Source organism: Castanea sativa, chromosome 9 (genome assembly GCF_040712315.1).
Source record: "Castanea sativa cultivar Marrone di Chiusa Pesio chromosome 9, ASM4071231v1".
In the NCBI taxonomy this organism is placed as follows: Eukaryota; Viridiplantae; Streptophyta; class Magnoliopsida; order Fagales; family Fagaceae; genus Castanea; species Castanea sativa.
In genome coordinates, this window is record NC_134021.1 from 6,583,980 (window position 1) to 6,648,627 (window position 64,648).

Genomic DNA, 64,648 nt, shown 5'->3' on the forward strand with positions numbered 1-64,648 from the left:
CTCTCTCTCTCTCGTATTTTAAGCATAGACGGAGCCAAGATTTCTATCTGGGGAGCAAACGTATGAATTAATTTATTTTTTATTTTTTATAATAATACAAATTGATATCCATTTATTAACAAAACTAGCTTGTAACCTCATGCATATGTATAAATATATTTAAAAGATACACATTAAGCTACATAGTACAATAATCTTATATATATATATATAATTTAAATATTATTAATAGTCATTCTTATATTTTTTTTTTAACTCTTTAAAAAGTCTTGTGAGAATGTTATTAGGTAGAAAATGTAAATTGTCCATTTTTTGAATATTATTATGTTCATTAATTCTAGATTTTTTGGTTATTGTACACAATAACTCACTTAAATGGATATTTAAGATATGGTCTCACATTTGATTCCAAAATTAAAAAATAAAACTCTTTCTAAATAAATAATTTAGGATACATGGCATAAAATTGAATTTCAATTCTAGAAGGACAAAGTTTAGCTATAAAATTGGTTATAACTTAAGGCTACAAACTCACTCAATAAAATAAATATTACAACATATTTTGAAAATCTAACCGTTGAATTGCATGTTCTTTACACTCTTAATACATATGTTAAATTTTGTGTCAATCAGATCTTATTTACTATATGATCTATAAACTTATATTTTGTGCATAATTTTAAATTACAAAAACTTGCAATTTAAAAAATTTATTAATAACATAGCTATTGATCTATAATTTTCTTGAAATTTTGCAAGCATGGAAGATATAGGAAGAAGATGTAATCTAATGGTGCATTTGTCAAAATTCACCTTTAGTAAAAAGATATTAAATAAGTTAGTAACCTAAAACTACAACTAATTTTGTAACTAAATTTTGTCTATTGTAAAATCTAATTAGATTTTCTCTAAACTTTACCCCCCTCTCTCTCTCTCTCTCTCTCTCTCTCTCTCTCTCTCTCTCTATATATATATATATATATATATATATAATTTTTGTGGCAAATGAATTGTTTTTAGTTATAAAAAAAGTCTCATAAATATAAAATCATTCAAATTCTCTCTTCCTCTAATTTTATATATAGTATTAGATATATGATTATGTTTTTAATGATTTATTTATATTGGACTCCTCGTTTTCTACTCTAAATTAACTTATTTGGCACAAAAATTAAAAAATTTCGATTAGATGGAACATGTGCCGTAAAATTAAACTCTAATTAAAATACAATTTTTACACTGAACTAAATAACTTGGTTCAAAATTTTAAATTTTTTATTAGATGAGATACGTGGCGCAAAATTAGACTCTAATTGAATTCCAATTTAAAATTTAATTGGATTTTCTCTCGGCTTTACTTATATATATATATATATATATATATATATATATATATATATATATATATATATATATAACTTATAAACTTGAATTGTATAAAATCATTCAAAAATTATGTTTTTTATGGTTTACTTATATTGGACTCCTCGTTTTTTACACTAAATTAATTCATTTGGTACAAAAATTTAAAAACTTAGATTAAATGAGACACATGTCAAAAAATTAAACTTTAATTAAAATTCAATTTTTATATTGAATTAACTCACTTGGCACAAAAATTTAAAAACTTAGATTAGATGGGACACATGGCGCAAAATTAGACTTTAATTGGATTTTCTCTGAGCTTTACCTATTATTACATATATAGATATAGATATCGACAAATTAATGGAAAAACACTAAATAAAAATTTTTAATACATTGCAATTCAATTATCTATCAAAATAAAATTTGACATTATTTTAAATCTTGGAGATCATAGATAATTAATTTCGTACTAAATGTCACAGTAATTTCTATTTTAATGTATAAAATCAAAGAGTGTGTTAAAAATCATCTTCAATTAATATACAAAATCTAAGAGTTCATTAAAATACCATCTTCCATTTTGTTGTGAAACCTAGTTTTGATAATATTCATGATTGAAAATACTCATTCCATGTAGTGGAAACTGAAAGATTAATTTTAAGTACAACTGTACTCTATAAAAAAATGGCAAGCTACTAATTTTCTAGCATTTAGCAATTTTAGGAACTCCAAATGTCAAATTATGTTACGCTCATAATGGTGAAATTCTAATGTCAATAGTAGTTTTTCATGATTTATGAATCTTGTTGCTAAAACTTGTTGAAACATAAAAAATATTCTAATAGATAATTGTCTTCAATTGTAAAGTCAATTTACTAAAGAGAAATAAAAATTCAATGCTCGTAAACATGACAAAGACTGAAAATCAAACAATTTGTAGCCTCTAATCCCAAAAGGGTAATCAGTGAAGATGCAGGGTCTAGATCTTGCATCAAATTTAGTCCCATTCCTAGATAAGGTCTAGGCATAGCAAAGATAACAAAATACTCGTAAATGTAATTAATAAGGGGTTTGTGTAATAGTCTCTTAGAAGGAGTAGGATTCCCTAAAATAGGACTTGGGATTTTGTTAATCAAATAAACAGTCACCCCAAAATTTTAAAGGCTAGTTGGCTTTAAACCTAAGGGCTGGAGCCATATTTCAATGTATTGATACTTTCTCTCTATCACTGCATTTTGTTGTGAGGTGTCAATACAAGTCATGAGTTGGTACACAACACATTTGGAAGCAAAGAATGAAGGCCGGGCAAACTCAAGACCATTGTCTATTCCAATGGTCTAAATTTTGGTATGAAACTGAGTTTATTTTTTTCTTTTTTTTTTTGGAGCGAAAAGCGATAGAAACTGAATTTCAATAAAGGTAAAAAAGGACTGATAAATCAATGCTAGCGTATCTGACTTCATTTTCATTATATATGTGCACTTACTCTATATGGTCATCTTCAACGGTGAGAAAAATAATTATGCCCCTTTAATGTAGTAAATAGTAATTGACTAGGGACCCCGGATATCACAATGCACAAGATCAAAATTTGAATCAGAAACAAAATTATTATTATTGAATGAAAGCCTTTTTTGTTTATTACAAGGAAATGATTGAAAAGAACTGTATCTTGAATTCACACCAATTGGTGTTTCAAGAATTGGAATCATAAAGAAGGCAATTGAACTATTGAAGTGACAGAGAAGCCTAATTTGAGAGTTGAGACAATGCACTGCTATAAGATTTAAAGATTTCCATGCTCCTTATCCATCCCAACTGTCTTCCACCACTGCACGTCCAAGTAAAAAAAAAACAAAAAAACAAAAAAAAAGATGACAAAAAAATCCAACAAGGTATGTGCTTACATGTAAATGATGAGTGTTACGTTAATTTGGAAATCTACAGGTTATATTAGACCTTTTCTTTTCTGGTTGTGTCTAGTAAATTTCTGTACGCTATGCCCTGCTTCTGAAGAGGTAATGACTTTGGTGTGCATGTGAGAAAGCCACAGCTATTGCTGCATATGGGCTTGTCTGGTTTTAGTCTAAATTGATCGTCTGTGAAACAAAAACAGTGTAAGATTTATTTTTTCCTTATGATCATATAGGTATATATACCATTCACAGGAACTGTTTTTGAAAGTTGTTGCATCATGACGAGTGGCTTAAAAGTGATCTGTTTCTGACTATCTGTGCTGTAATCAAAATTTTGGTACATGTGAATGGCAACTGAAAGAGTACAATGGCTTTGTGGGCAAGTGAAAGAGTACGGTACTACTAGTAAACAACAAGGAAGCATAATCACTTCAAAGTCGTTATACAGGTGTGGCGGTCGATGCCATGTTCACTATTGCCCATCGAACGCAGGAAACAAAAAAGGCAAAAAAAAAAAAATGGAAAAAGAAAAAAATAAGAAGAGAAATGTAACTGTGCGTCTTTGGAAGTTCTCTCTCACAAACACTTCTTTCTTTTTTAAACTACCCGTAAGTTAAAAACAACTGCAGATGAACATGGCGAGGGCGGAAATGGCATAGATGACCCAACTAGCGATTTTGAGGCAGAAAGGAAATGGAATGGTAATGGCAATGAAAAACGCGGTTACGGTGAAGAAAACCTCACATTTCTCAAGCACTTGGGCTGTCACCAAGAACTTGGGATTTATGACTTTGCTAACGACAATGGAAGCAAAGGCGAGCAAGATTGCTAGAGACAACAGGTGAAAGGGTGCAGGAAGTGAGTGGCCTTGAACTGATAGTAAAGCTATATCAATGGCCGAAGCCAAACAAAAAGCAATCACAATCTCCGCCCATTCCATGTGGTGCACGACTACAAAGCCAGCTGCTTGAGCTTGTTTTTCAGCACCATCCCCAGCTGCTTGAGTTGGTGCTCCAGCTTGATTGACAGCGTCGTCGTCCCCTGCTGCCAGAGGAGCTACCACTTCTGAGTCGTCGACAGCCTCAGCAGAAGGTGAAGGCCGTGGAAGTAGAAGTTGCTGGTAAAATTTGGAGAAGAGTAGGAGAATTGGAAAAAAGAATAACTTGAAAGGATTTGTCATATTCTTTTGCCTACTCGCTCTTCTTGTTTTGTTCTGTCTATACTTTGATGTATCAACCAATATATAATTTTTCCTTCTCCAAAAAAAAAAAAAAAAACTAATATATAATTTTTTTTGCTGAAGTCAATAATATATATGGGTCACTTCAATCATAAAAAATAATACTCTGTAATATATGCTCGCCATCCACACCTTCCTATGATTTTCTCCAACCACCGTCTTTCAGCTTGTTGACCCAAGTTTATTCCCTAAAATACGGTCTAGATTGAATTTTGGAAGGAAAACGGTATGTTCATCAAAAAAAGGAAGCAAATAAGTACATTCACCAAGCTATATTATAATTTTTTATAAAAATATTATATAAATTATAAGCCAGAGTGAAACAAAATTTGGCACATGAATAGTTTATAAAATTATTGTAAAATAGCTTATGCACGTTACTCTGCCAAAATGACCATTTGTGAATAGCATCTTGAAGACTTCTTTTTTTTTTTTTTTTGATAATAGTATCTTGAAGACTTCATGCACAAGTATCCGGAAGACTTCAATACCTGATTATGCAGGAAACGAATTTTCTAGGAAGCAACGTTACGTGAATAGCCGACTTGTGTGCGACCAATAAAAAATGAGTACTTTTCCGGTTTCGTAATTATGGTCCCCAGCAAGGTTGTTTTCTGTGTGGACTTCACCTTAATTAGAGGTACACTAAACGGATGGGATATCGAAATATCGTTTCCGGTCATATGGGTACTAGCGCTCGTAAAAAATTTAGTATTTATAATTTCAAAACACTGATTTTACAATTTTAATACGTTATTTTAAAATATCAAACATTCTATTTTTTTTACCATTTCATTTAAATATTCTTTCTTTAATATTTTTATTTATTTTTTTTACAACTTTATTCAATTTTTATTCTTTCTTTAAAACAAAGCGGACCTCACCTGAATAAAAAAATAGTATAAGTTTTACAATTTGTGAACAGCGCGATCTCAAATTTGAGATTACACTGTATATCAATGCCAAATATTATGGCATTTAAAACACTTGATGAAAGTGATTTTTTAGAGTTTGGTATGTCAAATGCCAAATATTTGGTATTTGACACTTTTTATTTTATTTTTATACAAGATAAAATTTCTACTCTAACATAATCTAAATGTATATGTGTGTGAAACTCCCTCCTGGATACTTGAACTCCGGCTCTTGCCCCCCACACCTCACAAGCATTTATACTTGTGGAGTGACCACTGCACTAAAGGTGTGTGGTGGTGGCATTTGACACACTTGATGGGAATGCTCTTATTAGTTACTAGACACTTATTTTTTATTTTATATATATAATTTTTATTTTGAGAATTTAATTTATAAGTGGATAAATTAATTTGAAAATCAACAAGAGAATAGTTTTATTTTTTAGGCAATGTTTCAATAGAAGTTGAGTTGTATTTTTACTTAATTATCCTTTAGTTTTATCTCTACTTAAACATAGGGGTGTAAGAAAATTTTTGAATAAAAAAAGAAAAACCCAAATAAGAGAAACCCCTTAATAGTAGTATAGATTACACACTTATGTTTTTAAAATTGAAAAGGTGAACCTTTTTATTTTTCTATTTTTTAATTTATAGAAGAATTGAAAATGTGAATTAAAGTCACAATTTCAATTTATAAAAAGATGGTGTAATAAAGTGAATCATATTGCATTTTTGTTATATATATATATATATATATATATATATATATATATATATATATATATATATATCTAAAGATAAAACCGTGATTTTTCATAAAATGGTACAAATTTGATTTACCTTTTAAGTGATGTGATAGATGAATACGAGTGAATTACTTGATAAGTGCTGGATACAACAACTGGGCCATCAGATCAATATATTAGATATGCTTTATAATTATTTAATTTTGAATGATCCTTCATGTCACGTCCTAAACCCAATATCCAGATTTATGACCATGACCGACATGTTAATATCAAGCCTAAATTTGGTATTAATCAGAACCAATTAAACTTTTTTACAAAAATTTTTACAAAAACTTCCCTCTTTCTTATCAGAATAATATTACCAAAACCTTTCGGATTAAATTTTTTTCATTTCTTACAAAGTCACCAAATATAATATTGATTGTTTAAAATCATACACACACACACATATATATTCTCTTTACAAAATAATCATTTTAACTAAAATCAAATAATTGGTAATTTTGTCTTAAACTAGAAACATCTTGACGAATAAGAAAACTTTTCTTTATAAACTTCTTCTCGTAAAATATTATAACTTTCATAGTCATAAAACTTAAAGTTTCATAAAGAACAGAATTCTGATAACTTTTTAACATAAGCTTGTACTTTCATCAGAAAATTTATCTTTATAAAACACTAAAAAATTTTCATCAGATTCTTTATCTTTAAAACACAACAGAACTTCAGAAACTTTTATCTTTAAAGAACAATTTTTCTTTTCATCAAAGATTTCTTCTTTTCACGGGAGCTTTCAACTTTTTATAATGCATTTAAACAAAATCATTTTCTCATGATCAATAACATAATATAGCTGTTCATAACATATTGGTTAATTCATATCTGATAAGTCTGTACTTGGTGCATGTGCACGACAAAGAAAGCCTCATCACATTTGGGTGCCCTCGTGTGCATGATATTGTCCTCTTTGGGAGGCCTGATGGCACATCCTCTTAAGATTTTGTTCCTCCCCGTTGTCCGTATACATTGGGGAAGAGGTCTTGTTCAGATTAGAATTACGGGCACCCCTATTTCCTCCAATTTTTAATAGCCAAACAGATAACATTTTCCATGAAAAACCAGTAATTTAACTCCTACTGGCCAAGTTCAGATCACTAGAGGACATAACTCGAAAAAATTTCATACTTATACATCATACTGAAATTCATAGTTTGCATAACATTTCACAATAATAGCATTTCTATTATTTTCTTTAAACATCATGTTCGTGGAAATTAGTAATCATATCAAAATGCTTAAATCATATACATAAGATTTCGAAATTAGTAATCATATCTTTGTTTAAAACATGATTATATGTCATATCCCTAGTGAAAACCTTTTAATGCATAATACACTTTAAAATAACCCCATGACTTACCAAGTGCTCATATAACTTATTCCTTACCTGAAAGCAGAGGAACCGAGAGCCTAAAGTCAAAGGAATTCAGACTTGGGTACTGGTAACACCTAAACCAAATATCAAAACTTATTACTATCAATTATACCTTAGAATAAACTTACACATTTATCTCAAGGCCCATCTCTTATAATCAAGGAAATCCTAACTCTACCTCAATGAGGTTCTCACAAACATATTATGCACACATCAATAAATGATGTATTAAACTAAAGAAAACCAACATTCTCATATTTATATCATATCTCCAGAGGAGCCAACTTATTTCAAACTGTGTTTGAGATTAAGGCAATAATGCATGCATAAACATAAACTATTTTAAACATAAACTCTTTTAAGCATGGTCAAATAACCATATACACTCATATGGCAACATGAAAAAGTAGTAGAATGGTTTAGAACCCCTCCTTTGAGTATTAAACCTTGAACCAAGTTACACAAAATTAATTAATGATCTGGACATACCAAAATATAAGCATATTAAATTATAGCTCAAAACTTTCACCCTAACTTTAGAATTAAATCCTCAAAATCAGAGTTATCATTTACTCTTTGCTGCTTATTTCAGCAGCATATGCCTCATTTGTAAAATACAAATGGGCTATCTAAACACATCCCATCTTCATGCAATTTTACAGAGAAACTCCTCTAGATGTCTAGTAAATCCATATCAATTTTCAGAGCCAAAACATAAAACCATGATTTACTAAAAATCATACAAGACAACATATTCAAATCTGTCCTAACAGAATTTCATGCAACTTAGAAATTAAACCATTATTTTTATATTGATTCAAATGCTATGAGACCACTTCCATTAGAACCATGTGTGTCTTAGCATTCATAAGAACTACTCCTAGCATCCTAATTCACTAAATATAATTTAATACATAATTTATTATACATAAACACAGAATCTGTCATAGTGACAGTTTTGCAACATTTTCTTGTAAATTCACAAACAATTATCAAATGATGGCATTTTCATATGAAATTTAGTACATACATACTAGACATATTATATAATAATCTCCAATAAAATTTTTACCCATAGCTATCCTAGGAAAATATAGGATTTATAATGACCAAACAGGTTAACCAATGAGTGCAACTCTTAGCAAGTTCATTAACTAACTCTTAACAAGCTTCAATTACTGACTCAACTACACATTCAGCACCTCAATTAACAATTCCATAAAGTTAATCTAGCTATTTTACTTATTTTAACACTTACCCATAACAGATGTTACCTTGGTCTATCATCTAGGAGTATAAGCAAGCATAACAATGATTCAATTCATATTCGGTCAATGAACAATCTCTAGAATTCAACACACACATATACAAAATCATATAACCATCACTTTAGTTTAAATAGACAATAGATAAAAGAATTAGATTTTCTCCTTACCGTAGGCACAGTTCTTGGAGTGATAGAGCTAGAATCATTCTAGCTTTAAATTGGGAACAAAAACTTGAGAAGAATTGAAAGAAACTTTTTTCCTTGCTTGTGGACCCGTAGGTGTGAGAGGGAGAGAAGAGTTGAGAGCTTTTCTTTCTTTTGGTGTTGGACCCATGGGTATGAAAGAGGGAGAGAGCTCATTGAGTCTTCTAGTTTCTTTAAGAAAGTCAAAGAAGAGACAAGGTGCTGCCAATAAGACAAAGAAAGAAGAAAATAAAGGAGCAAAGAAAGAAGGAGGAAGTTCCTGGTGCAGCCAAGAAGTCAAGCAAAATAACTTGGGTGGGGCACATGTATGCTAAGGGGAAAATGGGCTGATGACTCACTCTTAACACTTTTCAAAATATACTTACTACCCCTCCATAACCTTATATTCTAGATAGGCCCAAATAATAAAATAACTTTGTATATAAACCATTACCTTTATACACTTAATTAAACTCCAACAACTATATATCTAATAACTTAACCACTTAATAAAGTTTTGTACATACTTAGTATATATTTATAATACAAATAGCTATTAATTATTTATAATCTTTACAATTCTTATTCAATGGCATTATAAAATAATATGTTTATTAAATATTCTTCTATTAATTTTAGAAAGTAAATGACTCAAATAATAATTAACTACTTGAACACATAGGTTAACTATAAAGTTGGGTCGGGATGTTACACTTTAAATGATTGATCAAAATCAATACATGTTAGAATTCCATTGGTTTCAATTTTAAGACTCATTAAAAAAAAAATACAATAGTGTAATTATCCTCCCTATAATAGCCTAGTGCATGTAGGACAGACGATACACCTAAAAGAATAATTAAATACTTGAAGATGACTCAACACCTTCATTTGTCAAAAAAAGGAAGTATTGGATATATCTTAGAAATAATTATGATTTTTGAATTTTAGTCCCTTATCTTGTAAGATTGGTAGCTGATTTAAATTTATAAATCCTAAATATCGTATGGTGTAATTTGGTTATTAAGAGTTAAGATAATAAAAAAAAGAATTAAAACTCATAATTATTCTCGAATAATTTTTTTATAAAAAAAAAACTATAAATGCACAAATTTTGAAATTGGAGCCAAAATGGTCAAATAATCAAAGTGCCAATCAACATTTTGTCACAAAGGACTTGGTGTCACCCGACACTTACTCTCAAGAACCTCGAATTTCAAAATCTGGTGCTTTTGAACTTCATTTTAAACATCCAATAGAGTATGAGTTCAAAAACTCCTAGATAGAAATATGAAAGGGAAATTTAAACTTATTAATCTGTTCCCCTCTATGAACACAAGCATACTTCATTCAAAAAGAGATCTTGAAATCATATTGAGATGAGAAATTCTGCAAAAATATTGAGAGAGTTTCTTGAAAAAAAAATTTGGTTTCTTCTATGCAACATTACTCTTCACAAGTAGCCTGACCTAGACAGACTTAGCATCCGTTTTTCACTCAAACATTATTTTCACATCATCCAAATCATCTGTTAACACTCCATTTTACAACTTGAATTTAATCTCATCTAGAGGGCATAAGGGTAATTTTGGATAACATCTTAAATCCAGCTATTGGATCCTCAATCAACTATACTTAAAATGATCTTGATGTCACGATGATCAAAATGATAGGTCATGGGTCTCAATCGAAACACTAGGTCAAAAGATATTGTCAAATCAATTTTAAACGGCTTAAGATGCATCAACACTGATGAGTCGAACCCCACAAGATTATGAAAAATTAATTTCAATTGCTTTATCCTAAGTCCAATTTAAAATTGTTGATGTGTTATAATCTTATTTGATAAGGACTTACATTTTTTGTGAGTATGCATACACGTGATCAATTTTAATACAACTAATTAATTTAAATCTTAATTTGTGTTCCTATAAAAAAATAAAAATAAAATAAAAAAATCTTGATTTGTGCTTAATTCATTTTAGTTGGACCTAATTAAGATTAATTTTATAACCTTGGGGAACAAGCACATTTTTTTTAGAGAGTTTTAACCTATGACATCTGCTCTTGATAATAGCTCTTTATCATCAGACCAAGACACCAATTAGTTTTTGGTGTAGGCGGGGATTGAACCACAGATCTCTTATACAACCATTAGAGACTTCACTAGTTGAGTTAACTGGAACCCACAGGGAACAAGCACATCTTGATAATAATTATCATCAAACCAAGACACCAATCAGTTTTTGGTGTAGGTGGAGATTGAACCACAGATCTCTTATACAACCATCAGAGACTTTACTAGTTGAGTTAACTGAAACCCATAAGAAACAAGCACATCTAAATAGCTAAAATCACTACCAAAAAAAAAAAAATCGGGTGAATTAAGTGCATTAGGGCTAAAAAAAAGGGTAAGAAAATAAGCTAACAAAGCACTTGGACTAGGCTTTAATATGTCGGTTGGCAAATAAGTCCTATCAGGTCAACTCACTTCATTAATAGGTCGTGTTAAGGTTGAAAGATCATGACACGATTATTAAATGGGCTAGGTTCAAGTTAAACCATTTAGCTAAATACTCCTATCTTGACATGACAGGAACAAGACATGCTAATCCGAATTGACACCCTTATACATGACCAACTAGTAGCCTGAAAGTAGATATTCTGATGTTTTAGCACCAACAATAACAATTTTCACGAAAGGAAAAAAGTGAAAGTCCGACCGTACACACATTTGGGTTGAGTACAGATAGATTGAGACAAAAAGAGGAAGATGTTACAATAATTATATTAAAAATATGCATTATACAGATTACAAGAAAGAACGAAATTAAAAGCCCAATTTGACAGCATCACCATAGCATTACAAGTTCCATTATAGCACTTGAATTAGGCACTCCACTAGGGTTGAGCTGGCACAATCTAAAGAATAAAATGGCATGCCCAAATTTGAGCCTGTCAACCATTTTGCCTAATTTGGGCTATGCTCAGCTAAAGCTAAACTTCCAGGCTAGAGGGGGCTACCCAGCCTAAAAGGCAATAGCTACTATTTTTAAATTACATTTCAACAGAGTAGTATTAGGTGTTCATATTCAAGCAATGAGAAAAGCTCCATGTCAAGGTTTTATCCTCTAAAAACATAAGGACTAAGATCCAAGCCTTCGTTAAGCCCATTTAAGGAACATAGAATGAATGATGGTTTCAGTTTTGCAAAGGAGATACAGTGAAGCAGCAGTTTTTTCAGTTTTATAAACTTGCTAGAATGATTGCACCTGTCAGTTCATTTTGAGTGGCATCATGTATTTGCTAACTTCTGGCCTCAAAGCAGGCTTGATCCAACTCAACCATATTTGTCTGACCAGACCCACCTTTAAATCCCAATACCTAGTCTCTATAGTTCATAGGGACTATGGCATGCACTTTCACAAGTCCAAACATACCAAGATACCAGATTTAAAATGAGGCATGTCCAGTATATTCAGTTTAATATATTAGTTAGATATTTGGCGGATTAAAAGATATAAAAAGTTGGAAAGAATCAAAGAACCCAATGACTAGGTGAGTACCAGTTGAAGAACTACAGAATTTGGGGGTGAAAGGGGGATGTTGAAAAAGTATTTCATGATTAAATAGAGCATGATCATGTCAGACACAATAGAGATCATCACGTCAAATATCCTCCCCATCATCGACAACGAAAAAAAATTCACAGAGGAACTTATTACCATGCAATATTTATCAATGTCCACATAGAATATAATGTGCACTGAATCTGTAACTGTTACTCTAAAACTATCAACAACATGCGCAGAACCAAGAATATCACATAAATATGTGGCTATCCACTCAACTAATGAACTCTATCATTAATGTTTGGGAAGTTTCCACATAGTAAAGATTTAACAAGGGTCTTTATCCTCTTGAAAGATTTAATTTGCTCGCCCTTACAAAGTTCTCTATGGTTCAAATTTTGGGTTTGTGCATCCATACACATGGACACGTCACATAAAAACAAGTTATTTCAGTAAAAAATTGCAAGGCAACAATGAGTTACAGAGAAATTTTAATGGAACAAGTTTGCAAAATATTACTCGAGGAAACAGTTGCTTAATTAGAAGCATAGAAGATGATGTTACGATAATTGAGTTAACAAAAAAAGAAGGGGGGCGGGGCTGTAAATCACACTATCTCACAGAATATGTTTACAAAAATCATTTACCACCTTGAACAACAAATAAAACAAAAAAAGCCCATAAGCTTCATGTTTCAGCATCAATTTCCAGTCCATCAAGTTATTGATTTCAGCAAGGGAAACATATTACATGCTTGTTGCCTGATAACAGGCAGAAGCACAATTACATTGTACCTCACAATTCCATACCTTGCAGTCTACTTGTGAAATATTTCCCATGCTTGAATCCAGTTCTTGCATATATTTGAATTTGGTTGTAATTGGATATTGATTCATGTTCTTGGGCTGGATATATTGTGCTTTACTGATTCTAAGTTGCTCAAACAGAATCATTTGGTAAGGATTAAGGAAATACGAAACAAGTTCTTACGTGACAACTGACAAGCACATGATATATTTCCTAATTTCAATTAATGGCAACTTTTCATATAGATTATTAACGCCACAAGCACATGATATATTTCCTAATTTCAATTAATGGCAACTTTTCATATAGATTATTAACGCTGAAAGAAATTGAAGGGATTTGTTTGCTGACTTTCATAGACCATTGAAAATACTTAATATCACAACCAAAAATATAAAAGCTTGAACATAGCTAACTAGCCATGTAATCATAGGATTTGCTCCATGTGATCATCAAAAGAGAAGAAAAATAAATAATAAACATTGAAGATGAAATAAAACATTTGTCCCATATACATTGGGATACAATGGTTATGCTTCAAAAGTAAGTTTTAGTCCTTACGGCACGAGAGAGAGAGAGAGAGAGAGAGGTCCAAAGAAACATTCCAACACAAATAAAAACACAGAAAAAAAAAAGAAAAGAAGATGTTATCTAAAGATTAAGAAAAATAAAACTCTGAAAACATTATAAAAGTTTACAACCTGGTCAAATGTAGAACTCCATGTATGTTGAATAAAATACATTTGTAATTTCATAATAGTTATAATTTATAGTTTAATAACTCCAGTGCATGTTGAAAGAGGATAGGGAACATGGCATAACAGAAAGCAAAAAATGGCACACCTGTAACATTAAACTGTAAGGAGATCCTAGTCCACAAAAAGTTGAGCCAAAGCTGTATCCTACAAGATATATTGCATGTGCATATGTGTTTACACAATTCTGTGGATAGAAAGAGATAAAAATGCTTTTAATACTTGATAGAACGGGAAAGCGGTAAGGGTATCTGAAACATAGCTCCAAAAAATCACAATGATAGACGTTAATGACCTAACCATAAAATTACATTGGAGGGTATATGTGTGTGTGTATATATATATATTAAACATATAACACCACATGAATTTCACAAGCCAAATGTCTTCCATTCAAAAAGATGATTACCAAATACAGGTCTTCCTTGACAGAGCCCACCAGCATCTGCTAATCCAGATGCTCTGATCTGCACATCTCCTAATATATGCTCCAAATAAGTTGTCCTCTACAAAGCAAAAAGTTTGAAACCACAAGTGATAAAGAACACACACGCACACAAAAGATAAACTCCCTTTTACCTAAACATTCTAGTAAGCTATTTGCAACTTAGCTGATGAAAAAACTATTAGAATATATGAAATTCATATATATATATATATATATATATAGAGAGAGAGAGAGAGAGAGAGAGAGAGAGAGAGAGAGAGAAGAAAAGAGGCAGAATGCAAGAATTACTTGGTTCGGCCTAGAGGCCTACATTCACAATGAAATGCCATTGACAACACATCTTGAATCTAGTGACACAATGAACCCAAATGGGGTATATATAGGAGGGTAAACCCTTAACCAACCATACAATTAACCATGGTTAATTGACTTGTGGTACAAGTAGTATTCTTTGCTTGCACACCAAGAACTGGGCTAGATACCTTTAATATCCTCCTCAAATTCAAGGTGGAAGCTTGAACACAACTTGAGTTTGGAAAGTGAACTCATAAAGATGTCTATAGAAGAAGATGACCATGAATGACCTACATGAATAAAGAATGGATGATGTAGAATGAATGTGCAACTTGTTGATAATGACAGCGACCAATGATGACAGATAAAAACCAGAAGATAATAAGGGCCTACGAAGACTGCATCTGTGACCAAGGATGGACCGCTCGAAAAAGAATGAAATTGTGATGAAGCACGTAAATCAGTCAACAGATGCATAATTCGAACCCAATGAGAGAAGGGTCAATTTGTGTGATTGGGTGCCTCAATGGGAAACCGGACACCAAAATCAAAATTTATGGGAAAAACAAGCAGGAGACACCCAACTTGAAAAGTCAACTCTAGTCATACGGCCTAGTTTGATCTGGTCAACTGTTTTGGTCAAGGGCTTAATAGAGCTATGGTTGACAGTAAGCTACATGAAGGCTAGATCATTGAAGCTTGAATGATGAGCACAATGCATTTATACTTGTAGAGACTATTGATGATACACATTGTTTGAGTAACTTGACTTGAAGATGATGAAGACACATCTTCAAAAAGAAAGCAGCTAGAGGAGGCTATCGATTAGTGTGGTCCATGATAGTCAGCCAAGATGATTGAGAAAACTCAATCAAAAGTAATTCCGAAAACCAAGAATACAAGAAAGATGCATGTGCCCGTTGAAACTGCCAAGATTGACTTGTGAGAAAACTAGCGGATCTTAAATAAGGTTGTCCATATGTTGTCAAAGTCAGGGGAAAAAAATTAAGATGATCCTGCAGGGTGGTTAGCAGTGGTGGTGAGAGGATGAACCTTCATCATTTACATCTATTTTCCTCAAAGCAGTAGAAGCAGGCAAGCAATACTAGAACTTTTGAATGTCAAAATATTCTCCCAAAAGTTAATGTAAGACCTTTTGACCCAAGCTGTTCACTTTGTCCAAATATGGAGATTTTTTTTTTTTTTTTTAGAGTTTTTGGGTGACAAAGCCATATGATTTCAAGAACAGCTTCTTGAAGAATCCATCATTATATAAATCGCACTGCCTAATTTTCACGAAGGACTACCACGCCTCAAAAGGCTTACTTTCAATAGTCTTTCCAAGTCTTCCTAGGAAAACAAATGGCTGAATCAGGTAGTAAACCAAGGCACTAGAAACTAGAAAGATCAAAGATTTGAAATCATGCTTACCTAGGGTGAATGTTGTGCCACCCCCTATTGCAGCTATCCATAGGATCTTTGAATAGTGACGGAGAGACATGAATAGAGAAGAGAGGAGTTTTTGGATAGCTTTGTAAATTGTTGGCAGCAGCTGGATTTTTTTTAAAGGAGAGAGACAGTTGTCTTGAGGAAGGCAATGTTCATGTGATGATGAGAGGCTTCTTACGACAATGAAAAAAGTACAAGTAGGGGTGAATGTTGTGCCACCCCTACACCAGAAACTTTTGACGGCGGGCAGGAGAAGGAGGAGGGACCAGAGAAAACCGAGGATCAGAGTTGTGATTCTAATACCAAGCTAGAGTATTTGAAAATGTGAGAGAGTATAGAGAGAACGCAAGAATTACGTAGTTTGACTAAACAGCTTACTTGTACCGTAAAAAGCCCTTAATAACTACAACTTCACTGTACCGAATCTAGTGATACAATAAACCCAATATGAGGTATTTATAGGAGGCTAAATCCTAAACTAGTCACACAATAAACCATAGTCCATGGGTTATTGACTTGCAATATAAGTAGTATTCTTTGCTTGCAAACCAAGGATTGGGCTTGGACCATAACTATGATTGGGCCTGATATCTTTAACGCTAACAAAGAATGGATGAAGTTTTCAACCACAATTCTTAATTCCTAATATTAAGAAAACAATGCACTCAAATGCAAATTGATATATAAAAGAGGTCAAAATGAAACCAAGGGTTTGAGTTTGACATATATTTGCCCGTTTGGATACAGCTTTTATGGCTGCGTTTGCGTTTTGCTTCCTTTTTTTTTTTTTTTTTTTTTTTTTTTTTTCAAACCCAGCCGCAAGGTTTGACTATTCAGCCATGAACAGTACACAAATGCACTGTTCATGGGTCCCACAAATTTCACTTTTTAACAATTTTTTCATTAAAAATGGGTCCTATGGTACTATTTACACATTTAAAAATTATTTTGCTACAGTGTTTTCAATTTCAGCAAAATAAATTCTATCCAAACGGACCCTATAACTGCTGCTTTTGGATAAGTAAATAATGATTTTATTAGAAAGAGAAAAATGCTATGGTACACTAGAGTAGCTCCTAAAGTTTAAAAATTGTATAAAAAGAAGTGAAATGAACACTGCCTAAGGCAAACATCCAATCATAAAAAGTTCTCATAAATAACTACTCCCTAAGAGATAAAGAACTTGGGCAGTAGTGTCAAAATTGTAATCAGAATGTGACATAAGCGCAGAAAACATGACTGCCGATATTTGCTACACAAGAAGCTCCAAAAGCATATATATAATGAACTATTCCGATACACAATTTCGTTGTACAGTGAATATTTGCAACAAAATTGTGAGTTAACTGAAAGGTTGGAGTAAAACCCTAGAATTGAAGGTTATGAAAATTCATCAAATATAGGTCTCAAAAGAAGAGTAAAAGTTGGCAGGCGATCGAGTACTGACTAGATATAACGGTCACCATCGTTGGTCCAAGCTTCCATGCAAATAGGAAAAAAAATAGATCGTCGATTTCACTCCGATTCGCTTGCAATGCTCTTCTTCTTCTTCGGTTTCGGAACCGGATTGGCCGCTTAACGGGGCAAGTTGTTCAACGTTTTTGGAGATAACGATTGCAGTCTTCGTCGTGATGTGACATTAGAGTTTCTTCGTGAAATGTGTCAGTGTGAGAGAGAGAGAATGAGAAAGAGACTGTGCAGGAATTTTGAGAAATTTTGACCTACGAGTTAATTGGCTTTTTTTTTTGCCGTTACGTGGCCGATTTTGAAATATTTTTGTTATACGACCGCTTTTGAAACTCGACTGCCGAAAATGATGACATAATTTTGTTTTTTTTTTCCTTTTTTTGCTTTTTTAGTTTCTTACGGAACTCGAGTTCCAAAAATGATCACACAAAATTAATTACAATGAAAAACACCATATGATAGCTGATGGTCCAAGACCTTTTTCTTTCCTTTTTTTTTTTTTTTTTTTTTTAATTGGCAAATTCTGTACATATTTGTAAAATCTTTAAGTAGGGTTAAATATTTTCAATAACTCTTCATTTTTTGTGTTTATTTTCATATCTTTACATTTATTTTAACATTTATTTATTTTAATTATTTAATATTAAAATGTTTTAATAGATTTTAATTTAAACCCACCATTAAAATTATTTTTTCATCACTAATAATAATCAGTAATAACTTGTTACTTAAAATTTATTGTGAAAATATAGTTGACATAATATTTTTTTATAATTAAAAATTTTTCTTTATCATCTCAACCCACCTTTTTGGCTGGTTAAAAAGGCAAAAGTCGTTAAAAAAGAAAAACAGAAGTTAAATAAACCAAGGGTACTGTAGCGAGAGCCATTGGCTCCTTTTATACAGTTATGAGTAGAAATTGTTGTACGGTATGTCCGGGTTGTGGAGAGGTAATGACTTTGGTGTGCTATTTTGCTGACTTTGGTGTGCTTGTGAGAAAGCTGCGGTTATTGCTGCACACGTGCTTAATTGGTTCAATAATTAATCAGTTGTGAAACAAGAAACAGATCAAGCGGTTTTTTTTTTTTTTTTTTGACACGGTTTGTTGGTGCGCTTCAAGTGATCATATATTTACCAGACGCAGGTCTTTGAAAGTAGACGTTGCATCATAACGACAGGCTTAAAGGTATCTTTTGGAAGTAACCAGATTATACTTTTTAACAAATTTTTAGTATAAGTAACAACTAACAACTAAAAGGGTACAAGGCTTTGGTTGTGTGTATCCCGTAGGCCGTAGGCAACAAAGATGACGGTACAACTAGTAATTAACATGAATGTTTAGCAAAAAAAACTAGTAATTAACTTGAATGAAACCTAGTTAAATCCTAGGCATGAAATTGTTATTGGCGCGTGAGAGAGAATTGGAAAATAGGAATTGACAAGAAGCAGTCAAAAATCTAACTTGTCGCTTGTCACTTGTCACTTAGCGTGCATTTAGGTAGCGGCTGGTATGCATTTTCAGCGTTTGCGTTTTTGGCGAGATTTCATGGCACTGTTCACAACGTAGTAAAAAACACACATATCAAAGCATTTTTGGGTTACACGTCATTTTTTACATGTTTAAAAATTATTTTACTACAGTATTTTTAGCAATATATTTTTAATTTTTAACAAATAAGTGGTATCCGAACACAACCTTACAATAAACAATTTATTCTCGCTTCTCACTTGTCACTTACAATAAACATTTCCTTCAAACAATATAGAATAAATAAGGTTACAATAATAATTCATTTTTAAAAAGTTTTTTTTATGGAGAATTGAAAAAGTTGTCGAAACAATTAATCACTTTTTTTTTTCATAAAAAGTTTTGTAAAATAGTTTATTAATATATGCCCTTAGGGCATATGTTAGTAAAACCCAATAAATAAACATGACCAACACATATGTGACACTGGCATCTTCATTTGCTACACAGTACCAAGGACGGAACCAAGATTCATACCCGAGTGGGGCCAAAGCTTAAAACCAAAAAAATATATTATATAAATAAAAACTAACATCTATTTCATATTCAACAAAATATTACATACAAAATAAGCATTTCTTAAACATTTCATATTATAAAACACATCAACAAAATATAACATACAAAATAAGTGTTTCTTATTTTGTGTACGATTTTTGTTTAGTCCATATTTATTTTTTTTATTTTGTTTTTGTAGTTAAAGGGGCATGAATTTGATTTATTTATTTCTTTTCTTGTAAGTCAATATCTAAATATTTTAGAGGAGGAGAGACAACTATATATATATATATATATATATATATATATATATATATATATATATATATATATATATATATATATATATATTTAAGGGCAAATTTAATTTTTTGTATACCAAATTTTTTTTAATGGGGTTTGGGTGGGGGGGGGGGGGGGGTAGGGGGCCCATGGGCCCCCTCTGCCCTATTGTAGGTCTGCCCCTGCACAGTACACATTATCTTCTACATGAAAAAAAAAATACACAATTTTGACTTGATTTATCGAGGATAAAAAATTGTAAGTTTATCTGAAAATGATAAATAATAAGTTAAAGTTCACGTAAGAGGAAAATTGTAACAAAAATTATAAATTTATTTATGACACTAGTCTGTTAGGATTTCGCTTAATTTACTGAAATTGAAAACTTTTTTATTGAAAGTACTATAGATAAACGAATAAAAATTGATGATTTTATTACTTGGATTGAGGAAACTCCACCATGTATTGAACTTTTTGTCTTTCAGAATACTTTATCCGTCTCATAAATAAAATACACGTATTTCTTATAAAAAAAAAAAGTGTAGTAAGACTCATAAATAATACAAAAAATAAGTTGAATAGTAAATAAATTGACAAAAATAATTTTTGACAAACAAACACTCAAAAAAACTCCTCAAGGGAAGTTTCAACTTACAAAAATTAATTTACTTTTTTTTTTTCTAAAAATTATCCCAAAGCTACCAACAACGGCAGATAAAAATGGCTAAGACGGAAATTGTATAGATGGCCCAGGTCGCGAATTTATGGTAAAGAGGAAATGGAATGGTAATGGCCATGAAAAACGCAGTTACAGTGAAGAAAATGCCAAGTTTCTGAAGCACTTGGGCTGTCACCAAGAACTTGGACTTTATGAATTCGCTAACGAAGAAGCAAGCAAAGGCGAATAAGATTGCTAGAGAGAGCAAGTGGAAGGTTGCAGAAAGTTGTGCTTGGACTTGAACTGATACTAAAGCAATGTCAATGGCAGAAGCCAAACAAAAACCAATCATAATCTCAGTCCAGTCCATCTGGATTTGGTGGCGGTGCACAACTACCGAAACAGCTGCTTCAACTGGTGCTGCACCTCCTAGGTCCACGGCGTCATCCCTAGCTGCTGCTTGATCTGGCACTTCTGAGTTGACACCATAACCAGAAGATGAAGGCTGTGGAGGCTGTGAGTGAAATTTTGAGATGAGTTTGAGCAATTGTTTGATGATTGGAACAAACAACACCTTGAGAATATTTTTCATAGTCATATTCGTGGCAGTTGAAAGTTCTGGTTTGGAGGCTATTGCTTTTTTATGTTGCTAATTGTTTTTTGGATTTGAAGTTTGTATTAAACGTACTTGTCCATCGTCTACTAATATATGGTGATATACTGCATCCTTATTTTCCTGTGCGTTCGACGGATGGTTTCTCACTAGAAAGACAACCAAGTGCGGCTCTTCCAGAAGACAGGAATATTGGGAAAGGAATTTAAGATTGTTAGAACTCGTCAAACTCAAGCACAATAATTTCTTTTAATTTTTACATTCCACTTTAAATTAAATAGTTCAGATTATATCATATTATTAATCCGTTAAGAAAGACTAAAAATTAAATTGACATGTCAGATTTTGAGGTTTTTTTTAAAAAAAAAATATATATATATATATATATTTTAGTCATCAAAACTTAAAGGGTAAACTACGTCTTTGGTCCCTATTCTATACAACATATTTCAATTTGATCCTCAACCTTTCAATTGTGTCAATTTAGTTCCTAACCTTTTAGTACTGTGTCAATTTAGCCACTATAGTTATCTTTTGGATGAAAATTGATGATGTGTCTAATGGCCAAATTAAAAAATTAGTTTCCGTTGATATGACAATAAACTAAAATTTTATTTTGGCCGTTTGTCATGTAAGCAATTTTCATCTAATATATAATGGCAAGGACTAAATTGACATAACATTAAAAAGTTAGGGATCAAATTGACACAATTAAAAGGTTAAGGACCAAATTGAAATATGGTGTAAAGGTTAGGGACTAAATATGTAGTTTACCCAAACTTAAACAACCTATATTGAAACACCAAAGCAGTGGGTGTTATATGTAACCGTGTTGGTGATGACTGATGCGATTGTTCTGTCGACCAATCCATCCCCTTTATCATAGTCAGGGTGTGTTTGGATATAGCTTATTTTACTAAATTGAAAAATTATTACTGAAAGTATAGTAGATAAAAATAAAAGTTAGTTAAAATAGTACAGTAAGACCTATGAATAGTGCAAAAAAATGCAATGAGGCCTATAAATAATAGTAAAAATAAGTTGAATAGTAAAATAATTTTAATTTGTAATTCTAACCCAAACACACACTCAATGGTTGGAGGCAGTCGGGTTTTCTATTGACTTTGGCACTCCTTAGTCCTTATTGTTGTAAAATAGCGAAAACTCAAATTACCAAGGTTTATTTTGAAAATATTTTAGGCTTGTGAAAGTTCTCCAAACTAATAATAGGAATGAAAAAAAATTAATCCAAAAGAAAATAGACACAAAACACCAAGAATTACGTGGTTCGAACGAACAAATTTCACTATATCAAATTTGGAATAATACAAATTGGTATAGAGTCACTCTCACAAACCCAAATCTCAAATACACCCAAATAGCTCTCTCTAATATCAAATACGAATTGCGCTCAAATCAAAGAGAGTGTCACCAAGCAAATTCAAAAGTTGCAACATACCAAGAAAGAGCAAATCACCAAACTGCAGAACTAAGCAGCAACAAATTTCTCTCACTATTCTAAATTGCAACTCACAAATATCAAAGAAACAAACAAAGAAGAGCCTCTTTTTCTCACACCCACACACTCTATTTTCACACTCTTCAATTGCCGAAACACGCTGCTAACGCAAACTTGCGCTAAGTCGGTGAAGATACAAGCCCTTCAATCAATAGAATTGTATTCCTTCGCGTGCAAAATACTAATTCAAGTAAAGACAAAGTCTACTTAAAGTAGAACTCGACATCTCATTGCTACTTTGCTACTATTCCAAATTAGTCTATATAGGCATGTACATTGAGCACGGGAGGTCCAAAACATCAATTCCAAGTTGAACTTGGATTTCTAAGCCGGGTTGGGAATTCAATGGGCAATTATCCCAAGCGACGCGGTGCACAATATTAATCCAAGCCATCAAATATAATACTTACTCCATGAGCTATTTTTGAAAGGTGATTCTGAAATTGCGAACAGAGCTCTCAAGTCTCAACACTGGCCGACAGTGGCTGCTTTATACATTTCTTTTTTTTAGAGTAATTGGTGATGCCAAAAATCAGCAATTGAGTTCCTCGTCTTTGTCAAAGGACAAAGGGAGTTGACTACGTCTCTCACGTAAAGCCTGCAATAAGATTCAAACTGGAAAGTAAAACCTGCAATAAGATTCAAACTGGAAATGAAATACACCGGTGTGGTGTTTGCCAAAAACCCTCCGATAATTAAGTCGGAAAAAAGTTTTAGAAAGAGGATTTGACTTAGGAATAGTTTTCGGATGGAATTTTTTTTGTACCTCTATGCTTGGATCTTTCTCTCATTTTATAGCTAATTCCGCATTGATGAGCAACAAATCTCTATATTTACTTTGCAACAACTAGTGTGTTACAGGTCAATATCTTGATGGATATAACTCCGTTACTGTTGTTCCGTCCGTTAGTCTTTGACTTGAATTCCTTTAATAAATGTGTAACATACCTTAGCTTCATCAATGCATGTGAGACATTTTCAAGTTTTTGGACTTATCAGTAATCATTCAAAAAACTGTAATTATACAAAATCTAATAAAAAGAGAAAATTGAATATGCTAAAATTAGAGTAATAAAGTGAGAAAGCCTGAAGTGATGATCGAGAAAGAAAAATGGAGAGATAGAGAGCCAAAGAGCAATGGATCATACTTGCTGCGACTGCGAGCCAAACTGCTAAGGAGAGCAAATCTGCTACAACTACAAAGCTGAGATGTGTAGAGGGTGAGAAACTCATAGTCAAAGTTTCGTGTTTTGGAAAAAATGAAATTTTAGATTATTTTTATGGAGTTGAACATTGATTTTCGGTTTTAATTTTTTATTTCTAAGTTGGTGTTTTTTTTTAATATATAAATTCAACAAAATATTTATATCAATGCATATTTTTATACATCACTAGGAAAAGCCAAATATGAATAAGATTGAGGATTAAAACATTAAAAAATCCAAAAAAAAAAGTATATTCTAATTTTTTTTTAAATCTCCCTAAATTCAACTAAATTTTTATCATTTTCTTTACACATATTTAATCCAACTAAATATACAGCCAAAAAAATACATCACTTTCTCATCCACCAAACAACTTACTTTCATCACTTTTTCAATAACCTAACAACTTCCGAATCACAAAAAATTTTGATTCTATAACAAAAGAAAATTTTTACAGCTAAAACTTATAAAATCTATAACAAAAGCAATATAAAAAAGGAGGTATGGAAGCAATAGAATATGAAGGCTGCTCTAGAGGACTAGCAGCAGGATTTTTTGCTGGTACAGAATCACACTAGTAGGTGGAGGTTGATAGTCAACAACTATAGAATTTAAAGGAGGAAACAAAGGAGGTGCTAGGACAGTATATGAGGGAACATTAGACAAATTATGAGACCAAGAATGAAAAGGAAATACAAACTTATGAAAGACTATGAAAGCTTGAATTTGTGTTAAAAACACAAGAGCTGTTTAAACTCTAAATAAATAAATTATGGCTCGGTTGATTTTACTCTAACTTAAACTAAGTGCGGAATAGAGTAAATGCGAGCGAACAAACAATACAACTACTCTAAGCCATATTCATTAAAACACAACAGTAAAATGAAAGCTAAAAGAGTAGGGAAAAGAAATGCAAATACAAGATAACAAGCCGATGTGTTATCGAAAAGGAAACTAAAGAACTTGGCGAAAAACCTCTTCGCCGCCCTCCAAGCGGTAAATTGATTCACTAGACAATAAGTTAGGATACACGAATAGCAAGAGACCCTCCAAGCCTAATCTACACAGTGCACATAAGCCCTCCAAGCTCCTACTCCAACAAGGTTTCTTGGAACTGTATCTTGTCTAATTTTTTGGATCCCGCAATGCGCCCGATTGCATCCGCCAAAGGTTGGCTTCTTCCAATACTTCCCAGCAGCACCAAAAACTCACTTGACACTCAGTATGGGTGTGATAAGTGTTTGGGCTATCAACCTCTCAAGGATTTGGAAATGGAGAGGTAGGTGTAGAGGAAAACCACAATGGATAGTGTAGAGAATTGTGGGTATGACAATCTCTCACTCTCAAGAGTTTGTGGCTAGGGTTTTCTTCTCTAAAAAGCTCTCTACTCAATATGTGGGTAATGATGGTATATATAGTGTGTATAAGGATATAGTGGAGCAAATATGACAAAATAGCAAAACAGATTGTTTCGTGGGTATCTCGCGGGAAGGCCTTACCCGTGAGACACTCGCGAAAACTAGCTGTCTCCATCCTGTCCAGACTCTTCACATTCGAATCATGTGCTGGGTACATGCATCACTCCGCTGGAAGCCTACTCATGAGCTACTTGCGAAAAGCAACTTTGATCTTCAATTGCCTTAATTCTTCACATTCTTTCTCATACACACAACCCTTACAAACAAATTCCACATAAAATACAGGGTACAAAAGATTGAACAAAATTACAATCAAATTTGGCATGGAATTAAAGCCAACACATAATAGTTGTAAATTACAACTTTACAATCTTTTCATCATTGACCAAGTTATGGAGAAATAAGGCCCGACCGAAATTCATGTAACCGGTGCTTGAGAAAGGGTATAGGTTGTGGAACATGATTGATGTGAGCAGCCTCAATTTTGGTGATAGTGATGCAACACTCACAGCTTTTCCATTGGAAGAATTCCAAGTTCTTTCCTAGAGTTTCCCGAAGAAAATCCTGCTCAAGACCTAATTCATCATACACCGGAGGTTTCGAAAACATAGGCCGGTTGATACATAGAATGTCAGCAAGATAAGTGGGTGTTATTGTGAAATTCTTTCCTCTAACCCAACATTTTAGCTCATCTCCCTCAGCAATGGCATTCGCATAAAATTCCTTCACCATATTCTCGTACGGTTCATAAAATCTTGATAGAAGGAAATTCCAATCCTTGGTAGCAAACCATTTTGGAATGCTCCTATCAAGGAGAGAGGCTTGGTCAACTGCCCTTTCAACCAACAAGGGGGCATCTTTGAAATATTTCTCATAATCTTGAGATGCGGCCAATGACCTGAACTTGTCAACATCATAAAGCCCTATTGAAGACCTAGTCCTCTTTGATTTTGGGGTAAAACTGTCAAGATCTATCACGGGTTCTTTTCCTTTGCTACTTTCCCCTTTTACAGCTGATTTTTTGAAGGGAGACATCTGCACAAGGAAACACAAAGCAAGAAGAGAACAGGTGCAAAAAACACAAAAACAGAACACAAACTTGATTAGTGTCAAGTTAGTCCAAAACATAAGTATAATGACTTAACACAGAGCACAACAGTGACAAATGAACATGCTTTAAGTGCTAAAACATGAGTATATCAATAAAATGCAACAAAAAAAAAAAATGTCCACTGTGCATGTGTGTGCATCAAGTGTGCATGGTGTGTACCTAGGTGATGCATGGCAAGGCATGGTGAGGCACACATGGGTCAAAATGTGTAAAACACACACCCAAAGATTAAAACATGTTAAATGTTGTGAAATTTTAAAATACTCGCAAGTGTACGAACCGTACCGAAGTATAGTTTGACAAGAACGAAGTCGAATTCACAGGGACTTGAATGAACGTAGGAAAATTAATTAAATCTTAACCAAATTAATCCTAATCTAGTTTAATAAAAATTGGTTGTTTTGAAATTAAATAAACTAAGCAAATAGTTAAACTAAGCAAAAGATATAAACAATCAAGGAAAAGGAATTAAGGTTTTGGAATCGACCTTGTAAGTCATATCAGCATATATTTATGATCATTCATTTTTCTCAACTACTACATGATAATCTAGAAATCAATCTTGCTATCATGGAAAATATTCTCATTAAAATTCTTATTTTAAAAATCAAAAGCATGTTCTTCTTCGCTTCTTAAGTATAAAATCAAATCATCAATTGTATCTATAGCCAACCAAATCACAAGATATATCCAATTCTAAAAATCAAATCATAAATTGTATCCATTGACAGATAAATTATAAGCGATATCCAATTTTATAATCAAGAATTAATAAACCAAGCATTCAATTAATTAAGACAAATCCTAAATCATGAGAAAAACATTATTGAACTCATATCTAGAATCTTATCTTAGTCAATTGATATGAAGCAAGAACAATTTAAATCATTAAAGAACAACTATTGTGGGAAAAATCAAATTACATAAATATTACTAATAATCTTTAACAAGGCTTCATCCTCAACCCTAATTATAAATTTAGCTACTCATAGTAATTAAAATAAAACACAAGAATAAAATATTAAACATTAAACTAGACAAATAAAATAAAACTAACTGTCATGGAAGAAAACCAAAGAAGTAGCCGCACTCTCTATGTTCAGCCCTCAGCCCTAGCACTGGCCTCCCTTGAATTTTGCCCTAAAGAGCCTTTAAATAGGTCAAGGAATCCTATTACAAGTTGAATTCCCGTTTGGGGAAAATTCCAGATTTTTAGGCTTCACTTTACCGACAATTTTGGCCCATTTAACATCAGAATTCGGACTTTTGGTAAACTACAAAGTTGTAGCCATTTAAGTTAACTTTCTAGCCCAACTTGAATCATCTTGATTGGACATCTGAGCCGAAATTTATGCCAAAAATACTAACTGATGTGCAGGCTGGAATCCTAATCCGAATTGAACTTGGATTTGATGCAAATTTCCTTTGATTCCCTGCTCCAATTGGACTTAAATTTGATTGGGTTGGTCTTCTTTAACTTCATCATGGCCCTTGTAAAATTAAAGTCCATTAGCTTTCTTCTTTGCATAAATCCACTTATTTAATTCCATTCTCCTACAAAAGATAAATTCACGCAATAAGATTCAATTAAGCACAAAATTGATTATTCACCATTATTCCAAAACCAATATAAAATGCATGAATTACCTCAAAATAAGTATGATAATACTTTCTAACAATGATATAAATATGAAAAATTAAGCTATTATCAATGTATGTTAAACAAGTTCAATCAAGGGTAAACCCAAAAATTGGAACTCGTTGGAGTCCAAAACAACTAAAAAATGCCACTTGAGCTTTTTATCAAACACATGGAATGCATCACTACACTACACAAATGAGAAATGCGTGAACAGATGAAAATATGACTAAATAAAAGATCAAAATGCCACAATGGGCCAACACAAATACAAACAAAAAAAGTGGGACAAAGCCTAATCAAAATTTTGAAAATTTTTGCCTAAAATCATAGTTCCCAACCCTTTTCAAAAAAAAAAAAAAAAAAATCAAGAACCCTAAACAAAAATCTGCATAATCTACAATGAAAAGTTGAAAAAAAAATGTTAAGAAACATACCTTTGAAGAGATTTTGCAGAGTTTTGCACTTGAAATTGGAAGGTTTTGAGTGAAACACAAGTATAGGTTAAGAGAGGCTCGAGTGAGGCAAAGGAGGGGAACTCAAGAGTGTTTTAAAACAATAGTCTCAGTAGCCCTATAAAACTTAAAATACGCGTTTTTCATGGGTTAGATAGTCGTGAAATTACTCGCGAAAAACACCACTGAAGCACAAAAAATTTTCGCGGGAAGCTTTTAGTCACAAAACATTCGCGAGACAGTCGCGAAAGTCTCTATCTAAAATTTGTGTTTTACGGTTTTTGCCTTTACCTCTTTTCGCGAGAAGTGCTTAGTCGCAAGCTTCTCGTGAAAAGGCCTTTGAACAAGTTCTTTAAGAGCAACACAAAAATGCATTTTGAACAAAAACTTAAAGTACGAAAGTATAAAAAAACTTTTAAAAACATATAAAATACTCAAAAATCTTTTTGGGTTTGATCGACAAGCAATTAAGTATACATATCACATTTAATCATGTACAATCACACAAATGAAATAAGCATTCATTGAACAAAGTCTTGTGTGTTGTGTGTGGGTATCGAAATGGAATAGTCCTTAGTCTAGAGTGAAGCTTCAATGATCAATTCAATCAAGTCATACACAACTAATACTAAGTCAAGTGGACTATCTCAATTATAGAAATGAACATATATGATCTCCCACAAGAAAAATGATTATATAACTTTGAAGCTTTTCATTTGGTTTCTTTACAAATCATAACATTGATAAATTTCGAACAAAACATGTCATTTTGAGATCGATGACTGAAATTTTTGATATTTTAACTTTGTAAGTGAGCCTTTGGCTTTTTGAGGCACCATACATTTCAATACAAGTCGCTTTCCCTTTTTCATAGTCAAATACTAGTATGTGCGACAGCTTTTGTAGCTCAATATCTCTTTTCGAGATTTGACATTTGATGAGCTATATAGCAATAACATTAAAGCGTTGGAAAAGATATAGGCACAAGTCTATGCATGTATTAAGACCAACAAGTCTTTTGACTAATCATTCATGACAAGCTTGAATATCGATTTACAACAATCACACATAGATTTCAAGATTTTTTCCACAAAGATAGATGTGCATACAAAACAAGCTAAGCTTGTAAATGCACTACACCATTCATATGAAGGTATTAGGCCAAACTCACACGTGATATATACAAAACAATCGATCAAACTTTTTCGATTTTTCATTTTTTATAGGTTTTTGAATTTTTTTTAACACACTCAAAAACATAATAAGAAAAGTAAGATCAACAAGAACAAGAACAAAAAGCAACTTGCAAAGGAAACGTGCTATGAACCAGAAGCAATGACACAAGAAGATTTTGCATGACATGATGCATGAACCTATGACCCTAACCAATGAAAGAATTAATGTAAGGGCATAAGAAGTAATTATGCACGAGTACCCTTCTTCACCAACACTTTTCGAGTGTTTTGGGTGAGAACCTTAGATGGAGGGGTACGACCAATATAACTTTCCAACCTCAGAGTGAAGCTAGCAAGGCATAGGGAGATGTTCTTCAACATTTTCATGACGTCTCCAATGAGATGTCCTTCATTTTCTCCCTTAGGTTGTGTTCCCTTTGGCCTTTTCTTTGAACTTTCTTGGCCACGCATGGAGTCAGCCTTCTTGAGTACATGAAGCTTGAAACAATTGGGTCTTGTGTGCCCTTGAACGCCACAATGATCACACACATGCTTCACATGAGGCCCTTTTTGATTTTTGGGTAATCCCATTATCTTTTTAGTTTTGCGCCAGTGGTTCGCTTCTTAGCAACAGTGGTCTCAGCCTCAGGCTTCACTTCTTTAAGTTTCTCAATACTCTTGGCTAATACGAACCTCACTTCCTTCTTAGGTTTGCTATTGGAGCTTCCTTCTCCGGTATAACCCAAACCGGTTTTGTCATGTGAGAATTTTTGTGAGGACAACACGCTGTCAAGTTTCTTGGTGGAGATACGCTCAACCTTGACATTAGCTTGGATTATTTCAAACTTAAGAAACTTGATTTTAGAGTAAGCTTCAACCAGCTCTCTCTCGAGTCCTTTTACTTCACATTTTGCCTCTTTAAGTTGCACAAGAGTACACCTATGCTCTTCTTCAATCTTCTTCATCTTTCTCACAGCATGGTTCGTAACCTTGACATATTTTCCACAATCTTCTAGCAAAGAATCATATGCTTCTTGAAAGTTGCTCTCACCTTCATTTTGGCATACATCTTCATCTTCCGATTCTTCAACTTCCTCACCCTCAGAATGCTCACCAAGTTCATTTACCAAATTGCTCAAATCATCCTTAGTTCAACAAAGGTAATTGTCATGAAGGCCCTATAGTTCCCGTCACTGTCACACTCTTCTTCCGTGTTTGAATTTGAGCTTTCGGAGTCGCTAAGAATAGTGGCAAACACCTTGCCCTTCCCTCTCAAGTAGTTTGGACATTCTTTCTTAATGTGTCCATGGTCATTGCATTCATAGCACACAACTCCTTAGGGGGGTTGGGAGTCATTCTCATCTTTCTTCTTGAACTCCTTCCTACTGTTCTTCATCTTCAGAAATTTCCAAAAGTTCTTTGCAAGGAATGCTACTTTTTTCTCCACATCATCTTCTTCGGAAGATTCATCCATTCTCTCATTAATGGTTTTGAGAGCAAGTGATTTGCTTGGCTTGTGAGAAGGCAGTCTCAGCTCATATGTTTGGAGAGATCCAATGAGTTCTTGAATTTTGATCTCATCCAAATTTTTGCTTTCTTCTATAGTTGTGATCTTCGCACAGTAGCTCTCTGGTAAGGACCTCGAGATTTTTCTCACCACCTTAGCATCCTCAATCTTTTCACCGAGATTGAGCTTGGCAATCACAATTTCATTGAGCTTCCCATAGAATGAGTCAAGCGACTCATCATCACTCATCTTGAGTTCTTCAAATTGGGTGGTAAGCATTTGGAGCTTTGTGTCCTTAACTTTCTTGGTACCTTCGTAGGTAGTCTCAAGAATCGTCCAAGCTTCTTTGGCGGTCTTCACATGCGATATCCTATAAAATTCATCAATAGACACACCACAAAAGATAGCATTAATTGCTTTGCTATTGGCATTTGCCAAAGCAAGAGCTGCCTTGTCCCATTTGGACTTGGCTGTCGTGAGTCTAACATACCCATTCTCAACGGAATTTCATACGGACTCATCTATAGCACAAAGGAATTCCTTCATACGAACCTTCCAAAAAGCATAGTTGCTCCCATCAAAGTATGGTGGATCATTGAGAGATTGTAACCGATCCATAACAAAAGGGGTCTTGGATCGCACTTAGGTAATGAAACCACAGCAAGTGCACCCGCTCTAATACCAATTGAAAGCTTGGATTTGTGTTAAAAACACAAGAGCTATTTAGACCCCAAATAAATAAATTACGGCTCGATTGATTTTACTCTAACTTAAACCAAATGCGGAATAGAGTAAATGCGAGCAAACAAACAATGCAACTACTCTAAACCACATTTATTAAAACACAACAGTAAAATGAAAGCTAAAAGAGTAGGGAAGAGAAATGTAAACACAAGATAACACGTCGATGTGTTATCGAAGAGGAAATTAAAGAACTCGGCGAAAAATCTCTCCGCCGCCCTCCAAGCGGTAAATTGATCCATTAACAATAAGTTGGTATACACGAATAGCAAGCCTAATCTACACAGTGCACCTAAACCCTCCAAGCTCCTACTCCAACAAGGCTTCTTGAAACCATGTCTTGTTTAGCTTTCCGGATCCTGCAATGCACCTAATTGTATCTGCCAAAACTTGGCTTCTTCCAATGCCTCTCAGCAGCACCAAAAACTCACTTTACACTTAGTATGGGTGTGGTAAGTATTTAGGCTATCAACCTCTCAAGGATTTGAAAATGGGGAGATAGGAGGAAAGGAAAACCACAATGGATGGTGTAGAGAATTGTGGGTATGACAATCTCTCACTCTCAAGAGTTTGTGACTAGGGTTTTCTTCTCTGAAAAGCTCTCTACTTAATATGTGAGTAATAATGGTATATATAGCGTGTATGAGGATGTAGTGGAGCCAATATGACAAAATAGCAAAACAGACTATTTTACGGGTATCTTGCGGAATGCCTTACCCAAGAGATACTTGCAACAACCAGCTGTCTCCATCCTGTCCTAACTCTTCGCATTCTAGTCATGTGTTGGGCATATGCATCACTTCGCGGGAAGCCTACTCGTGAGCTACTCGCAAAAACAACTTTGATCTTCAATTGCCTTGAGTCTTCACACTCTCTCTCTCACACATAAGCCTTACAAATAAATCTCACATAAAATACAGGGTACAAAAGATTGAACAAAATTACAATCAAATTTGGCATAGAATTAAAGCCAACACATAATAGTTGTAAATTCAACTTAACAGACTACATCCCTAAAAATGAAACATGACTAAGACTACAAATCAAACAATTTGTAACCTTTAATCCCAAAAGGGTAATCAATGAAGATGCAGGGTCTAGATCTTGCATCAAATTTAGTCCTATTCCTAGATAAGTTGAGGCATAGCAAAGATAACAAAATACTTGTAAATGTAATTATTGAGGGATTTATGTAATAGTCTCTCAGAAGGAGTTGGATTACCTAAAATAGGACTAGGGACTCCGTCAATCAAATAAACTGCTGTCAAGACACAATCACCCTAAAATTTAAAAGGCAAGTTGGCTTGAAACCTAAGGGCTTAAGCCCTATTTAAAGGTATTGATACTTTCTCTCTGGCACTGCATTTTGTTGTTGGGTGTCAACACAAGTGAGTTGGTGCACAACACATTTGCAAGCAAAGAATGAAGGCATGGCAAACTCAAGCCTATTGTCTATTCTATTGTATCTGACTTCACTTTCATTAGATAAACAAGTGCACCTACTACGATCATCTACAATGGTGAGAAAAATATTATGCCCCTTTAATGTAGTATTGACAACGGACACAGGATATCACAATGCACAAGATCAAAAATCAAAGAATGAAGGCATGGCAAACTCAAGACTATTGTCTATTCTATTGTATCTGACTTCACTTTCATTAGATAAACAAGTGCACTTACTATGATCATCTACAATGGTGAGAAAAATAATTATGCCCCTTTAATGTAGTATTGACAACGGACACCGGATATCACAATGCACAAGATCAAAAATTGAATAAAAAACATAATTATTATTATTGAATGGAACCCTTTTTTGTTTAGCTAGAGGGGAAACTGTACAGGAATTAGAATCAAGATTGCAATGGGTGATCTCTGATACTGCAAAAGCAAGAGTATCTAATCTAGTTATAGATGGATGACCTGCTCTATTGTGCCATAGATTTTTACACGCAGCATTGCAAGATTTATTACAAGGAAATGATTGAAAAGAACTGTGACTTGAAATACACACCACGGTGTTTCAAGAATTGGAATGGTAAAGAAGGCAATTGAAGTGATAGAGAAGCCTAATTTGAGACATTGCACTGCTACAAGATTTAAAGATTTCCATGCTTCTTAGTTCTTACACATCTCAATTATTTTCCACTACTGCGCGTCCAAGTTAAAAAAGGATGACAAGAAAATCCAACAACAAGGTATGTGCTTACATGTAAATGATGAGTGTTACATTAATTTGGAAATCTACAGATTATATTATAATTTTTCTTTTCTGGTTCTGTCTAGTAAATTGCTGTACGCTATGCCCTGGTTCTGAAGTGGTATGACTTTGGCGCGCACGCGAGAAAGTTACAGTTACTACTGCATATGCGCTTGTTTGATTGTAGACTAAATTGCACATATGCTGATGGGATTCATGTGATCATTTAGATTAATAAGCCAGTCGCAGGAATTGTTTCTGAAAGTAGTTGCATAATGATGAGAGGCTTAAAAGTGATCTGTTTCTGACCATTTGTGCAGTATGCAAAATTCAAATCCAGGTGTAATATTTCCCCTAGAATAAAGTAAGACAATAACAACTTTTTAGTACTTGTCATAACTTAAAGAGTACAATGGCTTTGGGGGCAAGTGAAAGAGTACGGTACTACTAGTAACAAGAAGGAAGAATATTTCTTTAAAGTCTTTATGCGAAACTTTGCACAAGACACATGAGCTTCTTCTTTTAGGTGAATCCTGTTTACCAGTTTATCAGTATGTAACTATGAGTAGTAGAGACATGTTTTAATTCACTATTGCTCATAGAATGCAGGAAACAAAAAAGGCAAAAAATAGAGAGAGAAATGCAACTGTACATCTTAGGAAGTTTGCTCTCTCTCTCACACACACAAACACTTCTTCTTCTTCTTCTTCTTCTTCTTCTTCTTCTTCTTAAATTACCCGTAAGTTAACAAGAAGTGCAGATTAAAATGGCAAGGGCAGAAATGGTATAGACTGCCCAACTAGCGAATTTGAGGTAAAGAGGAAATGGAATGGTGATGGCCATGAAAAAAGCGGTTATGGTGAAGAATATACCAAAATTCTCTAGCACTTTGGCTGACACCAAGAACTTGGACTTGATGAATTTTCTAACAACAAAGGAAGCAAAAGCGAGCAAGATAGTTAGAGACAGCAAGTGGAAAGCTGTGGAAAGATGTGAGTTTGCTTGAACGGATACCAAAGCTATATCAATGGCCGAAGCCAAACAAAAAGTAACCATAAGTTCAGTCCATTCTTTGTGTTGCACTTCTACCACACCAACTGCAGCTCGAGCTGGTGCTTCAGCTTGGTCGATAGCTTCAACAGTAGAAGGTGAAGGCCTAGAAAGCTGGGGAGAAGAGTTGGATAAATTGTGTGATAATTGTGACAAACAATAACTTGAAACGACTTGTCATATTCATACTCGATCGTAATCGATTGGGACAGTTTGAAAATGAAAGCTATTTTGTTTTGTTTTGTCGAATGATTTAACTTTTAGTTGTGTCTAGTACTGTTGTGTGTACTATATAGTATATATACTCGTAAATACTCCTGCAGCTACGAGGAACCTTCATAGCGGAACCTTCTTAGAAACATGATAGTGCAACCTTTTGTTTTTGTTTGCCACTTTAGGACTTCGGACTTTTGGGACTAGGAAGAACTAGCTAGGATGGGGCTAAGGTCTGCGTCAACCATGGTGTCATCTAATAAGCCCAAGCTTTTAGAAGAGGATTTGCTATTTAACTAACAAAACTGCTCTTTCTAGAAAGAAGCTTTTAGCATTCACACCTAAGATTTGATTCATATAAATCTTATTCAAGATCCACTCCTAGTGGATCCTCCAATTCCCTATCATCTTTTTTTTTTTTTTTTTTTTAAGATTTAAGACATGATTAAATAAATGTCATGTGTCACACATCTAACTAAAAATAGAAGAAATTAGAGGAGATCATTTCCCAAATCTTGTTATGAGTACGTGAAATAAACAAATACACAATATAGGCGGAAAAATCACACAAGAAAAAATTACTCGGATTTTTGTGGTTCGACTTTTAAAACCTATGTATGCAAGTGCAAGCATAAACTAAGAGAAAATTCCACTAAAAAGTAGGAAGATTACAATAGTAAACAAAGACATTATTACAAAATCCATATCTCAAATACATCCAAATAAACTCTTATAATTAAAAAAGACTAGAGATTTTGTTTGCTAACTCTAGTTGGGAACACTCTGTTTTGGGAACCAATAATTCAACATATAACACATGTAGTCAGATAGTCATTTGCAAATTAATTTCAATGTTAATGTAAAACAGTGGGTACAAAAGGAGAGTTTTTAATTTGAAGCCAAGCAAAAGTTGGCCATGAAAATATTTTATAAGCCACGCCAATTACCGTCAAAATCAAGAGTTTTTTATTGTATGTGATGCCATTACATTTGCACTTAGTGCACTCAATCAAGCAACATATAATATATATATATATATCTTTTTTTTTGTCTTAGAATTTGATCAAACCTTACATTCGAAATGTTTCTATTGTCTCCACCAAATCCATAATGTTTCATGAATATATAAATCAAATCCAACCAGTAATTCACCTTGTGCTAAACAACAAACTTAGCCATCTTATTTCATGAATTATTTGCAATCCCAATTTTCTAAAAAAAGAAAGAACAGAATATTTCTCCCATCAACATTTTCACTAACAAGGTAGAAGCGAACATTGATACGATTGGTTTGAAATTGATAGGCTCACTTTTTCGCTAGTTGTACGTATTGCATTCTGACGGTCACAAAATGCACAAACGTGCTCACAATGAATCCTTAAAGTTTTCAAGTAAAATATGTAAGCCCACTTGATGGCTTTTGTCACAGGTGTGTATTCAAACTTACTGATTGACAATGCAACAGTTGATTGAAAATGTCGACCTCTAACTCACTAGTGCTTTAACAAATATAAAGAATGCAATCTTCGTGTCAAGAAGCATCAATTCAAGATTAAATTGTGCCATCAAAGCTAGCTCAATAAGAGCATTCTGTCAGCTCTTTAAAAAAAATGTTATTTTGACACATCAAAAACCTACTTTATTATTTTACCACATCATTTTACAATACGTCGTTTATCACATGTTCTATTCTTCAATTCTATATATTAAAATAATATTTACAACATATTAAAATAATATTTACAACTCATCAATCATAATCAACAGCCACCACACAGCTGCCAACAACCAATAGTCACCACATCCTCCACAACCCAAAACACAATTCAAAACAAACCCATAGCCCACCAACACCAAATTGGAAGCCCCACCACCTCAACCACAAACCCCGAAAAAAATTGAGCTTTCGGCCATGGCCATGGGTTAGAGACAAAAATATATATATATATATATATATATATATATATATATATATATATATATATATATATAGAGAGAGAACAGAGAGATGGCGAACCTCACCACCTCCACACCTTCACCCACACCCACTTCTAAACCCAATCCAAGTCAACTTAGACTCCAGACCCACCATCTTCTCCACTCACACTCACTGGTACACTTCTCTCCTCTCCACCACCAACACCAACACCAACACCAACACCAACACCACCACCACCCAAACCCCCACCATTCTCCACACCTACTCCACCATCTTCCACGGCTTCTCCGCCACACTCTCTCCATCCCAAGCCACCTCCCTCAGCTCCCACCCCCACATCCTCTCTCTTCCCCAACACTATCTGCTACCTCCACACCACTCGCTCTGTCCAATTCCTCAGCCTCAAAACCACCGGCAACTCCGGCCTCCTCAAAGAGTCTGACTTTGGCTCTGACCTCGTCATTGCCATCATCATCACCATCTAAACCCACCCATTGCCCAACCCACCCATCAAACCACAACCAAAAAAAAACTATTGCTAGAGAGAGATCGGCGTGGAAGTGATCGTCAGCGTTAACGTCGGTGTGGAAGAGAAGTGAGGGTGAGAGAAGAAAAGATGAGAGGTTGAGAGAGAGGAAAGGATTGGGGTTTAAGAAAAAAAGAGAGGAAGAGACTGACAGAGAGATGAAAGAGAAAAAGGAATAAAAAATAATAAACACATACGCCATATTTTTCCGTACCGTGCCAAAGATGGGAGTGTACTATAGCATGTCTCAAAATTTTGACACATTTAATACACTTCATGATGCTCTGTTTTTGGTATTTGGTGTGTCAAATGCCACATGTTTGGCATTTGGCGCACTTGATGAGAATGCTTTAAGAAAAGAATGGAGGAATGCTTAACAACATGAGAGAATACCTAATTAATTGTATTCAGCCTTTTCTCTTTAAGCAACACCTTACCAAATCCCTTTTTTTGCAGTCCATTCTTTGTGTAATTCTACTTACACCTTAACATTAGGAATTTGTATCAAATCCCCCTATCATTTGAACTATTGCACTTGTTAACCTCATTATCACTGTCTATGTCAACATACTTCAAATGAACAATTAGAGTTTCAACCTCCATTGATTGTGAATTACTATCAATTATGCTCTTCTCCACCTATGTAATATGATGGACCATCTTATTTGATTAAGGACTTCAAAACTTATATCATTTCACACTTAACCAAGAGTTGAAGAAAATAGATTTCATGGCTCTAGGATATATTTTTAAATCCTTTGCATGATAATATGTAGGGTGTAACTAAGGAATCATAATCAGTAACAAGAGATCCATTCCATACGACTAGGGGATCTAGTAGATATCTCACCAGATCTTTTAGACAAAGCCCGAGCAACTTATGCCAGTACATGACGAAACTCAAAGGAAGAACTACAACGTCAGATGTGTTAGATTCATTGGGTTTCTAGATGTGAAACTCACTATTTGATAATAAGAACCCACCATCAATTGTTCGGACTTCAGGTCTGGTGCCTTTAGGTTGGACGGATTTGTTGGGTTCGAATTAGGGTTAGCTACCCCTAAGGCCTATAATTGAAATGATTTGATAAATTTAAGTTTTAATTGACAAAATTAAAGACCTAGCTCATAAACTAAATCACAGAGCCTTGGATGTAATTTCTCACCCTCCACAAAAAAGAAAAATCCCTCACCAAAATTGAAACCGCCTTAACATTATTATAGGCATGAGTAAATGGTCCATTACTCCACTATAATAAAAACTAAGGCTGGGTTTGGATAGCACGTCTGCGACTGCGTCTGCATCTAAGCTTTTTGCATTTTTTTTTTTTTTAAAAGACCAGCTCCTAGTGCACTGTTCATGGGACATGAACAGTGCACTAAGGCATATGAATAGTAAAAAAAGAGTAAATAGTAATTTTTTACACATTTAAAAATTATTTTCTTCTGATCTTTTCACAAGAATAAGTTTATCCAAACTAATCCTATAAAGCCCATGAAAGAGAGAAATTTAGGGTCCAAGAAACATTAAAAAAATAAAAATAAAAAAGTCCAAAAAATTTAAGATCTGTCTAGATATCTTTATTTTATTAAAAATTAAAAATTTATGGTTGAAAATATTGTATTAAAATAAATTTTATAACTAAAAACACAACATAAACTTATTGATGCGTTTTTCCCTGGAAGGCTGGGACCCGGCTCCAAAACGCAAAACACAGATTAATTTGTACGCAAATGCACGATTAGCAGGGTATTTATCTCGGACAAAAAATTCAGAGAACCAAGAAGAAAAAAGAAAAAAAAGGATTAAAGAGAGAAGCAGAGACATGGCTCGTAGCATCTCCTATTTGACAGGCTCTCAGCTTCTCTCTATCAAACGCCGCCCTAATATTGCTATCATCGATGTCAGGTACAGTCTCTAACACACACTTGTCTCTGCTTAAAATAGAATCCGATATTGAGGTTTTTTTTTTTTTTTTTGTGTGGCTATTTTGTAGGGATGATGAGAGGAGTTACGATGGGCATATAGCTGGGTCTCTGCACTTCGCTAGTGACACTTTCAGTGACAAGATCTCCAATCTCGTTCAGCAAGTTAAGGGAAAAGATACCCTTGTTTTCCACTGCGCTCTCAGTCAGGTTTCTTTCAATTCTCAGACCCTGTTACGATTTTTGATGTTATCTTTGATTTTTTTTCTGATTTGATCACCTGGGTCGTTTTCTATTGGGTGTTTTATTTCGTTTTTGGATTCAATTGTTTATTGGGTTTCTTCAATTCTATTCCTTTCATCTCCATTTTATTTGTTTGTGATTTTCAAAGGTTCAGTGAATTATTGTATTAAAAATATCTAGAGTGTATAAAGTTGATTAAGGATATTCACAATGAAGTTATAGTGTGAGTTTCTGTCACCATAAGTTTGCATCAAGGATCAATATTAACTCTATATCTCATTACACTAGCTATGGATAAGCTCACTAGAACTATTCAAAGTGAAGTCCTTGGTGCTTTTTAGAGATGCTATTGAAATTAGAAGTGGAGTTAAGTTAGAAATTTTGAAAGATGTTTTAGAATCTAAATGTTTTTGGCGTAGTAGGATTAGAACAGAATACATGAGATGTAACTTTGGTTAAAGTAGAAACAAAGATGAAGGAGTTGTAAGATTTGATGATCTAGAGATACAAAATAGTGAGTGCTTTAGTTATCTTGAATAAATAACTCATAGGATGGAGAGATTAAGCATGATGTGAATCATAAGATAAGAGCATGGTGGATGAAGTGGAGAAGTGCATTAGGAGTTTTGTGTGATTGTAAAACAGTAGAATACCTATTAAGCTAAAGAAATTTTTTTATAAGACTGCCATAGACTAGTTATGCTCTATGGTATTGAATGTTGGTCTCTTAAGAAGCAATATGTTTATAAAATGAGTGTAGCTGAATTTTAATGTTAAGATGCATGGGTGGAAATATAGGGAACGATAGGATTTGAATTGAATAAATTCACTTAAAAATAGGAGTGGCCCCTATTGATGAAAAGATGAGAGAGAGTTGCTTAAGACATTCAATGGTTTGTTCATGTGTAGAGGGGAGTGATTACTTCACTAGTGAGGGAAAAAATGTTGATTCAACTTGAGGGAATAAAAAAGGTAGAGAAAACATAAAATAACATTGTTAGAAGTAGTAAAAAATGACATGTCAATTAAATGGGTAACAGAGAGTATAATTTTGGATAAGATTGAATGATGGAAAACAATACATGTAACCAACCCAAATTGGTCTGTTAGGAGTCAAAACGTTGGGATTATGTGAAAAAGCTGTTGTGGTTCTTGCTAACCGATGTGGTTAAGTGAGTGTGTTAGTTCTGTGATGGAATGGCTGACTTCAAGGGCAGCCAGGCCTCCTAAGAAGAGAATTAGAAAGACTAAGAGAGAGTATAGAGATGAGAGACTAAAGAAGTTGCTTGTTTTCATTAATGCCTTCTGTACATTGTATTGCAGCTTATATGGGCCTAAGCAGCTTGAGTAGGGAGTACTCACTCTTAACAACTATGCTAACTGATTTACTGTTGGCTATTAACTACCTTCTAACTGCCTAAAAGAATCCTAATTGAACACACACAGAATTGTCACATGGCAATTAGCCAAGTGGTTGCAGCTTGATAGAGTCCGTGCACACATGTGCCATCACATCACAACCTGCACACATGCATATGGTAGTACCTAGTACACATCCTTAACGTCAAATTACAACTAAACTGGTGTATCAACACAGCGGCAACACCTGCATAACAGTAACACCTGCATAATAGCACACAGCAACAACACTTGCATGACACTACTGGTATAACAGCAGCTTAAGGCACAGCATGACACTATTACAATGCAACATAACGACAATTAGCACCACTTGACACCTATCAGAGCATCAGTTAAGGATACGGCCACATGTTTGCATTAGTAATGACAAGTCAGGTACCAAACAGATTAAGGTTTGATTGTTGTTGTTCATTAGTTAGAATCGTTAGATTAGTGTTAGAAACATATGTTGAACCCACTAAGCAATTAGTTTCATAATTTTTGTTCAGTCACATAAAAATATGAAGTCAATGCTGTCTGAAATCTGCATTGCATCCACTATTTTTGACCAGCTGTTATTGGGAGTGCTCAATGACTAATTGCATTGGGATGTATCAATTAGTTTATGAGTTTGTGGGAAGTAACTTAGACTTGTCACCAAGTCACTTGTCCTGGTATCAAACCAGTCAATTGCAAAATTTGCAATGAATTAGTGCCTTGTTTCTGCAACTCAAAATTGTCACCAAATCATGGGTCCTGGTAACAAACAAATCAGTTGCTAATTGACAAGGAAGTAGTGCCTTGTTTCTACAAGATGAGTGCACCTTCCTTTCTGTAATTGAGCTGTCCAATGTCAATGAACTTCTTATGTGCTTGGAAAGAATTTTATCCAGCTCAGTTGGACATGAATCTTGAACATAATATCATGTCATTTGAGTTAAATCTGTAAGGGAAGAGAGTATATGTGCTGTCTCTGTCCTCTAATCAATTCTTTTTCTGGCATAATATTTTATTTTTATTTTATTGTCTTTTCTGCCACAATATTGAAGCTTGGAAAATTCAAGTTGGTTAGTGAAAGTAGATTATTTGACTAACTCGTTCATGCAAAACTTGTGAATCTGGATGGACTTGCATGTTTTCTTGAAAAGTTCAGAATTGAGTCCTCCACCACATTGACTTTAAGTGATATAGGAAATCAATTTTTTTTTTAATTGTGGATTTTTACAGTATTGTTTCACATATAATAAACTAGTAACCTTGTTCTTAGCCATGTCCAAGCTCGTTTCAAAATAATTATCCATATAAAGAGTTAGAGCTCTTTCTGATAACAGTTGGAGGCCACTTTTAGTAAGTTTTTGGACAGGTAGTGACATCCTAGAAAACCATTCTCTTTTCATAAAAGGCCAGCATGCATTAACTGGATTAAAATTATGAAGTGTGTGGAGGTACGCTAGAGGATCTCTTACAAAAGAATTGTTGAGAAGTTAAAGGCATATGTAATTAGACGTGTATGGACTCTACGGATTCAATTGTTAAAATACAATGATTTACTATGTTTATCAGATGTCTTTCAGACCACTTTTGAAAAGAACTTTATCTTAAATTTTTGCACATTTCATTATTTCAAAAACTTCAGAAGCCACAGAGCCTTGAAGATCCAAGGAGCAATGAGTTGGCTATATTTATATTTAGGAATTAGTGGGAGTACAACTCAAACTCAACTAGTGGAGAAAGCCTATTACAAATATGATATGAGCAATCATTCATTGAATGATTAACTGGCTCCCTTTTCTCCTCATTCATGTAACTCTACATGGATTATATAAGGTTATTGGCAAAGTTCTTGTCCAAAAATGCCACGTTTTTTAATGTACAGACTAAGAGACCTTTGATGAGTTCTTATATCTCTTATCTACTTGCACGGAAAACCACTCTCTTAAAATGTAATTCTTGTAGAAAATTCTTCAAAGTTCTTAATCCAATCTATAATCTTTAAGATTCGTCTAACTCTATGTCTTATGACAGCCAAACTTCTGCATATGCATTTTATTTTATTACTGTTTTTTATTAAACCAAATTGTTGTTATTTCTTAACACCGGCTTAGCATTTATACTGAAACTACACCCATAAATTCTGTTCCCATTCTGACTGAAACTATTACCTAAAATCTTCTTTCTTTTCTTACAACATGTGTACTAGAACTGTTTACATTTATAGTTTTCTTTTAAATACAGCTTGTGTATTTCATTTGCATTCATTTCGGAATAGTGTTCTTTCTTCATAGAAAGTATAATTAAATAATCGCTTTGACATTTTGAATTAGTCACCAGTTCCATTAATAATATGAAGCATTGGAAATTTATGTGTCAAATCTCTCAGTTTATTATCTTCTTCTTTTTTTTTTTTTAATGTAAGTTCAGAAACTAAGATTATTAATATACTTGAAGGTTTTCCTGAAAGATTTATTCAATGTCATGATTCTTTAGGTTCGTGGACCAACTTGTGCACGAAGGCTTGTCAACTATCTTGAGGAGATGAAGGAAGATACAGGAATAAAGAACATTATGGTTCTGGAACGTGGCTTTAATGGCTGGGAAGCTTCTGGTAGACCTGTTTGTCGCTGCACTGATGTTCCCTGCAAGGCCGAGAGTGCATGATAATTTGTTGAAATGAATCCCGGATGGGAAGGAAGCATATTCATGCTGTGACCATCCGCATACACTATTGGTTTACAGAATGGATGACTAAAACAATTATATTACTCCATAATATAGAATGTGTAACCTTTTGTTGGTCCAACATCAAATTTATAGCCTTCAAACTGCTCCGAGGCGGCTGATTCATCTTTTTGCTTAGTTTCTTGGGCAACTTTTCAATCATAATGAATGGAAAAACAATTTGCTGTTAACTATAGGGTACTTATTATTCTTTTTGGGGATGATGCTAGAAAAGGAGGAATGTGCATTTTTATGTCACACGCACATGACCTCGAGCTTTTGCGACTAGAGTGCCATGGACAATAGTAGATATTTAATTATACGTATGGTTGTTGTAGCCGGAATGTGGAGCTCCAGTCCGGTATTCAACCGTTTCGGGAAGTAGGAGGGGATTCTTTTCCATTATTAGTCTTGAAAATTGCACTCTTCTGCTCTTCATGCTCCTGATCACCTCCAATATAAATCAGTCTTGACATCTCACCGGCTCTCAATACTAGTTTTGAAACAAAGGTTAAAATTATAGACATTTAGCAGCAGTGCTGAGTCCCTGATAAAAGAAAAGAAATATTGAACGCTAGTAAGCAAAATGTTTATTAAAATCTGCTTTAGAGATAGTAAAATGCAATGAGTTTAACCTCTCTCTCTTTTTCTTTATTTAGGGTTTTAATCTTTTTGGAATTGGACATAAGATAAATTCACTAGGACGCTAGGAAGCCTTGGTACAATTTTTTTTATCTCTCTCTCTCATGTTAGTCAAGTATAATACTTCTACTAATTATATAAAAAATAAACATTTTTTTCAATTTCTCTCTCTCTCTCTCTCTCTCTCTCTCTCTCTCTCTCTCTCTCTCCTATTTTTACATTTAACATATCCAAAAATTTTACATAAATCTCATCACACTCTAAATTTTTGGTGATTAGAAAATACTTAAATCACGAAATACAATGAATGGGAAGTTTTTCTTTTTAGAAAAGAAAAAATACGGTTATCTTTGGTAGCAGTTTTTGTTTTCTATTTTCAAAAACTTGTTTTTAAGAATATAAAGAAAAAAACAATTTTCTTGTATTTTTGAAATAAAAAACATATTTGGTTAGTTCAAATTAATAACATAGTTTTTTGAAGAAAAAAAAATAGAAAATATTAAAATATATTGTTATTAAGATTTCAACTCTAATAATAACTCATTAAATGAGTTATATTCATTAAATTAAATGCGTATTTTTATTGACTTTTGAAAATTAGAAACTGAAAACAACCTTTTGCATGTTTTCAGTTTCCTTTACAAATTAAGTTTTGAAAATAGTTTTTTTTTTCTGTCCGTTTTGGATTACCAAACAAGTTTTTTAGTTTCAAAAATAGAAATTTGTTTTTGAAAACAAAAAATAAGAGAAAAAACAATTACCAAACATATTCTAAGCCTTTGAGCTAAGTGTGTGTAGTGGGCTAGTGGCCAGTGATTATTTAACCTTTTTTTTTTTTATCTTTTAATGATTTTTTACAATCAGTTTCAACATCTAAACCCCAAAAAAAAAAAAAAAACAAACAAACATTTTAATATGCGTTATATATATTTTGCGTTTTTAATTAGCGTGTGGCCTATTAGCTCAGCTGGTTAGAGCGTCGTGCTAATAACGCGAAGGTCGCAGGTTCGAGACCTGCATGGGCCAAAAATTCTAAACTGTTTTATATTTTTTTTGTTATGTCGTTTTGCTCGTATTCCAAAAGATGCAGTTATGTCGTTTTGAAAAAAATACCAAAAACGGTATGTCGTCTAGAAATAAACACAGAATAAACTAAAAAATATTAAAATATGAAATGACGATATTACCCTTATAATTCTCAACAGAACGTTTCCAAAGTCTTCTTCTATATATAACCATCAAGTACCGTATACTTCAAGCGTGAAACTGCAAAATCAATCTCCAATTCTCCGTTACTCTTCTTAGGTAACACCGAATCAAAGATCATCCCAATACTACGATTTTCCAAAATGGTAAGTCCTCAGTCTCTGAATCTGAAACCCCAATTCTCAATTATACTACTTTTGTACGAAATAGAATAAGAGATTTTTATTAATAAAATTGTTATAATCAATGTTGTCTGTTGTTTGTTGTTGTTGTTGTCAGGTTTGCTTGGCATGTCTGTTACCGCTTTTCCTCGTACCCATCGTCAACGTTCTTCCTGTTCTCTTCTATTACTTCATCGTAAGACACACCCCTCTATTGTCTCTTCCAATTCATCTATGCTCAATTTGTGTTTTTTTTTTTTTATATATAAATAAATTTCAACTTTATTGGGGTATTAATTTTATTTCAAATTTTCATTTCTCTATATGTAAAAATTGACAGGGAAAAGTTTATGCTTTGTTTGGTTGGGAGTACAAGAAGCCGGAGAGGGCTCCTCCGGCTTGTCCTTACAAGCCTGCAGCAACCACAAAAGATATCAAAGTGAGTCAATCAATGCTAAATCTTTTATGTATATTATTCAATTTAAAAGCTTGGTTGTTTTCGCTATGCCAAAATACAATTTTGATTCCTTTAATTTAGTCCCTGACAAATTTAAAGTGATGGGGTTATAGTACTTTTTAGTTTGGACGTGATATCTAAGGGACTAAAAGCAATTAATTTTAAACTTTACTAAAATTGTTCATAGGCTAGACAGTCTAAAAGACTAAAACTTTAGGACAAACGGGGTATTTAAGCCTTCTCGTGATTTGCATGTCATATGTACAGGTTTTTTACTGCATTTGTAAAGAGTTATTATTACTTAGCCAAAAAAATGAAATTTAGGATGGTTTTAGTTATTGTATATGATGTGTGTTTGGAATTTGGATCAATACGTAATGTGATACTTGGATCTCATTCGTTTATAATAGGACATTTGTGACTGTTACTTCAAAATGCTACCATAAATTTTGATTTATAAAAATGAATGCATACATAAAATGTTGGTAGTTTCTCTGCAAATTGGGTCTCTGCCTTATGGTTCCAACTGTCAAATGTGTTGTCTTTTGATTTTGTGGACCAAACAAATTGGTTTTACAGAGAGGAGGAGACTTGTTAATTGGGTTGCTAGCCTGTTCACCATTATGGTGACCTCTTACAATTCATATCAATGTCTTAAGAATGTGCAGAACTGAAGAATCTTTTTGAATAAACATATGGATGGTGATGGCTGGTGGGTTGACAACAAGTGTTCTCTTTTTTCCCAATGTGAAAGATACTTCAGATTGAACTTTACCTTAGATGGAGTGTTCTATTCTTTAGGTTTTGCAGCAAAGAAGTTGAAATTCAAGTTGTAAATGTCAGTTTACATGGTTTTGAGTTCAAGGGTAATAGTTATATGCTTAGAATCTGGATTCTGGAAGCAAATATACATGTGCACCTACTTGGAACGAAGATCTTTGATTCTTCCTTTTATTTCTTTCTCGAGGCTGAAGATTGGGATTTGATGCAATTCTAGACCTTGCGCAGTTGGAATTACATTAGGAAGGAGTTGGAGGGATAGAATGAGTATTAGATTGCTTATGTTATATGGTAAAAGTAAAAGATAAGCTTAAGTTACCCTGAATGACTGGAACATGATTACAAAAATATATTTTTTTAGACAAAATAAAAGAAAAGGAAATACTTTCCCTATGACTACCAAAAATATACTGTCACAACAATTCTTATGAGTTTCCATATTTCACTCATCTTGATTTCCTGGATAGTTATTTGCTTTTGTTGGTAGTCACAGACTCACAGTAATTTAGTTCCTTCCTTGCTTCTCTCTCTCTCAAAAAAAATGATTCAAAGTAACATTAACAGTGTAGAAGATTTTTAAGTACATTAGTATGTAGCGTACTCTTGAAATTCCAAAATTGAGGAAAGCTTGTAGACTTGGTTTCAAAAAGTGAGAAGTCTCTTTTCTTCATTGGAGTAGAATGAACAAAATAATGTCTGTTTCTTCTTTTTGTTGTGGTTTTTTTTTTTTGGGGGGGGGGGGGGGGGGGTGTTGCATAGGAGACCCTGATGGTTATTACTCCTTTTCATCTTGTTTGTGTGAAACAGATGATAAGTTTCAATTTTTATGATTTTTAATTTTTGTATTATTTTGGATAAATATGCTTCTTCTTCTGGCTATTGATCTTCCAAGTTTTGCTTGTGTGGGCATGCACATGCAAGCAAATATAGATGTTTTATGGCAGTGCTTGTTTTGGTGGTCAAGGACTCCTTGTGTGTTAACTGCGATAGGGTTTCCAATGTTTTCAGGTGGGGGCTGAGGCTGAATCTGGTGCACCTGAGACGGCTTCAAAACTGACAGGAGTAACAGATGCCAAGCAAGTGGGAGTGACAGATGACAAGCAGGACTGAGTTGGGATCACTTTCTTTTGCATGAGCATCAAACATTAAATGTAACCAACGTGAGGCTTTACTTGGGTTAGCTGGCTTTCTTTAAACGTTTGGCTTTGGTGAAGAAAGCCCTTGCTAAGATATAGTTTGTTTAATCAGCTGAGCTACACATTTGTTGGAAGCTGTAGAACCTTGTTTTGTATGAAACGGTAAAAAAAAATGCATCAAATGATATTGGCAATTGTCCTCCATGTAGAAAATGGCAATTTGCTGTAGTTCACCTTTTTTTTCTCTCCTAATAAATTGCTTTTGGTAGAGAACTCTGGTGAAATCTCAAACTAAAAGTCTAAAATATCAAAGGATTACAATTTTTTTTTTTACATAAACCAGTATTTTTTAAGGGTTTTGGACCTCTTGGTGGACTATTAAATTTTTGTTTTTCGAAGGCTGACAAGTAAAATGTTGGGTTTGGTCAAACAGCCCATTGTCTAGCAGTTGGTTCCAAGACTTCAAACCCAGGTCCAAGTCAGTATGCGCTTGTCTTGGTAGCTTGTACTGATTGTTTAGAAGTAAGAACTGAAATCTCATAGTTTCTTTTTTATTCTTTCTCCCTTCTCTATTCATTGTCTCTGCATCCTGGATCCAGAATTGGTACCTTGAAATGCTAGGCAGAAGAGTATGGATGCAATCCAAGGTAAAAGTACTAATGAATGGTCCAGCCCATAATCAAATTACAGAACTTGGGGCTGCCTACGCATCTCTCTGCTGTTTATGCCACATTGCCACCATGGCTGCTAATTAATCTTTTTGATAAAATCTTTTATCAAAATTTATGATTGAATCTCATTCACATCAGAGATGAGAGTTAAAGCACGCGAGATTGATATTTGAGAGAACGTTAGGCCCCTTTTGTGGCCTAATCATTCAAGAAATTCAAAAAAAAAAAAATTTACCTACCTTTGAGAGAGATTTCACCCCCATGTGTGGCATAATCATTAAAAAAAAATGTACCATTGGGTATGCGCGTGCATGTGTGTGTTTTTGTAATGAACAAAGTAACTTTTATAATTTTATTCAAACAAAGTTTAACAAACTAAGAATTGCAACAAAGAAACATACTTGCCTAAAGAGAAAGCCTAAACAGGCATCAAACTACTACTACATACAAGCATCAAACACTGAATAAGCAACTCTTCATAAGAAACATAAAGCTTTGTTCATAATAGAGTTTCTAAAACTCCTGCACATAGCCAATCTAAATCTAAAACCTCTTGATTCTTGAAGCTCTAATATCATAATCAGCTCTGCAACTCCCTCAATGAATTCTAAAATTTTCTCCATCCACACAATTCTAGGCATAGGCATACATGATGACCTAGCCACACTTTGTTATTTCCTTGAAAACAATTTATGCATATGCAATAAAATACTGGAAAAGTTAGCATTTTGCTTAAATAATTAAATACTTAACTAATCTTTTAGTGGGTGCAAGTATCTGTGTAGGACCTTAAATGAAGAAAATAATTTTTTTTTTAATTTTTAAAAGGCATAGTTTTTGGCACGTGTCATCAACTAAGCAACACTTTTAAAGCATGATGGTCAGGGGGCCCTTTGTTTATCAAATTTTTTGGACACTGCTGTTAAAATGTCATTGGAGTTTCGCTTTCAATTAACTGGCAAATCTACGGTAACGATTTTGTGGGGCAATTTTTCATGTGGCATACCTTGTAGTTGCAGTGAAAGGCAAGAGAGTTTAGGGCCACACCATTTGATTGAAAATGACACAAAGAATAAAAAATTACTAATTACTACTACGTTTACGTTTTGAACTTTGGTCTACGTATAAGGTTGTTGGATTTGAAGGGTGAAATTGATCTTTGATTACAATTTTGGGATTGAAGCAAAGGGATAGAATTAGATGCAAAAGTCGTACTTGAAAAGCTTTCTGGTTCAAGCTCTTATCTCTACTAATAGTGCTTTTTACTCAATTGTGTAGTCTCACTCAAACTTGAATTGGACAAACCGAGGAAGTGGGATTTTGTTGCGTTTTTGGAACCTTCATGTTTTTTATTAAGGATTGTATTAAACTTAGATATATCTGACATGTATGCTTGATTTTGTGCAGACTATATTTACTTTCTGTATAGATATAGATGAATTAAAGTAAGGAAATCCTTTTATGATTGGCAATCTGTACAGTGTGTCTCGCCCAAAAGTGTCAAGCAGGAATTTAATACGAAAATATTATCGTGGACTGAGACAATCCCTCAACGACTTGTGATTTTGCCGGGATGACTTTTATTATTATTATTATTATTATTATTACATTACGAATGCGTTTGGATTCAGCATTTTAGTGTCTGTGTTTCTCCTTCAGCGTTTTGCCTCTTTTTTTTTTTTTTTCTTGCAGCAGCACGCTTCTCAGGGACAAACGGCTACTGTTTATGAACAATAGCCGTATATATCTGACTTTTCAGCTGCTTTCTGCTGTGAACAGTGCATTCGTATACTGTTCACGGACTCACAAATTTTATTTTCAGTTATTTTTTAATTCAAAATGGGTCCTACAATATTATTTATACATTTAAAAATTATTTTGCTACAGTATTTTCAGTTTTCAATTTTCAACAATAAGTTTTATCCAAACGGACCCTATAACATAGCAATTAATAATAAGTCTACTTCCAGTTCCAGGCTTCCAGCAATTATGTAGAATAATAATAAATGTAATAAGATTTCTATCCTCGTTTTTCGGAGTGTATATATATATATATATATATATATGAGTCATGCTAACGAATACCAGGTATTGGTTAACAATTCAATTTAAGAAAATTTTGACATCATTTTTATAGAAATTAAAAAAACTGTCAAAATATTAATTGTTTTATTTTCTTTTCTCATAAAAACTTGCTTTAGCATTTCCCTATATATATATATTTTAGGAAACAGTAATATTTATTAAAATACAAAAATACGAAAGTTGTATATAGAGTTTTTTAAACTAGGATAATATATTTATACACACATAAAACTTGTGGCTATTTTTTTTATATAAAACAAGTATAGGTGTCATCTCAGGTTTTTCATTTTTTTTTTAAGAGATAATACTATAAAGTCTATAATAGTCACCTTTATTAGCATGAATTGCAAGTAACTAGTCCAATATATCTTGGTTTTTTTTTGAAAAGCAATATATCTTGGTTATGTGTGCATAATAATTATATTATTAATATTAAGACAGTAATTGCTTGTGGGACAGGGGTAAAGGTCAAAATTCAAGTCTCTAGGGACGGAGCCAGAACTTTAAGTCAAGCGGGGCAGCGATATTGTTGGCTATGTACAGCGGTTTCAATATTTGACTTTGCGATTAGTTAGCTATTAAGATTTTTTTTTTTGTTGGTAAAAACAAAATTCTCTTTGTTTAGAATTTTTTAAAGGGCAAGATTATTTATTTTAAATAAAATTGGTTAATTGAGCTTAATTTTTTATATTTTTAGATTTACTATTTATAAATTTTGTCATTGAGCTAATTCTTTTGGGCTTGTATATTTTGTTTTAAATTTTAGATCTATAACTTTTTTTATAGTCACTAAAATGAGAAAAATACTAACGTTACAAACTTTTTTATAAACTATTGATGTGATAAGTGGTTACTAGTAAGTAAAAAAATAATGTGAGTGGTAGGCCTATGTGCGAACCAAAAAGAATTTGCTACCAAAACAGTTTGTAAAAATACTGTAAAAAAGTTTGTGAGTATAGCATTACTCTTAAAAGAATCAATGATAATATTTTAAGGAAAAAATATAATTTTATAAAACAAAATTGCTAAAATTAGTACACATATATATAATAATATATTTTTTTTTAAAAAGGGGGGCATTGCCCCTAGTCCAAAGGTAGCTACGTCCCTGCAAGTTTCCAAGAGAGAGTTTCACATACATATATACTTAGATTAAGCTAGAGTAGAATTTCTATCTTTTATATATATATAAGACAATAATTTCTATCCAAAAAAATATTAAGACAATAATTGGATTCGATTATTTACATGGTATTTGGTAGCCAAAAATAGTCAATATGTTAAATCAAATTATATTATTATAGTCGGCTAAGATTTTTTTTTTTTTTTTTAGGAGTAAAGTCGGCTAAGACTTTCAAAGAGAGGGTTTGAGGTTATCCATCTTGACTTATTTCTTTTTCTTTTGTTTTTGAGAAGGAAATCTTGACTTATTTCTTAGAATGAATGAAACCTTAAATAGAATAAATTTAGTAGATGTAAATAGGTGATAAGAATATAAGGAAGGAAAATTATAGGACGAAAATAATTATGATTATCAATAATAATAACAAGTAAATAATTCGAAGGAGTGGTGGCTTAATTTAAAGAGCTACTATTTATATTTCCCAAAAAAAAACCTACTATTTGATTTTTTTTTTTTTTTTTTATACATACTATTTGAAAGATTTTTGACCTCTCTCTCTCCTTTTTTTTTTAATAAAAAAAAACACACGTTGTTAAAGTAAAATATAAACAGTATCTAAATGCATCTTTTTATGGAATCCTTGTCCACAATCTAATGCTTTTTCCTCAACTTGTTTTTTTTTTTTTTGGGTAGAAATTTCTCAACTTGATGACTCCTATTAGTCTAACCCCTTCTCATCCCACTAAATTCAAATTAAATATTACCAAGCACTTTTCATGATTCTTATACACACGTCACACATCATAAATATTTAATCAGTTTAAGTTCTCGACTTTCTGATAATTAAGTATATATGTCCTTCAGTTTTAGTTTTATATGAACACTTGTACTATTCTAAGATCATGCATGATGCATCATATCTAAATAAAATAAAATTTTGAAGCATAGTGAGATTAGGAAATTACATGAATTGTCCTAAATACTCATCAAGTTGGAGAAAATAATTAGATCTTATAAGTCGAAAAAAATCCAAGATAAATGTTTTTTTTTTCTTTTTGGATTTCTATAAGGTCTTCTTGTCACCGTGAAGGGGGGTGTTTGGGGTCTTTTCTAAGAAACTATCCATCAAAATTTCTATTTTTCTTTATTCCATTTAAATATTTTAACTTTGGATGGGTATGATTTTTTTTTAAGTAAGAGGTTGAGTTAAACCCAAACTAATTTCTTTTTTCATAAATCTCATCCCTCCAATTCTCAATTGCCCTGGCTATCATCACTTTTGTCTCCAAACCATACTTTCCAAGCATTATGCCGTAAAATCTTTGACATCATGAACTGTAGTGGCAAGAAGAAAACGAAAATTTTACCACAAAGATCAAATCGGTTGGTCCCAATGACTCGAAACTTAATAAGTCACTAGAAATTAGAAAACTGAAAGTAGCAAAGTCCAACATCTTCAATCTCCTGAGCATGGTTGATTTGTTAAAGACTAGCACTTTTAAGTCATTGGGACATCAGCTCATAGTTAAGTTAATGTTATTGACAACAATCATTGTTAAAATGTCAATGAAAGTATAGCATAATTTTTCTCCAAATTAGTTTGAAGAAAAGTTTTTTTAATCCACTATATGTCAACTCAAAAAACAATACACATATATTTTTAGTTACATAACTTATTTAATTTATTCAAATGATTTAATGAATGAGTAATTTAATACAATTTTTTTTTAATATTTATGTAATGCGTTGGATAATTTTAAAAAAAAAAAAAAAAAATCAACTACAAACTAACATACTGAAACATGCTTTCCAAAAAAAAATCATAATGAAGCATGCCATTGTGGTTGGACAGCTAAATTTAAGAATTTAAAAAATAAAATAAGTAGTCCTGTACTCATGTGATGTGAAAAGAATGGTCTTTAAGAGCAATTGACTATTGAGAATGGACATGAAGTCATGGGCACTATAGTATACATGGGCATAGGCCCTAGTCCTTATCTTGTTGCCACTTGTTAGAATTGACATTAATACAATGAGGATTTTAGGACCCACTCCTGCCAACCGACAAAGAAACCGGCCATTCAACATGTGTCCACATAGAATATAAGAAAATAAAATAAAAAATAACAGTTTATTAAATAATTATAATAACACAAAATCTTTGTATAATAAGCAATCATACGAGCAATACAGGAGAAGATGTGGACTATGATGTTTCTTTCCCTCCCCAAATTGCAGGAACTTGTTTCAATCACATAATTTTTCAACCAATTTCAGATCGTGGACCCATCATTCTTCTTTTTAATTCTTTCATTTTTTTAATTTATTAAGCTCTAAAGAGTCTAAACTACATTTATTGGACTTGGGTTGCTTCCACATGTGAGATGGGGGTTTGCTGTTGTCATTTTTGGGAAGTAGAGTGAAACTTACCAACTTCTACGGGGACTTTATCAATCAATATCACGCAGCTTTTTAAATTATTGGGAAATTACGCCTTTGAAATTAATAGGATTTTATATCTTAAAATTTTATATGTGTGTGTTTCTTAAAAAAATTAATGGGATTTTATATCTTAAAATTTTAAATTTTAAATTTTACTCCTTAAAATTTAAGAGTGTTTAGATTTTATTCTCTATAGTTTGAGTGTTTGAATTTTACGCTTTAAAGTTTCAAAATTTAAAGGTGTAAAATCCAAACATTCTCAAATTTTAGAGAATAAAATCCAAATTCTAAAACGCTAAGGTATAAAATCTAAACTCCCCCAATCTTCAAGGGTAAAATCTAAATTCTAAAATTTTAGGGTCTAAACTACATTTATTGGACTTGGGTTGCTTCCACATGGGAGATGAGGTTTGCTGTTGTCGTTTTCAAGGGAGTAGAGTGTAACTTACTAACTTCTATGAGGACTTTATCAATCAATATCATGCAGCTTGCTGTGAATTGTTTTTCTTTGTAAATTATTGGGAAATTACGCTCCTGAAATTAATGGGATTTTATATCTTAAAATTTTAAATTTTGAATTTTATTCCTTAAAATTTAAGAGTGTTTGAATTTTATTCCCTATAGTTTGAGAGTGTTTGAATTTTACGCCTTAAAATTTTAAAATTTGAAGGTTTAAAATCCAAACATTCTCAAATTTTAGAGGATAAAATCTAAATTCTAAAACGCTAAGGTGTAAAATCTAAACTCCCTCAATTTTCAGGGGTAAAATCTAAATTCTAAAATTTCATGATCTAAACTACATTTATTGGTCTTGGGTTGCTTCCACATGTGAGATGGGGTTTGCTATTGGGGGAGTAGAGTGTAACTTACTAACTTCTATGAGGACTTTATCAATCAATATCATGCAGCTTGCTATGAATTGTTTTTCTTTGTAAATTATTGGAAAATTATGCCCCTACAATTAATGGGATTTTATATCCTAAAATTTTAAATTTTGAATTTTATTCCTTGAAATTTAAGAGTATTTAGATTTTATTCCTTTTAGTTTGAGAATGTTTGAATTTTACGCCTTAAAGTTTCAAAATTTGAAGATGTAAAATCTAAACATTCCTAAACTTTAGAGGGTAAAATCAAAATTCTAAAACGCCAAGGTGTAAAATCTAAACTCCCTCAATCTTCAAGTGTAAAATCTAAATTCTAAAACTTCAGGGTGTAAAATTTAAACACCTCTACATTTTAAGGGTATAATTTGCAATTTACCCTAAATCAAATTACAAACTACACCTTATAAATTTGATATTTTCTTCTCTAAAGTTAAAGAATTTTGGATTTAGGCCTCTAAAGTTCTAGTCCTTTTACTTGAGTCCTTTTCTATGATCATTATTGAGGTGACTGTTAAGAACCAAATAAGCTTTAATAATTGATTCACTAATATGTTTTTAGAACAAAAAATGTATAATTTAAGACACAATAATTTTTTCTTTATATACATTATTTTGAATTAAAAAAATCCAGCTTAAGCATTCCAAATAAAAAAACACTAAATTTAAATCATTCACATAAAGTATTGTTTTTACAATTTAAGAAGAATAAAGACTTAAATTGTAAGTAAAATATGACATCCCTTTTGTTCTGCATTTTAAGCAAAGATTTATAATCCCTTTTTAAAGGGTTCATTATTACCCAATGAAACAACCAAAAAGGTGACTGACTTAATTTCCAAACAAAATGACCAAAAGGCTATTGGCCAATAATTCCTGCAGTTTGGTTTGGTTCCTTCTAGTTTATGCATATCCAATGTACAAAATACTGCTTGGCCAACTTAGTGAAAGCATGTCTTTTCTCACCAAAAAAAAAAGAGCCCCACCAAAATTTACATAACTTTTACTACAACTCATTATGCGGCAAGTTATAAGTATTGAAAATGTGAACTTGTATGAATCTATCATTTTTTTTCATCACTAGCAATTCGCTACATGACGAGTTGTACCAAAAATTATGTAAAATGTTGTAGTATTAACATTTCTAAAGAAAAAAAAAAAAAAAGTAAAATAATGGCGTCACAGTATTGCGTCAAACATGATCAATACCCTCCTCAATGGGAACGCACACATAAATTGGTAATGACTGATGAGAAAGCAATTTTTTTTTTTTTTTTAATGTTTTGGTTTGAAGAATCAAGAAAGCAACCTTCCCCAGATCCACTGGTTGAGGCATCTTTATCTTCTTCACTGAAGTGGACTCCACCATAGTTACGACTCTTAACAACGACTTTAATCAAATATAAAATATGTCATTAGTCACTTCCATTTGGTTTATTATGAATTTGAAAGTTGAAACTCCCTTCTACTAGCCAAAGGATGAAAAAATATCAGATAATCTACATTATTGTTGTATTGACCCAAATATGCTAAATCATTCCAACCTTGTTGATGGTAACCCGTGGGATTAGGGGTATCGTTAGTTGTGTTGCTCTTCTGCGAGACACACTGGCTTCTGTTCAATAAGTCCAAGCCCAATCATCGCTTTTTAAAATTATATATATATATATATATATATATATATATATATATATATATATATATATATATATATATATATATTGTTGGGAGATATTACACAAGATATAATGGAAGAACAAGATTAACACAAATGACAAACAGAAAATAGATAACTTAGAGGCACTATATTGCTTTCCTTAGACAATATTTGCCCTCCACATTATTATTGCTAAAGGGTTATCGTAAATTTGTCCCCATAATACAACCAAGATATTGGGTTCTACAGATAGCAATTTTGAAGAATAACCACATAATTTCTTGTGTTTCTTTCTAACTTTATTTTTTCTTCAAGTAAACATAAGTTTCTATTTATACCCATAGGTTATATTTCATCAAAAGACACATATAGAGAGTTAAAATTTTTCATCAAACCGTTAACAAAGCTTGAAACCTCTTCAACTTTTCTAAACGGTCATCAGAAAATTTTGCAAAAATCTAGTTTCACGATTTTCAATCAGTCGAAAATTACTTTCAATTGATTGGACAAGAATCGAATTGCGATTGAGACGTCCAAAAACTCCAAGATTTTTTCTTTACCATTTTCGATTGATCGAACCAAAGTTTTGACCGATCAAAAATACTGATTTTTGAATTTTCACTTAGAAAATTCTAGAACTTGAATTTTCACTTTATGAAACTATATTCTCCAAATTCAAAACATCATTATTACAACTTATTCTTGTATATACCTATATATATACAACATATATTAATATATATATATATATATATATATATATATATATAATATACAACATATATTAATCATTCCAATGTCTTTGGATAGAAAAGAGACTTGAAAAAGAATACATTATACACCGTGATTGATTCTGATTAATCTTGTCCAGAATCCAAAATTGAATCCAAAAATTTAGAATTAAGATTTTTTTAAAAATTTTTTTATAAAGGAGCATACAGGTAAAAAAAAGGGTTGGAGTCTAAACTTAAACAATTAAACCCTAACATGGCATGAGATCATTTTTCTTTTCCATTGATCAAATATAATTATAAATAAAAATAAAAATAAAAATAAAAACCTCTCACTATTTTGCAAGAAGAAAAAGAAATGGTTTAGCCTACATCTTCATATCCTATTTTACAGCAAGACAACCTCAAATATCCCACGATCTCGGGGAAGAGGGGAGTTAAGAGAAGAAAATTATGTTTATTTTAAATAATATTATAGTTCTTATTATGTTTATTACAAAAAATTTACAAATCACATAATGATAATCATTACTATCACATCAATAAATTAATAAATAAAATTTTAATTAATTTCCTTTTAATATAGTTAAAAATTGATACAACACTTAAAAAGGTTGGAATCTACACTTAAACCGTAATATAGATTCATACTTATGCCAAGTTGCCGACTTAATAGCTCATAGAACTTACTATACCGAGAAAACCAAAGGGACAAACACCTTGTAGGCATGGGCGGAGCTACATGCTTTTGCCCCCAAAAATTTTTAAATTTTTTTTATTCTATATATTGTGGGGAGTAAAAGGACCCAAATGGGCATATGGGCCTTTGGACTGTAGCCTGGAGGGCCGACCTGCTCTAGAATTAAACTCTACGAATTGGCCCATACGCCGAGGATCCGGGGGTACAGCCGAGGGCGAGCTTCTCCTCGGACAGAGCCAAGGGAACTCAAGACTTTATTATGAAGGTCAAGGCACAACTCTGGAAAGACTAATGGTTAAAAGGGGACACCCTGAACCTTCTAGATGCACCAGTATTAAAGAAAATATCAAGGGGAAAGGCTGCCACCTCCGCATTAAAGGCTCTGCACCTACCTCCCTGGCCGCATTAATGGGGAAGTGACCCTTGAACAGTGAGGTGGAAACTTCTAGTTACTGTCTAAAAGGTATCAAAAAAGAAAGTATAAAAGGGGGGTGGAGGCCAGAGAGAAAGGGGGGGAGAAAAAATTGAGAAAGAAATTAAGAAATTGTAATCTTTAAGGGAAAAAGAGAAATAAAAAAGAAGTAGTCCTCGGCCCGAGTCCGAGGAGATCCATTTGCAATTGTCGTTCGTTATTTACCCGTATTTGTTTATAAAAGCCTGTTATCAAGCTCCCAGTACTTCTAACTTAGGTTTCAAGCCCACACTCTATAAATTTTATTGTTTAAGGCTCATTGGGCCTGAGCCCGTGATTGTCTTTGGGTCCAGGTGCAATTGTGCGCTTACATATATAAATATTTAACATTTTAATAATTAGTCTACAAAAATGGGACTTGACCCCCCCAAATATTTGAGTTAGTTGAATAATGCATAGAGAACTTATTTTTTCTCACATTCATTATTTATTGTAAAATGTTTTTTTGTATTTGTTAAAGTTTTGGATCATTCATGTCTTTGAATGCTTCATTAATTCAATTGAAAATTTTTACTCACTTTGGTAGACAATTTGGTAACTTAAATTAAAAATGAAAATTTTAAGGATTCATTATGTAGGAGACTAAGTTATGTGTGTGTATAGATATCTGTAATTATGGATATGTATGAAAGTTTATATAAACTAATAAGTTAGTATCATAAATTGACCCCAAACAAACTTTTTTGGATACACCCCTACTAGTAGACTGGTACTCCATGTATAATTCTACTCATACTTGGAAAGGAAGCAAAGGAGCAACATGGTGCGCATGCCATTAATCTAACATAACATAGGCTCATTTCAAAGATTCTTGGCCGTGTAATTAAAGTATTGTTATCCCTACCCATATGCACATTAATATATCACATTATCACCATATATCCTTCTAAGATTCAAGTCTACTTTTATGGTTCCATTGTGATTAAACAATCACTAAATTATTAGAATCTACCAATATTGATGACATGGTTTGAGCATGACTTCATTCACTTTTACCAAACATAAAAATACAACACCAAAAACAAAGACACATATGCATGTTGTGGACTTTTTTTTTTTTTAGAATCAATGCATGTTGTGGACCTTGTGGTAATAAACATTACAAAATACAAATTAATAAGGAAAACAAAATGTGAAATTGCAATGGTTGGTGAGAAATGAAAATGGATCTAAGCGTAAGAGAGAGAATACAAAGAGATGTTCATAAAAAAAAAAAAATACAAAGAGATCTTTTCTTGAAGTCTCCGTCAAGATAAACACGTTAAGGGCCATCCCTAAAAAATAAAAAATAAAAACACGTGATGGCGGCTGATACAGCTTTGGGGTGTCACGTGCGTGCATGTGAGTGATTGAATGTGATGGAAATCACGAGTCACGAGTCACGAGTCACGAGTCACGAGTCACGAGTGAGAGAGAGAGTGAAAATATCTCTATATCCAATTTGTCTCCAACTCTTATCGTTCTACAGTTCCCAGTTGTCCGTAAATGAGTTTTATGAAGAAGCCTTGTGTTTTTTATTTAAGGTGTCGATGACAACGCCGACGCATTAGATTAACAAAGTCCACTGTTCATAAAAAACAAAAATAAAAACAAAGTCCAATATTGATGTACCATGTTACTTCCACCGTTCCAACTCACAATTTGTTTAATTTCATAGGGTTGTTCTAGCATTCAAGTAAAATAGTTGATCGATAAGTGCTCTAAGGATACCTGTTAAAAAAAACTTTTTTTTTTGGGTTAATAATTTGATAGTTTTAAGTTATAACAAAATAAAAATATTTAAACTTTAGATATTTTCGATAAAAATACTAATTAAACTACAAAACTCTTTATAAAGAGCTTTACTTTTATAATAATTAGTCGCTAATTAGTGCGATACACAAAAAAGTTCTTAGAAATGCTAAATAATTTTTTTTAATGAAATTAAATGCATTTTTTGTTGGATTGAGAGAAATTTAACTTAAATGGACCTTTTCGCTTTGGATTTTAAGGAATAACTCACACAAAAAGGAAACTACAAATTTCATTAGGATTTGAGTTGGTCAATCAAGGTAGGTATGTGTGTGTGTGTATATATATGATGAAGTCAAAAAAAATCACCAGTAAGCTGAAAGCACTCTCCAAACCGAGACAACACCTGCAAAGAGAAAATAAAAGACCTAAAAGAAAGCACCGGTATGGTGCCGGCCAAAAACCCTCCGAAGGTCAAGTTAGAATCTTTTCTTTTTTACAACCCTAGAGTGCCAGAGTTGAGTCAATTGTGCGTACCTTGATGCTAGGGTTTCTGAGATATTTATATTGGCATAGAATTTCCTTTCCTTTTAGGATTCAACTTCCTTCTTGAACTCTTTTCCATATAGGAGTCTTCCTATTATGGTCAAACGTGTATCGCAAGAACTCCAGGTGTACACGCTTGTGTGGAGATAAAGCAAAGTCGAGTCAAACACATCTTGTGACAAACAGCTAAGGATTTATAATCAATCAATTATCGGACGGATACTCAATGATCAGCACGGTATCAATCCGTCTACTTCCACTCCGTCCATCCAGGAGGGGAGGAAAGATCCGTCTCATGTTTTTATCCTCTTCAATATATATATAAATGGACCCTTTCACTTTGGATTTTAAGGAATAACTCACACAAACAGGAATATACAAATTTAATTAGGATTTGAGCTGGTCAATCAAGGTAGGGGTGTGTGTGTGTGTGTGTGTGTATAGTGACCTTGTCACGTATTTTTTAATTTGCCAACAAAGCAAATTATTGCTCATTTGAAGCAATTCTAAGAGAAATACATGACTTAATGACACATTGAACAGCAAGATGCAGCTTAGTGACCATGGGCCATCATCAAATAGTTTATGCCAATTCATTTATTCTATTATTCCAATACATGTACAACAGTTACTCTTGTAGGCGTTTTGTTAAATACCTAACAGATGTAGCCAAGAAATAGAACTTGATTGATGTACAGGTGCTGAAATAGAGGAACTTGAAAAAAAAAATGTAATCTAGAAATTAAAAACTTATTGACATATTAGGATGAAAGATAAAAAATAAAAAAATAATAAAAAAAAGAAAGAAAGCAAAGAATGAAAAAAATTATGTAATTTAATTCAAAGCAAAATTGAATCGATCATTCCCCTAATTATGTCATGCAAACCTAATCCCTAAATCTAATATATGCTTAAGCCAAAAAAATTCAATTTATATTCAATACATACAACAAAAGAATTGGGCATGAGGATATAACCTTATTGCAATTGATGAACACCACTGCTAGTCCAGCAAATCCATCTCAAAGATATATTTAATGGTCATCGCAATCTTCTTCCACACACTCATAAGAGAAAAAATGTATAACAGAAGGTGCATAGTGGTAAAATACAGTGTTTTTTTTTTTGAGAAACACGTTGCTAAAATTTGGTTAAAATCAAATAAATAAATTGCGTAGCCATAGGACGATAGAATTAGACGTGTCCCTACTTCCCAAGCCACGCATGAGCCGTCTTCATCTAAGATGTTTTGGAATATAGTAGAACCCTCATAAATTTTGAAGAGAAAGAAGTTGTAAAGATAACATTGTGTTGCGGCAAAAGAAGATATATAAATTGGTATGGACAGAAAATACCATACCAGTAGCAACTCATAGACTTTATGCACAAAGCATGGATAGAAACTGCAGGTAAATTTTTATGACAGAAATATGTGTTCTTATCACCAATTGAATAAAAAGACTGCCTTGTCATCCAAGAATGTTGTTTGTTCAAGGATCACAGCTCTGCAAACTTTTTTTCACTGTTCAATAGGTTGATTTATAAGTTTTCTGGGTCTCATTGGAGATAAAGATAGATAGAGATTGGAGTGAGAGAGAAGGAAGGAGGTAGTTGAAGGTTTCACCGTGTGTTTTTTTAGGTTTTTTAGAAACTTGGAGTCGGCTTGAAGATGGGCAAAGAATCGGGTTTGAGGGAGGAGAAATTTTTTTTTTTTTGTATTATTGGGTTTTAGAGAAAAAAAAAATCAGATATTTTTTTTTAAATGATGCTGATGTGGAAAATTGTGGTGCCAACAAAGGTTCGGTTTTATATATATATATAGATTACCTCTTTGGTGGCTAGGATTCTTTTAGGATTGAGATCCAGAGTTATTACACCGTGCAATACTATATTGAAGGATTAAGATTAAAAACACTTTTTATCTCAATTCTTGGATAAAAAAAATCTTAACCTTTTAATATTTACCTTTTTATCTCTTTACATTTTTAACTTTCGTCTCTGACATTAAAAGGGGGCATTGCATGCTACCATTGCGTTGGATCTTAATTCTTTCATGATTTAAAATTTATGTGAAACTCCTAACGGTTTGAAAGACTAAGAATTTGGTTTTAACTGTCCATAGGTCTTAAGAAAATAGTTTTAAAAATCTTGGGAATTTAATATAGGTTTTGTAAGTGTAGAATTGCACCTGGACCCAAAGACAATCACGGGCTCAGGCCCAATGAGCCTTAAACAATGAAATTTGTAGAGTATGGGCTTGAAATCTAGATTAAAAGTACTGGGAACTTGATAACAGACTAGAAGGTTACAAGCACTTGTAAATATATAAACAATAATGGAAAATAGACCTCCTCGGACGTGAGCCGAGGACCACTTCTGTATTATTTCTCTTTCTTTCTTAAGGGTTACAATTCTTCTTTCTTTTTCTTTTGTTTTTCGATCCCTCTTCCCTTTGGCCTTCACCCTCTTTAAATACTTCATTCTTTGATGCCTTTTGGCTAGTGACTAGAAGTTTCAGCCCTACTGTTCAGGGGTCACTTCCCCATTAATGCGGTCAGGAAGGTAGATGCAGAGTCTTTAATGCGGAGGTGGCAGCCTTTGCTCTTGATATTTTCTTTAACACTGGTGCATCGAGAAGGTTCAGGGTTTCCCCCTTTAACCATTAGTCTTTCTAGAGTTGTGCTTTGACCCTCATAATGAAGCTTTGAATTCTCTTGGGCTTGTCCGAGGAGAAGCTCGTCCTCGGCTGTGCCCTCGGATCCTCGGCATATGGGCCAATTCGTAGAGTTTTATTC

General features: G+C 33.0%; 2 protein-coding genes and 1 non-coding gene across 3 annotated transcripts; all 3 read left to right on the forward strand.

Annotated features, from left to right (window-relative positions):
- The first annotated feature begins 39,823 nt into the window (after positions 1-39,823).
- Positions 39,824-44,623, forward strand: LOC142610768 (dual specificity phosphatase Cdc25). Its single transcript, XM_075782697.1, has 3 exons — positions 39,824-40,053; positions 40,142-40,280; positions 44,202-44,623. Exons 1-3 carry the CDS (start codon positions 39,971-39,973, stop codon positions 44,370-44,372), a joined length of 393 nt encoding a protein of 130 aa, XP_075638812.1. The 5' UTR covers positions 39,824-39,970; the 3' UTR covers positions 44,373-44,623.
- Positions 44,624-46,026: 1,403 nt separating this feature from the next.
- TRNAI-AAU (transfer RNA isoleucine (anticodon AAU)) lies at positions 46,027-46,100 on the forward strand. The gene has a single exon. It is a non-coding gene; the product is annotated as a tRNA-Ile (tRNA).
- Positions 46,101-46,288: 188 nt separating this feature from the next.
- On the forward strand, positions 46,289-49,084 carry LOC142611154 (uncharacterized). The gene is made up of 4 exons (XM_075783204.1): positions 46,289-46,426; positions 46,560-46,637; positions 46,782-46,880; positions 48,687-49,084. The coding sequence occupies exons 1-4, from the start codon at positions 46,424-46,426 to the stop codon at positions 48,786-48,788; spliced, it is 282 nt and encodes a 93-aa protein (XP_075639319.1). The 5' UTR covers positions 46,289-46,423; the 3' UTR covers positions 48,789-49,084.
- The last annotated feature ends 15,564 nt before the right edge of the window (positions 49,085-64,648 follow it).

Coding starts and splice junctions, on each gene's coding strand:
- LOC142610768 (XM_075782697.1), top strand. CDS start 39,971: ATGGCTCGTAGCATCTCCTATTTGACAGGCTCTCAGCTTCTCTCTATC. Junction 40,054..40,141: donor ATTGCTATCATCGATGTCAG/GTACAGTCTCTA, acceptor GCTATTTTGTAG/GGATGATGAGAGGAGTTACG. Junction 40,281..44,201: donor TCCACTGCGCTCTCAGTCAG/GTTTCTTTCAAT, acceptor ATGATTCTTTAG/GTTCGTGGACCAACTTGTGC.
- LOC142611154 (XM_075783204.1), top strand. Junction 46,638..46,781: donor TTCTCTTCTATTACTTCATC/GTAAGACACACC, acceptor AAAAATTGACAG/GGAAAAGTTTATGCTTTGTT. Junction 46,881..48,686: donor CAACCACAAAAGATATCAAA/GTGAGTCAATCA, acceptor CAATGTTTTCAG/GTGGGGGCTGAGGCTGAATC.